Below are 72,089 nucleotides of genomic sequence, written 5' to 3'. Positions count from 1 at the left end.
GACAGTATTTAAAGGCCAACTACCCCAATGGCAATATATATTTTCCAACAAGTCTCCAACTCCGGTCACAAGGCCAAATAATTTCAAAAGTTGTGTGAAAATAACTTACTACGAGTACTTTTTAAAAATCTATTCAAAGTTGAGCTCGGAAAAATACGTTCACGATTTGCATTTACACGCTGTATAGTTTATGTTTGACGATGAAAACTATATCAGTCCTTAAAATCCGTCCTACCCCTGTTATTGGTCCTAGAAATACTTCCCAAATTGTAAAACACCCTTTATGAGGCATCATTTACACAAATATTCTGCTAAATTACCTCATTTCACCAGTTGAATTATTTTAACAAACTGCAAATATCTATCACATAATACTAGAAACCTGTAAGAGAAGGCTCAAGTGCACCTGCTAGAAATGGGGTAGAAGAACTGAGGCATTTGCCGCTATAACATAAAATAAGTTCAAAAGGTCATTTTTCATACATTTATGGGGAAAAAAAAGTATTTGTTAGATTTGAATAGTCAACATATACAATTATTAAAAAAATCAGACCTTCGAATTTAAAAATGGATAACAGTGTTTAGGAAATTATTTAATTCCTATATTGGGGTTATCACAGGCCTCTTTTTTCGATAGGGATTAGATTTTATATTTGACTATTTGAATCTAATGAATGAGTGCGGGTTTTATTTGTAATTAAAATATGACAAATGGTCTCTGGGTGATGGTCGAACATGAGGCTGTGCCAAGTATCATTCGTCTGTGGAACCCCTGAAGAACTCTATTACCAGTACACTAGCAAAGCTAGATCAGCAGTAGGTCGCCAGGGCATGCCAAAGCTTCAAGAAAGGTGGATCTCATTTTGAATAATTGAATGCCATTAAATTTAGCTTTCAAATAATGACCAAAAAAAATGGTTCTCACCGATCTAGTTCGTTCGTTAGAAGCCTTTAAAGATTTTCCCAATTTATCTGCTCCACTTTTGTAGTGTGCATTAGTTCACCCACTTCTGATATATATACTTTTGCTGTTTATAATTAAACAAGTATACATTTCACATTAACTCAATAAAATCTTACTTTTCCAATAGTCTTTTAAATTCCATATTTAATATGAAAGGACGGCCAATTTTTATATCGTTTTAAAAGGTCTGAGACAATTTTTGATTATGACAAAAACAAATCATTCACATTAAAATAAATTTTCTTTTTGCAAAACTTAAATCTGATTGCAGACATGTGTTTGTATTTGATATGCAATCATTCAATCTTGAGAAAATACAAAGGTTGAAAAACTACATTCTTTTAAAGGTTATGTTTGAAAAGGAATAACACCCTGGCTTTGCTATTGTTGTTACGCCAAAATAACTTACTTAAAGCGTAAACTATTAGGATTATATTTAAAAAAGAGTATGAGGTTCAAAAAGATCTAGTTCAGCCGGAATATATATATTTATATTTTTTTTTAGCATAAATATATCGAGGTTAAGTGTTGGAATTCGTTGATAATTAATTATATTGAATAAAAAAGGATTGACAACAATCCAAATATCTGTATATTTGCAGATAAATTAGGAATTTTTCCAATTGCTATATCCCAATTAGAATTTTGTGCTAAAATTAATCTACTATGACTGATTTAATTCTCTATTTCATATGATACTTTGTTTACAGAGAAGGTCACGCCTATAAGATTTCATCACTGTCCAAAGCTTTTGAACTACATGAAGCACAAGAGTGCTTCAAAAGTCATTGTACGTGTCAATGAGAAAAAGTTTAATTAACCCGAAAAGTGCAAGTCATCCATTGTGATCCAAGTCTCAAGCCTCACCAGCATTGAAGTCCAAGTAATGGTTTTTAGAGCGGAGGCCAGTGCTGGTTCCGCTATTTAATTAGAGGTTGGACTTCAGATCAATATGGCGGAGTATTTGAAGATCCTGAAGGATGTGTTGCTACTCTGGATGGAGGATAAGTTTGGCCTGAACCATTTGGTGCTTGTCATTGCCCATGGCAACGTAGGCATTCCTATCTTAGAGTAGTGTCCCGTTTTTCTTGAAGGCTGAAATCTGGGCTAGCAATAATCCAGTTTGGAACATTTTCATTTACAATTTGTGGAGCATCCTTCAAGAACAGGTCAAATTACCCACCGATTCTATTATTATTTTATTTTTACTTGGGACAATGGCCTCAAAAACAATAATGGACGCATTAAAAATGGCAAAATTGAAAGATTGAACAGTAGTGCAACATTTGTTTGGGACATGTCATTAGACTGGGGATCTCAGGCTTTAAGGGGAATGTCTACATACTCAATCTAAAATAATAAATCAGCAGTGGGAATAAATACTGCATTTTATGTACCTTGGCAATTGAAAAAAACAGATCACCTCTTCTTCCTATGTCTATCTGTGCGGAAATTAATTAACATAGTGAAGAGAAAAATAGAAAAGCAGAATCACAAAGGGGTACTGGCTATAGTCAACGGCGTCAAGTTACCCAAAAAATTCAATATAGAATCCCTCATAGCAAGAGTACAGTCAGTCATGTACGTGGCAAGGACAAATAAAAAGGCACTGCCTCAAGGGACGGAGAACATAGTCAAGGGATCAATATAACTTATGAACAGCTTTGATGAGAATAGTATGCTAGTTAAATATATATATTACGCAGTAGAGTTTTGAAATTAGTGTATTGAACTTTTAATTTTTTATTTTGTTACACGACTTTTTAAAATAGTGATCCTATACATATTTTTATTAGTATTGCTTTAATTTATAATGTGTATTTTACGTGAATAAATTTTGATTTAAGAACAGGTCAACAAACAATCCCAGCGCATTTCAGGCCAAGGATCACAAGGGTTATCGAATATGGAGGAAGTCACATCAAATTAATCAAAACACAAAGTGATATGAAACAACTTGGCAAATTTTTATTAGATTTTATCAAAAGTGGACAATGCTTTAAATTAGGAGTCAGCAACCATTTGGAGAGTAGGGGCCAAACAGCTATTGCCGCAGTGTCATGGTGGAAAATCATGTTATTGAATATATAATTGATTTTCTGTGTGTTTAGACACAAAAAAAATAATTTAATATAATTTTATTTAAACACCATTTCAAGAAAAATTTATATTTTATTATAAAAAGGAAAGTAGGAAAAATACTGATTATTTAATGAGACACTTGTTCCTTCTTATTTTGATATATTTTTTCTATATCAGGTGAAATATTTCTTCGATGAAAGGAGCAAAACTTTTATAGTGTTTATGTCGAGTTTCCTTTCAATGTTGGCAACTTTCATTTGGGATTAGTATTCCTATATTTAGATGATTGCCCATGATAAGATGGCCTGCCGATCAAAATCCTAATCTTTGGTAGTATCTAAGTTAGGGAGATTTTATGCAGAAATGACGTTGATTTGTATGCCCGTTAAATCGTCTAAAGTGTTCATCCAAGAGTGTTTTAAATCTACATATAATATTTATGTTTCTATGAATGTGTGACGGTTTGACAATTATTATACTATATATTTTGTTTTGTTTTGTTTTGTTTTTTTATTTCAACAATGTCCACGTGTCGAGTAGATATGTATGTCCATGAATCTCATCCCCTTCATAAGCTAATAACAAGGAGAAGAAGAATCAAAACAATCGTCAAAGAGATTGGATTTCATAATATGAATAATACTACTTTTATCAAACTTCGAGGGAAGAAAGTCAACGGTTAAATTCAAATTAAAATTTGTCAAGAGAAAACAACAACAACACCAACGTCAGAGAAAAAAGAGAGAAAAACCCGTACGGATTTATTTTCTTCTTCTTTATTTGTAAAAAAAAAAAGAGAGGAAAAGACTAGTCACATTGTAGGTATATATATATATAAGCAATAAATCCAGCACCAATTGATGGAGGAAGGCGGAGTGGTAAGGAAATCTGGCGCCTGGTCCATTAAGAACATGTCGTTTCTCTTCCTCTTTATTTTTTCTTCATTTTTCTTTTATGATACTTGCCTTAATGTTACTTACTTAGTTATATATTGCTAGAATTAGATGTATTTATTTCTGTACATAATATCTTTTTCGTTTCTTGAGCTTCTCCCTTCCTCCTTCTTCTTCTTTTCCTCGTCTTCTTCTTATCAATTCACGCTGAAGAAAAATAAGGCTCAAATAAATCCTTAGTACCATAGTTTATAGGGGTGTCATACAATGGCGTCGCTAGACCCTTTAGGGGGAATTTGTGCCTCCCAAAATCATATCATATCGAATATATATATTTGGTCAAAAAGTACCGGGAATTGTTAAATAAAACATAGATTTCAACTTTAATCATTAAAATGTATTTTGTCGCTTTTAAACCTGGATGCAATACACATATGCCAACGTTTTTTCCCAATCCTTGAACCATTTTTGTAGAGGCACTTTTTGGCATGGCCTTCAGCTCCTTTCACGAATTTTGTTTTTATAGATTTAATAGACTCAAAACGGGTTCCAATGAGTAGGAATTTATGTTTAGGGAACAAAATAAAAAGTCACATGGAACAAAATCAGGTGATATGGTGATTGATTGATGGTATTTATTGGGTGTTTGGCATTGAATTCGCTCACAATTGTGGCTCTGTGCGATGGTACGTTATCGTCGTGTAAAATCCACGAGTCTTTCTTCCATAATTCTGCCTGTTTTTGAGGGATTTCATACGCAAATGCCTCAGTACGCCCAAATAGTACTCCTTCTTGACCGTGTGTCCCTTTGGAACGAATTTATGATGCACCAGACCGCAGATATTAAAGAAAACAATGAACATGTCTTCAACGATATCGCGGCCCTCTTTGAACGCTTTGTGCTTTCACTAATATGCACGGGTTTTGGACAAAACTGATTCACCAAAAGCTTTTTCTAACATTTTAAACGCGTCAGCAATAAAAAGTTTGTTTGCAATACAAAATTTTAGGCAAACTCTTTGTTCAATAATTTCGTTCATTGTTAAAATCGTGGAGCACTAGTGAGGTAGACTGACTTATCCAGCTCTTCCAAGGGAATTAGTCAACAGATCATGCTCAAATTTGGCATCATAATGAAACACAGTGCTGCCGAAATAAATAAAAAATAAAATCCCTTAAGCGCAGGTAATTTAAATTAACAATTCCGGTTATTTTTTAGACGGAATGTATATTTACAAGTCTGTTCTTGGTGTTATCACATATGAAATCCAAAATGGTCGAACATATTAGTCTTAAATGTAACATATTGACCTATAAAATAACCAAATATATTCCTATAATATTTTTTGGGCTTCCAAAATAATTAAGAGACTGTTTTTGACCGAAATAAAACCTCCTATTCCAAAGAGGATAATCTGAAAAGTTTCTGACCTCAAAGTAAAGATAACAGTATTCGTAAATAAAAGCTATTCATATCTATCCAGCATCTGTTGACAGTTACTTACCAAAGTTTCAGCCATTTTGGATGTGCAGTTGTTATCTAACAGTGGTTTGAGTGAGTTTATGTGAGTAGTGCTTTTGTGAAAATGAACAAAATACTGTATGGAGCTGGCACTAAATATATGTTGTCTAAAATAGCTGAAACTTTGGTAAGTAACTGTTAATGCTGTTCCATACATTTTGTACAACAAATATTTAATGACAGCTACATATTCGATTTCGTCTATTTCCACAAAAACAATCAACTAATCCCACAAATTTGAAGCCAAAGACTAAAATTGGCTCAATTATGTATATGAAATATTGAGTTTTTATTTAGATCTATCCTTTTCTTGATATTTGTTCAAGATTGTTTTTATATTCACAAAAGAGTGATCCTAATAAATATATTTTTTTTTCGAAGGAAAACAAAAAAGAGGATCACCAATATCTTATTCTTAGACATGTTAGGTTTTAAATATTACCGGTCTCACCCCCATCAACTTGAGGACAAAAAAGACTTAAAATCTTGCATTACGGATCATTGAAATGAAATTTCTCCTAAAGTACTGAAAAATTTGATTGTATCGACCCACAAAAAGCTATAGTTATAAAAGATTCGAATCAAAAGACAACCAATGTAATGATTGAATTTTGGCACATAGCCAAATGATAACAAATCAATCGGGGTGATTTGATTGATGGCATAAGTGTATTTATTTCAACCTGAAGAAAAATATTTTTGCAAAAAAATAGATGATTAATCAAAAATTACTTAAAACAACAAATGGATTATAGCAGTGGCTTCCAAAGTGGAGATGGAGGAACACAACGGAGGGGTTGTGAGATGATTTTCAAAAAAGAAGAACATAAGTTCAATTTTTGCATCAAAACTTAAATACACAAAAATAAAGTATTCAATCAAACTCCTCCTCCACCTGCTGCAGATGTACAGCTTTTTCAGGTTGTACAACACTCTACTATTAAAAATTAGAAGTGTAGAGAAGATTGCATTAACCAGTTGATTTGTCTGGGATTGCTGCAAATCTTGTGAAAGGTGGAGGTAAAGGAATTTAATTTGGCTCTAACAAATATTTCCATTTGTGCAAAGAGGCACAAAAGAAAATGTAGTTCCTGCATGCATTAAGCCATCTGTACTTTGGTCTAAGTTTGAGAAAAGACATGTTAGGAGTAGGTTAGTTTAGTGGTATTGTATTTATGAGCGTTTAATTTACACAATATTAGTAAACAGAGGTTTGAGTAGGTATATTTTTATAAAGTAAACTTTTTATTTGTAAGATAATACAAAATATTAGGTACTTTAACAATCGATATAAATAAAAAAACATAAATTATAAATCACATTATTTATTTGAAATTATAAATTATTTGATAGACTAACACATGGACTTTTACACCACCATTTTGTGTCCAAATGCGTGGAACGGACAGGCTCATACTAGTAATGATGAATGTATATATATTTTTTGGAATATTATCTGGATCATTTTAAAAAGTATTTCCCAGAAGATAATGCTACAAGTAAACATAACTGGATAGGCCTCTTTTATCGGTTGTCTGACATGGAAGATGCCCCTATTCAATTTTCATGTTATCAAACACTAATAACAAATTTTTATTTTTAAAACAACTAACGAATTCTGGAAAGCTGTGATGGTTAAGTACCCACTGCTGGCTAAAACAGCTTTATGATTACTTTTACCATTTGGCTCAACTTATTTATATGACAAGACCTTTTCAGTTTTAACTTATATCCAATATACTTTCTCAAACTATTCTCAATGCACAGTCCACATCTGTCAAATTAAAACTTTGATTATTTTATAAACCCATTTGCACATCCACAGCCTGTAATTTCATTTATTTGTAAGACTCAATTTGATTTGATTTACCGTAAAATATATATTTGATTGCTTATAAATGATTCCAAATAGTACATATATCTCTTATTTACAATATATTGTTGTGTTAAGTCCATACTTAGAACTAAATGAAACATCGATATTTTTATAAAAAATTTCAATTACCGAAAGTCCCGATGACTGACTGTCTTTACGACAGGTCCCAAGGGCTGACTCTCTTCAGGACTAATTCCAAGGACCGAGAGGATCGGTCGTAAGACTGGACTGGACCAAGGATCCACACAACACCACTTGTCATGACCCACAAAGGACACGGAATCGACGTAGCTCAATGGACAACGAGCTCGGTAGAAATTATTCTTTAGAACTCAATGTGCGTATGTTCACGCCCTGGTCATTCCTAGATAAATAAATATACTTTACGTATTTGGATTTCACCAAAAGATTCCTAGTTTAGTTGGAGTAAATGTAATACTATAATGTTTACAGACATAATCAGTGCAACTCCATCTAAACAATGAAATTATTGTCGTGTCAGTCCTAATTAATTTGGACTGTCAATACTAAAACAGATTAAAAAAAGAAGAAATAAAATTGAGTGACGTCATCAAAGACCAAACTTAATAAAGTTTTAAGAAGGATATGCAAGACTGAACTGGACTGGACCAAAACCAGGAGCGTCTGTAGGGGTTGGGTTGAGGGGATGTAGCCCCTCCAGCCACATATCCAAATTTTCAAAAATCTCCAAATTTGTTTTTCAAAAATTTTAATTTTCTGTGTAAATATTTCTGTGGATAGCTATGGATTTTTAAAATATTATTCCAAAAATTTAATATTGAATTTTTTTTTTTGCAAAAAATTCAATATCTATAATTTAATTTTAGAATTTTTTTCCAAAAATTTTAATTTTCTGTGAATAAGCATAAATTTTTGCAATATTTTCCAAAAATTGGTTAAATATTTTAATTTTTTTTTCAAAAATTTAACACTTATAATTTAATTTTTGAATTTTTATCCAAAAAAAAAATTAATTATTCAAATTTGTTTTCCAAACAATTTAAGTTTCTGTGCTAAAATTTACTATAAATAGCTATAAATTATTGAAATATTTTTGCAAAAAATTTCATATTTATTATTAAATTTTTGAATTTTTCTTCGAAACTTTTTAATTTTTTTCCTGTATTGCATATATTTTAATGAAAAGTCATAACAGCTAAACTACCCACTCCTCAAAGATGCTGTCAAGGTTGCTGTGTCCTTTTTATATACCCAAAATGCTTAAAATTTACAATTATATTCATTACTTCTTCTTTTTTTTTCTCTCTTTTTTTAGTAGCTATATCATTCAATTAACAATTAATTAATTATGTATGGTTATTATTATATGATGTAAAAACGTTCAACCAAACATCCCCTCCCTCCCTCCCTCAGTCTTTTATTGACAAGTTGCATTGTTTTATGATATGATATATTTTGCATTTTTACTCGGTTTTTTGTTATTCTGATTGCATATACAATAAATAATATTATGTAGAGAGACATGTTGTTATTCTTTGAAGGAAGGATCTCCTTACATCCATTTGAATGGATGAAGAACAAAACAAAACAAAAAGAATGCAAACGGAAACGTGTCCCTGAAACGTAGAAACAATTAATATCATTCATTCCTATTGATCAATCCACGAGCAGATCCGAATGACAAGCGTGAGATATCATATCCATTCCTAGGATAGAATCCTACTATACAGAATCAAAAGAAGAATCCTGCTGTGAATCAAGAGCCCATCTTGAGCGAATGATGACTATTGATTCACATACTCATTGACCAGTGAGAGACTACTTATGTATATAATACATCCATCCTTTTACTTTCGATAATGAGTCATGACATTTCTTTCTTTCTTATTGATTGATCTTTGATTATATATATATATATATATATTTAATGTGAGGTATAGCACACCAAGGGATATTATTAATAATCTATCTATCTTTATAAGGCCCTTTTTGATGGATGACATACTCCGAATAACAAGACAAAAATAATCAATTATATATAAAAACTATGGTTTTCTTGTTCGTCTTCTTTATTAAATGAATGGCCTTTCAACTCCAATTAGATAAGGGTTGTTCAAGATAGTGGCAGTTCTTGAAAAGGAACTTGCTTCTTTTAAAATACAATTCATTAATTCATTCATTCAACTATCATTTACTGATAAAATTGAATGTGTCAGTCGTGACTTTATGAAGGGATTGAGGGAATGAATGATTATTTGAACTTTGTACTCGCATAAAATCGAGCATTTACGGAAATAGTTATTTCTCCGGAAATATGTCATTTGTAGCCTCAAATACAAAGAACCTTCAAAAGAACTAACAATACACTGATAATGTAGTAACCAATGAGAAGAACGGCTCTTAAAATTACCCGTTAGTAATTTTTTTTACTAGCCCTATGAAAGATTTACTAACCTAGAATATCACAAATATGGCTCAACTCAGCAAATGGAAGAATACAAGTGAAATGTGTGTTTCAAAGAGCCACAAAGTTATCTCTCATATGCAAAAAAAAGATGAAGAACTTCGTATTTTAAAATTTATGCAATGTACGATAATGAAAAAAATTATTTAAATAACTTTAACACTACATAGTTGTTGTTTTTTTTAATTTGTTCATGTATTTGGTCAACAACAGCAATACATTATTTAACTAAAAAAATACCACGAATATTAAAACCTTTTTAGACTGCCATTGAGTACTGTAGGTCTTAACCTCTGAAAAATTCCCCACTGGGGGAGTTTGTAGATGACAAATGGGGAATAGCCGGTCGGACAGAAGAACCACTGCTTCAAAACTTCACTAATTTTTACAATTTATTTACCAAATTTCAAATCTCGACCATTTACAAACTTTTTTAGTAGCAAAAAAAAATATGGCTATTTTATATAGTGTATGTGTGCTGTGATGATATTGTATATAAGGGCTAAGATATGTGGATGCGTAGGGAAAAAACGAGGCAAGTTCGATACTGTCCGTATTGCAACAGCTTGTCCAACGTTTGTCCAAATCACCGAGACTACTGGTGGCGTCAGCGATAGATCTTCTCAAGAAGGAAGCCATCATCAACCTCAAGAGGCTACTGGACAAGTTTCAGCAAAAATTTTCCAGACTTCATAGACGAAGTTCCCAGAGATCCCTTCAGCTTTCAACTGTAGTAGACAGCTTCCTGAAGGAAGCTGAATACATTGAAGAATAGTTTCTTTACATACTGGATAACTCCACAGTAAAGACTGTTTTTGTGGGGGGAAAAACCTGAGGCATTCTGGACCATTATGCATGGTTCGTATCCTCGTGCTGCTGTGACTACTGATTGTATTTCCCTCCATGGACCTGTGCAAGTCGGAGTTTTCGAAGATGGTTGAGGGCAAAATCAAATCGCAGAAGCCTCAGACTGATTTCATATTTACCCTGCACCATTTCAAAAGTGGAACCAAACATTGAGACACTTGTATAAGGAAAAACAAATCAAAAGTATCATTAGCCTGTACGTGTCTAGTATTGCATTTTTGTAAGAGCCAAATAAATTGCGAAAAAAAGATAACGAATCTTTTCATATGTATTTTGTATCCATATGATAACTGTTTGTACAAAATATGATACAAGCAAACAGAAATTAAGGGACATCAAATCACACAAAAAAGCAAAGCGGAATTGGAGAAAAAAGATTAAGAACCCCTGTTTTAACATAACAAAAGTTTTGGGAGTAAAAAAAGAACGTTATATACTTTCTATGAAAAACAATTTATACTTAATAAAAAGTGCAATTACAAATTGCACTTTTTATAGAACAATAATAATCCTATCCATGAAAATCACACTTTTTTAAAGGACTAAAGCAACATATGCTCAACTTAGTAGAGTTTGATCCCCTGATTCCAAATATGGCCTTTTTCCTCAGTAAGACTTCATAAAAAGGCCATTAAGGGTTTTTTTTTTAAAGCTATTTCTAACCCTCAAAGCTTTTCTAAGCACTTGGTATTGAAGATGAGGATAAATTATGTAGATGTATTTCAAAGCCTAATGCTAAAAAATTATAAAAACATAAAGTCATTATCATGCTTATAACTCAAGTTATCCAATATTTATAGTTTGAAATAGTTGCTTTTTATTCAGAGGCTCAGAGCTTCAAGGGGAATATATTCAAAAAGTTTAAAAGTATCTTATTTGATGGTCGAAAGTATCAACTTTAGTTTAAAAACAATATAAGAGTTTCCTCAAAAAACACTCTATATCTTTCTCAATATTTGGAATCAGAGATCCAACTATACAACCTCTGTTTTAAGGAATTCAGCATTAGAAGTTTCTTGGTATTTAAAGGATAAGTCTAATAGTGTTGATCTTATCTGGGGCACACATATTATTATTTTAAATTTTTCAAGAGTAAAATGTAAACGAGAGGTTTTGTGAGGACATTTATTTGACAAAATCATACAAATGACACTTGAACGTGATCGACGAATTTCCATTCGCACGATCCAAGTTGGAGAGGAATAAGGGCTCTGACCAAAAAGGTCTAACTGGACCAAGAGGAGTTAAAAAAAACATCCCAAGCCTTTCCCCTCATGCCCATCAGGGCCCATCCAAGAGATCTCGGGATTTTAAACCAGCTATAAAAATTTTTGATGGAAAGGGCCTTGTGAGGGTGGAGAGGCCACTTTGACAAAAGGAAAAAAAAAAAATCCCCTCCGTTGCAAAGCTATTTTGAATGAGTCTTTTGAGTTCTTTTGAACTCTTTTTTGGCACCCCTACGCCCTGATGCCAAAACTCCCGACTACAACTTTTGGAAACATGTCGAGGGGAAGGCCTGTAGTGCCCGTCATCCAAACACCGAGGACCTCAAAGCCGCTGCCATCTAGCAATGGGACAACATGACAGAGGACTACATCCACAGTGTGTGCCAGGCCTTCCACCACCACCTGGAAGCCATCATTGCCGCTAAGGCAGTTACATTAATTATCTAGACAGCTCAGAAACATATTTATAACTATTTATACTATAAATTTTGTGGAAATTATATATGTTATTGAAGTTTAAAATTCAAAGTGTTTTGCTTTTAATGGACCACTCGGCATTGCATATATGTAGTCCTCTTATATGTAATTATAAATGTTCATATAGAGAGGAGTAAATATCCATTTTAAGTAATAAACAGATCTATTCCTTCTTCCTCATTGCCATCAGACTCAAAGATGGAGATGAATTATGTATTACCAATAATCATATTAAATATGTGTCTGTATGTAGAATCATTCTAAAAAGCTCCATGAATAACCATTTGCTGAGCATCTACCCAAAGGGAAAGAGTACCAAACCCCTTTTACTTATTAATATTAGAAGAAGAAAAAGGACACTCCATCTATTATCTTGCATATAAACATATATATGAATGCAAGATCCCCCATTATGGAGAGGCGTCCTTTGATGGATCACCATGGATTTCTCATGATAACAAGCTCTGCATTATTAGAGGTACACCTATATATATACGTCAGAGTGGTCCCTAAATTTGTTTTTTTCGAGAAGATATGCAGAGTGTGGACCCAAACTTGCAACCTTTTAATAATACGGAAACAAATTTGGTACGTACAGCGTAGGGACGCGAAGTGAAGGGAAGAATATAATTGGCTGAGGAAGAGAAGACGCGAAGTGAAGCGAAGAATACTTTGATCTCGACTTTTCCAAGTTATTCGGTTAACTAGAACTTGAAAGGGAACCAAAAGTAGATGGAAGGTCTCATTGTATGGAAAAAGTAGTGAATTTGGCTCTCTTGGAGTATTCGGAGGGGGGGAGTGAGTTCTCTCGGAGTCCATCCGTTGATTGAGAGAGGAGGCCGGAGAAGATCATATCTAATTATGTAAGACATTAAGACATTTTCTTATTTCTACCATGATCCATGATCATGACAGTAGAATTAATTTCAGGAATACTTTGCACGGAGTCGTAGTGTGCAAATTCGTACTATATTCTTCACTTCGCGTCCCTACACTTATTATTAAAAGGTTGTGTGAGTTGAATTTCAACTGTCCACTGTTGCTGTATCCAATTTGGTGATAGAAAGAGAAAACGTGACCTTTCTTTATCAGAAGTGTTTAAATCATTCGATTTAAACCAAGTATGATGCTTCGTTACGTTCGATAACTTGTTGCCTTTTTGACAAAAACCTCGGACAACCAATTTTCACTGGCCTCTATAGAAGCGAAATTTGTACCGCATTGGCTATAGACAGGAACAGGGGTTTTTCACTTGGTGCCACGTCTGGATTGTAGGGTGGATGCATAAGAACTTCCCATCCGAAGGTCAATGAGCTTCTGACGTGTCATCAAAGATGTGTGGGGTCTGGTGTTGTCGGGATGATGTCTTATTGTCTCCTATTCATCATTGATGGCCACTTCATTTTGATTTCCAGTTTCAAACGGTGGATTTGTTCAAAGTAGAGGGGAGAATTGAGCCCCCAGTTGTCATTATTATTTAATTCCTGAGTAGTAAAAATCCTTTCCTAAATAGATTCAAGTATATTCGAAACCTGATTGAACATTCGTGTGTGTTCATAAAAGACGGAGTGTAACTTTGCAGATGTGTTGCAGAGTTATAATTGTAAGTCCTTGTTGGACTCAGAATTGGGGATCGACATCGGAGTATTTCTCGCAAATGTCCTTGCTTATATCCTTTTCTCCTTCCTCTCTTGTCACAGCTGAATGTAGCTGATCTAATGAAACATCATGAGCATTATTCTTCCTCTCCTCCAAAATATTCTTCAAATTGTCGGGGTTACTATGGTGATTTTCGGTTTCTTTTTTAACATGTCCATTCTAGACTGGATTTTCATCATTAGACGTGGTATAAAAAGAAAACTTGCTTATTTTTTTTTCAGCCATGATTCGGTTACGTAAAAAACCTCACAATTAAAATAACGTGGATAGAATTGTCATTAATGCTAGTGCACGTTTTGATTCCCTACTTTGTCTTTCAAAAATGTATTTTTATTTTTTAAATTTTTGTCCCAGTTCTAAATTGGAACAATTGACTTTTTTTCAAAAAAGAAATCCTTTAAAAAATTTTATCTCCTATTTTCTCACAATGCGATTATTTTGTCCTAATAAATACAAAAATATATATCTTCCAGGTCAATCCTTGTAGACACCAGGGTATTATTAACCTTCATTATATCATGCAACCTTTCACCCTAAAGATTAACAATATTCGTTGGTATTGGTCAATGTTTAGATGCAAAAAAAAAGCTAATATAGGTCAAGTGAAATATTTTATAATTAATACTTACTTTAGATAGATAAATAGTTAATTAGTCTTTCAAAAGTTTTAATAAACTTTTCCTAAAGAGTGATTATTTCTTCTTAAAAAAGAAATTTTGAGATTTAAAATTTCTTAGAAAAACGCTTTCTATTTTATTAAATTATACAATACTTTATTTTTCAATATTTTTCCTTAAAAATAATCATTTTAGAGGAAAAGTATTTTAAAGTTTGTGAAAGATTATTTATTCATCCAAAATAGGGATTCGTCCTTATTTTTCAAAGTATTGAAAATCCATTGTATATTTCACAATGCACATGTGTAAAAAAGAAACCGAAAATCAACATGGTAACCTTGACAATTTGAAGAAAGTTTTGTAGGAGATCAGCTACAATCAGCTGTAGCAAGGGATGAGGGGGGAGGAAATAAGCAATGACATTGGTAAGAATCACTCCAATGTCAATCTTCCATTTTACTATAAGTCTAATAAGGTTTATAACTCATCAACAAATCCGATCTCCGTCTTTTATATAAGCACACTCAAATGTATGTAATAGAAAAGGAAGTTCAGCTAATGACAACAGCTGAAGTGTTATTCTTCTCTCTAATCATTGACCCTAAAACTTTGATTTCTTCAAAAAAAAAAAAAGTTATAGGCATTGTGGGTTTCTTGTAGTGAATTCTGATCTGAACGGAAATTGCTTTCCAATTCAATGACTTCTGCAGTATCTATTCTAAATGTGTGTTTCCAGCAATATAAAGTTAATTTCACCTCTTCTCAATCGTTCTCCATTATCTTCCAGAACCACATAGGAGTAGAATCTTCTCCAATGACTACTCCCATTTTTCTTTCGAATTTTTTGATGTTTCTCATTGGGTTCTTCAATGTATTTGTTTCCTTCCCGCCTCATTGGGATTTTAATCTTCCCTGTTATTACTTTTTTAGATTAAGTTTATTTGTCGTGTGTTTACTTTCTTCATCTCTCGTTTAAACCCCAGAATTCCTTATGGGTTGCTCGTATTCTTCATTCGTTTCGAACCTATTTTCTATTTCCTCGATCCTCCTCGTCACAATCGGGGACCGCAGCGGGGATTATCCGATCCTTTTCCTACGATTAGTCTTGTTAACTCCTTCGTTCCCAAAGAGAAGCTTGGTTATATCATGATTCAATTATATTTGGCCCTTTCTTCTCTTCTCCTAGTCCCTGAAGATAATTTGTTTCTCTTTTGTCCATTCCTGAAGATGGGAGAGAGGTTTTATTATATAGAACTCTAACACCTCCGAAGAGGCTGTATAGTTCTTTTGCAGGGGAAAAACAACACTTCACTTTAGCAATAATTAATTTAATTGATTTATTTGCAAAAAAAAGTCAATTTTTAGATCTTGTTCTCTCCTTGCATGCACTTAATTTTTATTTATTTATTGAAAAAGCAAATTTAAGGACCACTCTAATGTACTTGTAATATCCAAACATAGATTCATTGATATATTCAATAAATATGTACAATGTTTATATATATATATATATGTAATCATTCTTAAAATACATATACCCTTAGGAACTCTCAAGGGATGACGAGGATCCTTTAAAAATCAACCAAGAATCAACCCAACAAGGAACCAACCAACAGATGTCCTGCTTATATTAATGACTAAAGAGAAGATTTCTAAATATAAACAGCAGTAGAGAGGAAAAGAGATAGAAAAGGAATGGGGGGGGTAACAGGGAAAAAGTTAATGGCTTATTTGGGACTCATAAAGAGCCATGAAAGGACTCCTTAAAGTACCATTTCATCAGTATAGTCATGAAACAGTAATTATTTGTGATAATAAACCATATCCTCTTATTAGTGTTGTTGGGATTCGGTCTGAAAATCCTATACCAGTTTGCGATAGAGGTGGATCCTGCTATAAAATATCGGGCTTCAAGATGACGGGTTTCAAAATATGAGAAGGTATTCTATTATATAGTCATGAGACCTAAATATATTTGAAACATCAGAGTAATAATAACTTGGGATGTACAAATGATGCATAAAAAGTGAGCTAAATCTGTAAATAATAATGCTCATAAAAAACTGGAAAATGGGAATAAAAATGCAGAAAAAGGCCAGCAATGCAAAACAATCTGGTAAAATGGCATTTATTCTGTTAAAAAATATATATATAATTAAAATTTATTTAATGAAGCGGCTTGGCATAGCCTTCTTAGAGTACTTCTCAAAGAAATCTTTGTTCTCCTTGTTACTGATCTTGGCAAGGGGGATATTAGTAGAGACCAAGGCTGGAGTGAGCTGGAGGGCCTGTAGCCCACCCCCCCAAATGAAGGAACTTTGCTGTTTACTAGAATTATTTTTTTTCTCCTTCCGGCAAATTATGCAGGAGAGGAAATAATTTATTATTTGAAATTTTTGTGAATAGCTATGAATTTTTTTACTTTTTTTTCAAAAAATTTAATTTTCTGTGAATGGCTATGGATTTTTTAAATTTTTTACAAAAAAAAAAATTTTATTTTTGTTTTGTTTTCTCTTCTTTCTCCTTTTTTTTTTTTTTTTTTCAGGGGGAGGGGTTTTTGTTTTATCGATAATGACGTCATCAATCAGTTGTAAAGGAATTATTTTACATTAGAAAATATATGTTGGGCTGTAAGGTTATGGCCACAGGCTTGACAAAAAAGAGGTACGGACGGAGGCTTTCAAGCCTAGAATGAATCCACCTCTAGTCTGTAACCAACATGATTTTTAGTGGACTGAACCATAGGGATATATAGTTATGAAAATTGGTTTTGTTTTTTTCTTGTGTTTTTCTTGGACTTGATAACCTGAAGAATGAGTTTTCTTTTCCTACACTGTTATTATTATTATTATTGAATTACTAAGTATTGAACAGCCTTTTCTAAGTAGATACAATTATATTCAAAACGAGTGTTGATCCCATGGAATTATCAATTCGATCGGAAATTTTGAAAAACTTTCCATAGGATTGTAGTCTTTTTACAAAAATATGCAACCATAATAATACTTGAGTATTATTCGCAGTGATGAAGATCGTTTGTATTTCAGACATGTTAAAAAAACAAAAAACCAACGTGATTAGCTATCATGACGTTCGTTAGATCACCTACAATCAGCTGTGACAAGGGAGGATAAATAAAGACATTGTCAAGAATTAATAATATAATTAATGTCGATCCTTTATTCCACTCTGCCTCCAACAAGGATTAAAGTTTATAACTCTGCAACAAATCTTCAGGATTACGCTACTTTATGTTTGAGCACACAGGAATTTTCAATCAGGTTTTGAATATAATTGAATGTAGGTGAAAAGGAAGTGAACTAAACAGGAGTTAAATACTAATGACAACAGCTGAAGAGAAGAAAATTCATTCTTCAGATTACCCATTTAAAAAAACGTACCACCTAAAAAATATACACAAATTGCATCACTAATTATATATTCTAATCACATTTTTTTTTTTAAATTGTCTCTGAAAGAAGTTATGATACAACTTCAAGACTTCAGCTGTTGTAGTTAGCATAAAATATCGATAAGGACATGATTGATATAACTACAGTTTAATTTGTAATTTAGACTTATCCAACACTTTAACCAATAGATTGTGGAGCCCAAGGTTTCGTGATATACAAAAACCCTTGTCCACTCGGAGGAATTCAACTGGTTTTCCTAGTAAAATGTATAGAATATACATCCTTTTATTGATTCTCAGGATATTATCTAATGTCCAAAGGATCAGAGAATAAAATGGAGGAGGAAGCCTCTCTCAGTATGACTAACTAGAAAAATGTGTGCGGAAGCGGAAGTCATTCACCAAAAGAAGAAGAAGAAAGAAATGAAGAAATGGTCAAAGTACATCATTATACAGCGGGCGTCCGTAGGATTCTAATTTTGGGAGAGACTTGGTATTTTGATATATTTATAAAAACACAATTTTTTGGAACCAAGTTTCAAAAATCATCAGCTATTCACAAAAAATTCAAAAATCCATTGCTATTCTCAAAAAATTAAGTTTTTGAGAAAATAAGTTCAAAAATCCAGAACCAATCACAAAAAATTAAACTTTTTAGAAAAAAAAAATCAATCAAGAAAGAAATGGGGAAATGGTTAAATTACATCATTATACAGGGGCGTCCGTAGGATTATATTTTGGGAGAGGCTTGGTATTTTTATACAAAAAAAAATCTAAAAATCAAAAATAAAAATAAAAAAAGCTAAAAAAAAAAAAAAAAAATTGTGGAAAAAAATCAAAAATCCATTGCTATTGTCAAAAAATTACGTTTTTTTAAAAAAAAGTTAAAAATCCAGAGCTAATCATAAACAATCAAGAAAAAAATTATAATATTCAATAAAATAAAAATTGAAATTTTAAATTTTTCAGCTTTTACACAAAAATTTTAGATTAAAAAAAACTTCTAAGAAAAAAAAATTATAAAATTCAATTTCAAAATTTTTTGGAATAAATTTTAAATTTTTCTATAGCTTTTACACAAAAATTTTTGAATTTTTTTTTTGTAAAATCCAGCGCTGTTAATAAAAAACTTACACTTGTTGGAAATTTTTTTCAAAAATTCAGAATTTTTCGTAAAAAATTAAATTTCATATATAAACTTATTCGTAAAAGAATTTCATATAATAAATTTTTGCACAACCACTTAAAAAATCCATAGCTATTTTGAACAATTTAAATTTCCTAGAAAAAATATTTCAAAAATTTTAGATAAAACAGAAATTGTTTGGAAAAAAAATTTTCTTAGAATTTAATATTAAATATAGAAATTTTTGGGAAAAAATTTGAAAAATATAATTAAATTTAAAAAAAACAATCAAATATTACATTTTCTAGTAATCATAAAAATATCCTTAATTTAAAATTTACAGCTCCTCTAGCCCTCCCCCTGCGGATCCCACTGTTATATATAGGATCTTGGAATCCAACATAATTTGAGGCATTTGGTGTGTTTATCATACAATTCAACATTTCTTGAAAATGGAACTCTGAGCCCCTCAGAAGGATGATGATGCTTAAATATCATCATAATGTAAAGGGAGATCTCATTTTTCTTTTTTCTTTTTTTTGTGATACTTTTTTGTTATTTTTTCTATTTCTTTTCTCTTGGTTGCGTGTTTGAATGCAGAACGTATTTTGACATACATACATTTAACGTACATATATAGAACATTTGATTTATTATTGGAGAAGTACGGGTAGAGGAGAGGAATTGAATTAAATAGTCTGCTAAGAAAAGTAAGGGGGAAAAAAGAGAATCAAATTCAAATCTATTAATCATTGCCCCGCTCACAACACACCAAAACCATTACTCAAATTTGCTTCATGAAAATTATACCCACCAACCAACCAACCGACCGACCTTTACTTTTTTCAAATGTCACTTTGGGAGAAATGAGAGAGATCTCCATTAAAATGTCCGTAATAATTATATCCATGGCAATATTATAACAGAAGGTTAATTTTTTTTAGATGAAATAGAGAAAAAAACAATAATATAAGTTTTTTACTGCAATGACAAAACCAAAGAGGAATTTTTAAAGAGCCAATTACAATATAAAACCGCTTAAAAACTCTCCAAAACGTTATTAATATTATAGATATTTGCTTCAATTTTGATATGAACAGATTATTATATACAAATTCAATCAATTTGATCACGTGGTTTTTGAACTTTAAATCGAATTTTGATATTCTTATATATTAATATTCTCACAACATGAATACTTATACACTTTTCTTTAAAATATAATTTTTACGTCATGACGTCAAAGTATCTTGTAATATCAGTGTTATCAAAGAACCAATTTTTATCAGGTTCAATTAACCTTAAAGCCCACGGCTCCTAAGGATTTTGTCACTTTTTTTGAATTAAAATACATTTCAGGTACTCATATCAACGGATACGTGTATCATACTACCGCAATGTTGAGAAAAAGTATCCCAGCTTGCTTTTATGTTGCCTTCACACAGATATACTCAAACTGTTTGTGAATAAGAAAAAAGGAGTCATTTAAATCTCTTAATAAGTTTAGTTGTAGAGTTGATTTTCTGTGTTGGTCCAGTCAAGTCTTATCGCTGTAATTTTTCTTCCAAATGTTTATGGTTAATGTAACTCATCGGGTTGTTTTTTTTTTCAAAATTGGCGGATTTTAAATAATTATTTTTTTACATATATATATGCTATATAGAACGGAGTCTACATCACATTTGTCAAGCCATTGCTTCGTTTGAAAGGTATTTTTCCCCATAAAGAAGCAGGTTAATATTAGAACACGATCAAAACCATCACTCAAGTTTGCTTTAGGAAAATAATACCTACCATTCGAAGAACCTACCAACCAAAGAACCCACCTTTATATTTTCAAATGTCAAATTAAGAGGACAGAGAGAGATGTTCAATAAAAAATATGCCTAATAATTAATATACAGGGTGTGCAAGCTATATATGCCTCCAATTGGGCGTGCTCTCTTGGGCACACCCAGTAACTTAAGACGCTGATTTTTTTTCTTATTGGATAGCTTGTTCAAACCTGTACCATTAGGAAAGCAATGGAATCAATCCACAAATTTTTGTTTCCCCAAATATTTGGAAAACAGCCTAGAAACATGGCCCCGCCATGAAATTTCATTAAATCAGCATGAAACAGCGTTGATATTCAGGAAATGAACATCCATCTTACATTGTATCTAGCTGGAACTGTTTGATGTCCAAGAGTTTTTATTTGTTCAATTTATGAAAAATTAAAGATATTTATAAAAATCAATTAATTGCTTCCATTTCTAAAATACCAAAAACTATTTTTCAATTCATTTTCATAATTTGAAATTTGAAATTTTTTTGAACGCAAATGACTGTTAGAGAGCTAAAATTGATGCCATCGTATTTGGTGTTATAAAATAATTTTAGATTGGTACAATTTGTCCCAAAACGGGTTATTGGAACCAGATTTATTCCGGACAAACCAACATTTTTAAGACCTTTGCGAAGTAGCCAATAACGAATTATTAATTGACAAATCATCCGCAAATAGTTGGTAGAATATATTCTTAATTATGTTTTGAATATAAAAAAATGATCCCTCTAGTTGACGTGCATCAACTCCTTCCTACAGACCGGTCTTTATCTTAGCTTTATAAATTCAACATGAGCAACACAGAAAGAATTTTCATCATTTTCAAGCCTGATGGAGTCCAACGTGGGATCGTTGGTGATATCATCAAGCTATATGAACAAAAAGGCTTGTTACCATGAAATTTATGCAGTCCAATGTGGATCATTTGAGTTAGCGCTATGCCGATCTCTTATCCAAACCCTTCTTCGAAGGATTGGACAAATATATGGGGAGTGGTCCTCTTGTGGCCATGGTCTGGGAAGGTCTGAACGCTGTCAAGATTGGCTGTGTCATGTTGGAGAGAAAAATCCAAAGGACTCTGCACCTGGAACAATCCGTGGAGACTTTTGCGTTCAAATCGGACGTAATATATGTCATAGATCCGATGGCATCGCCGCAGGGATATAGATCCCTCTTTGGTTTACTCCTGATAAATTTGTCGACTGGAGTCCCCCCCGCCATGTTTTGGATATGTGAATAAGGCTTCTTTTATACCAATCATTATTTTCTTTATAGTTTGATATATACGAATACTAATTCATATCAGTTCTACTGATAATAGACGAACTATTAAGTGATATTTAAAAAAAAAAAATCCCTCTAAAAGTTTTAATGATAAACAAAAAAATGAAAAAATCACCGGGTATTAAAATACTGAAGATCAGTATATGTACAATGAGTGACGTCACCTTTCTTTTTTAAAACTCTGCTTTCCAAAACTTTAAATATGTATTGTAATAATTAAATTAAAAAAATATGACTTTGTTTTTTATAAAACTTGTTTGATTGCCTCTAGCTCACGTCCTGCGGACTCTCCTGAAACATTCAAAAAATAAAAATAGTAAGAAGTGGACTTTGAAAAATAATTTCTACAATTTTACTGGCTTACACTAAAAAAAGTCCCTCTAGAACGCAAATTTTATTTCTTCTCAAAAACTACGATAAGCGATATACTTATATATGTAGATTGTAGATATTTATGACTTACCATTGAGAAGGAATGATGTGTGATCTTAGTCAAAATAAAAAAAGGAATGCATAGCAACTTACCTATATAAAAGGCATTACATGTACAAGTATAAGCAAGCCTAAAAAAGAGAATTGCAAACATACACATAAATGATAGCACATGATTAGAATTAATCATCAATCATTCTGTAGTTTACATCTAAAATGCCTCAATAAATCAATTGGTTTACTTACACACCTCAAATACTTTTGTACGTGCATAATTATATAGACACAGCAGCACCTCGGATTAAGAGCAAACAATGTGTTTTAATTCTAAAAAGATTAAAATCTGGGGATTATTGTCAACTCGACCAAAAAGTGAATCCTTGAGGAAAATGTTGATCACTCAATCTTTTTGGAAAAAAGAATTGAACTAAAACACTCAAAAATATAATGATTCCAAAATTTTTTAATATTATTTTACCGATGCCAGTTCCTGAAATAGCACCAGATTATATATTTCCCGATTTCCATTCATCCTCCCACCACTAGAAATAAATAACTAATAATTTAAAAAAGGCAATTTTTAACAAGAAAGAACGTGTTTTCTTTGTTAAGCCCGGGAATTTTTAGTTTGTTATTAAGTTTTCCACCTTCATTTGCTGAAACAAATAAAAATTGATTTCTTTTTGGTCCTTGTGTTATAAGGAAGGGGATTTGTGTTCTATAAAAATAGATGTTGGATGTGGAACGCTTTTCATTTAGCGGAAAATTTCCTCTTTTTAATCCATGCTCAGAGCTTCCGGAAGACTTTTTTATAAATTCATGAAATGTTCGTTTTTTATGGGCTCGAGTGTTTTTCAGGATGAAAAAAATAAAGGCAACTTTGAACGAAAAAAACCCCGTATTTTCTTTGTTTTCTTTTGTTTTAATGGCTTGAATGACTCCCTTATCGATACACAATTATTCCTCAGTGGTCCTCTCTGTCATTCATGAGCACACACACACTTTATACTTGGATGTTCTCTCCTCAGAGCAATAATGATAAGTGCTTTGGAAAATAATAAATCTTATTCATACTACAACCATAGGTGATATTTTGTACAACTCTACTTAATAATGCCGACAAAAAGTGGTTATGAGATGTTTGTTTATTCTTTTCATTGCCATAGACCTTTAGACAATTTTGGGGAAAAAAAAATTTTTATACACTTTTTATAGGTTAGAAAAATCTCTATTAAAATTACTTTAAGCAAAATAACTTCAAATTTCGTCTTAGTATCCATATACGTTAAGTAAAGAGTATATGCTTTTTTTCATAATTTGATGGAGCTGTGCGACCTACAGATGACCTCATAGGACAAGGTAATTTTGAATACGACATTTTGACACCATATCAATACTTTTCTGCACTGCCCGGAATCAAAATTTGAAAAAAGTTGAAAATCAAACCGTTTCTCTAACGTACATACCTTGTCTATTAGAATACAGTGATAAGAACAACTATTTCTTCTTCTCTTTTTCTTTTTCTTTCCTTATCCATCCCTTTTTCCTCATTTTCTTCACTGTACTGAGTGGTTCATTAAAATCTAAACACTTTAAATTTGAAACTTCAACAAGATATAATTTATTCATTAACAATAGAATTTCCACAAAATTAATAAAATAAATAGATGTGTGTCTGAGCTCTCTTAATCATTAATGTAGCCACCCTTAGCTGCAATAATAGCTTCCAGGCGGAAGGCCTGGTACGCGCTGCAGATATAGTCCTCTGTCATGACGTCCCAGTGCTGGCTGGAAGTGGCCTTGGGAGGCTCAGTGTCTGGATGACGGACACTGCAGCCTTCCTCTCGATCTACACCCAAAAGGTGTATTCGGGGGGTTGGTATCAGAGCTCTAGGGTGGCCAAAATGGTCAAAAAAGGGTTCAAAAGAGTTTTGCAAGGGAAGAGATGGGTTTCTTTCATTACTGGTGTCAAAAGTTGCATCTCCAACCTAACAAGGCTCTTTTCATCCACTTTTTTGATAACTTTCCAAAAGTCTGGTGTGAAACACTCAGATCTCTTGAATTGGTGCCCATGGAATTGAGGGGATTAGCCTGGAATGTTATCTTTCACTCCTCCGAGTCCAGTTTGGCGTTTTTGACAGATTCCACCTTCCTTTCCAACGTTTTAGACTTGCTGGCGGAGTAGAGGAAGTCATGGAGACGTCCAACAGCTTGGAGTGCGCAAATGGAAATTCTTCGATCACGTTCAAGTGTCATTTTCTCGACTTGTAAGTAAGCTGGAGAGCTCAGATTTGTTTTGTTGTGTAACTAATAGTGTATGCTTTAATATATCGAAATATAAATTACTTTTAATCACTCAACCTCTTTTGATTATTGAATTAGTAAGTGTTCAGATTTCAATGGATCACCCGGTATACTAGTGTACTGTCTATGTATGTTTTGAATGGAATCTACCCTCCTCTACGTATGTTATTATTATTTTTATTCTTCTTCTTCTTCTTGTTCATATATCTTCTCCCCCCTCTTTTCCTCGTCTTTTTCCCCCTTTTCTTACAACACAGAATAAAAAAAAGCTTTTAAGGAATTGCATTAGCGAAAAAAATGACAGGGTGTCTGAATATCAGAGCAAGACGTTGTCGTAAGGAGAAACATCGAGGGTTGAGTTGGTGTCGTTGTTGTTTAAGTATACATTTATGGGTAGTGTTGGGTTGGTCTGGACTGAATGAACCGGACCAACTATCCGTCGGTCTAAATTGAATGAGTCGATTGACCCCGGTCAATCGTTTTTTTAAATAATATATTATATGAATTATGATAATTCATTTCGTTACTATTTCCAAATAGGGCACTCCTGTGTCTTCACAGGCCAGTTGTATAATTTTAAAGGCTTATTTCTTTTGTGGTCTACGTCTTAAGTCCGTAGACCGATGTATTCAAAGGGAGTTTTATTATTGGTTCATTTTTTGGACCGACCGAGTGAGTCCATCACGTGATCGACTCAGACCGATAATGCACCGACCCAACACTATTTATGTGCACGATGAAGACACAAAACCTCGACTTTAAAAAGAAGCAAAACAATTAGACAAAAAATTATATTAGCTATTAGTGATGTTCGGGTTCTGTTTGGAAATCCTTGACTGGTCCGAACTTCTTTGTGGTATATATATATATATTGGCCATCTTATTATTTCTATGGAGACATTTTGGCCATCACATACAAATGTATAGCTACACTTTTAATAAAATATTACTAAGTAATATTCAGTACCGAATGAAATACTATTTGGAATTAAGCCTGACCAGGTTTAAAAGAGGCACTCAAGCAAAGCTTCAGACTCCTAGCCCTAACGGTGCTGGCACCATAAAAGACACACAAACTCTATTATATATATTTATGGATGTATGTAATTCATATTATATTGTAGATAAATAATTTGGCAATGATTACTTTAGAGATAAATACCAGTTGGTATGATTAACTTATTTGGCCGAGTACCATATGATTTCGGCCTTTTTCTGTTTCTTTTAGGTGGAAAGGTTGCATGAGACAATACAGGTAACGACTTGAGACCAGCCTCGTCGAAAAAAATTGGTCAAGACTGGTCCAAAGATAAAATTAGGTCTAGATCAGTGGTTCTTAACCTGGGTTCGGTATGTTAGTCTCAGGAGTTCGGCAGAGGTAAAAAAACATGATATTTGATGATCGGGTTCGGTGAATATTCATATGCAACTGTTGGGGCTTAATACCTCCAACAAGATTAAGAACCAGTGCTATAGATCATTCTCCAAGAAATTGGTCTTATTTAAAATTCGGTCTATTAATTTTTTATAATGTTATATGTGTTTTCAAACTATGAACATACGAAAGTTCATGCAGAGACTGCTGGGATGAAATTTCATCCCATTATCCCTCCTGGAATACTGAACTCTTAATTCGAGGATATTTTTGAGATAGATGATCACGTAAAAAGTACACTCCTATGATCCCTTTCCCTTCCTTTGGTTCTAACTCTTGGCTCTAGCAATTGTCTATTTAAAAGCATACCACAATTTTAAATTTTTATATATTCTAGTTTCATGGTTATCATTTAATATCGTAATATATGTATGTATGTATAGATTCTGAATTATTGTGAATATATACAGTATTTGATCCAGAATCTATCATGTACTTTTTAGATTTTCAAAGTTGTTTAGATATTTATAACCTACATCGGATCTTTGTTAAATATAAGGAAAACGTCAATGACGGTTTATATAATAAAAAAATCGGTATCTCCTAATATACATATGAGGCCAAAAAATATCGGTCCACAGTATGAGACTGCGGTTTGGGTCAAAAAATTTGTGTATAAAAAATCCCTTAAGACCGAACCGAAATTTTTTCTAGCATTTATTGACAGTTACTCCACAATATTTTGGGGATTTTGGGCGCCCAGTTGTTATGTAATAGTCGTTTGAGTGAGAGGATCCTTGAACTAGATCCAAATAATAGCAGACATATAAAGGCTTGTTGTTTGTAAATTTGATGGGCTTAGGTCAATCCAACTCAGAGTAATGGATCCAAAAACTAAAAGTGTCTAATGAACAATTATTTTCCAGAGAGAAACGCTGAGTAATATTTGAACGGATCAGAGGGATGAGATCATCATCGCTCGGAGAAGTTTCTCGAGTTACAATTAGACTATAAAATGCAGAAAAATGTTTTGGAAACTCTTCCGACCACTCTCGTATATTAGCAAATATACCCAAACTTTTTTGGACTTATTTTAAAGTATAATTAATTCATTAAAGTGCATCTCCCTTTTTGAGGACATTAAATGGTCATATCTTTTTTACTATGGATTTCGTTGTTATATGTACATTGTAAATGTATTTAAAACAAGAGTTCACTTCCTCTGAAATAATATCAAATAAATGTTTGTTTTTTTGTTATTCTCAAGCATGTCTTCTATGTATGTAAGTTATGAACTATAATGTGTAAACATTTGATTGTAGGAGGAAGAATTTGTATATTCCATACACTTTTTATTAGTATTATTTTCTTTCCCATGCTTGGAGAGATACGTAAATAGTATTACATGTACACATTTATAAACCCTCTACATAGAATAAAAGGGTTGTCGTCTTGCTTAGTGCTTATTCGTTTGAACTTCCTCTTATTTTAAAGATACTACATTGAATAAAACCTTATCAAATTATCTCCAACATATGTGCATTCTCATGAATGCTCTACACCATCATTTTCCCACTCGGGCTCATCCCATTCCATCCTTCTTCCTTAATTTATATATCAAAAGAGGAAGAATAACTTCATTATGCAGAGTGAGATAGTGTTCTAACAACTTTTTATAGACATAATTTTTCAAGAGTAACATTTAAGTGAGAGGTTTTGTGAGGACATTTATTTAACAAAATCATGCTGCTTGACACTACTTTCATTCAATATGTGAGGAGCCCTCAGCTCTAATAATTGCCTCTATACAATGCCTAAATCTCTTATAGGCCTTGTTTATGTAGTCAGACTCGAGCTTGGTCATCTCCTTCTTGATAGAAGCCTCTAGAGACTGGAGACTCTTGTGAGGAGTAGGACACACCCTCTCCTCCAGACGTGTCTAGATAGAGTAGTCCAAGGTGTTCGTCCCTGGAGAGGAGGGAGGCCACATGTTGAGGTTACAAAAAGTCTGGAAAGTTGTCTCTCAGGCAGGCCTGGGTCTTAGTGGGTTGGCGTGATGACACAGAGCTCTGTCTTGAGTCAATATAAAGTTGTCTCCGAACTTTTCCATAGCCTAAGGTAGCAATTTCTTATCCAGAAGTCCGAAGCAAGCATTTGCATTGACCTCTCCTTCCTCTCCGCCAAAATGGGAGGGTTACTGGATTTTTTTGTTCTGAAGACATATCTCACGGATGCTGAGACATGTTCTGGATGTTCGGTTGTGATGTAGCAGTTCTTGTCCGATAGCTATTTTTTTGCCCCGAATTTTTGTTGTCCTTGAGAAAATTTAGAATTTTCTTTGCGCTTTCCAGCCGTTTCAGCTTACCATTTCAGAGATAAGATGTCTTGTTCTCTGATTTTGCACAATCGTCATTCTGGATTGAAAATAATAAAATGTGTACCACTAGATAAGATCAACTCTGCATTTAACAAATGGGCTGAAAAGTCCTGGACTTCACACATAGATGTTGCTATTTTTTTTTAAACTCACCTCATTTTCAATGAGGAACAACCTTCAAACTTCAAAAGACAGCTCTCAAAATTTCATGAGAATCTGTTCTTTGGTCTGTTAGTTATATTAACGCTAAGCGGAGAATTTTCAGCCATTGTGTTATATATACCTGAAGTTCCATAGGGGTTAAAAGTTTCTGGTAAATTTTTGACAAGTCTACGAAAATTTCCTTGTAATTTAGAAATATTCCATATCTATTTAAAGGACAATGTTTATAATTTTTACTGTGTATACACGATAGGAATCCGCAAAACCATGCTCCTGGAGCACTTCAAAATGTCCATAATCCTCGATGATGAGAAAAGTAAAATGAATTAACAGCTCACGTATTGATACCCAATCCCAGAGAGAGATAGGGATTAAAAATCGTGTGTGTGTGTTCATAAAAGACGGGGAGTAGCCCTGATTTGTTGCAGAGTTATAATTCTAAGTCCATGTTGGACTGATGATCCACATCAGAGTAATTCTTGACAATTCCCATTTTTAATTTCCTTCTCCCCTACCCTCGTTACAGCTGATTGTAGCTGATCTAATGAAACGTCATGACAGCTCAGCTCCTCATCTCCAAAACTAATTCTTCAAATTTTCTAGGTTACCACGTTCATTTTCGATTTTTTTAATATGCCCAAAATAAACACGATTTCCATCACTAACTAGGTATATTATAAAGCGTGGGCATACAACAGTTAGTGGGATCTTGCACCACACTAGCGCCCTCAAGTAATCTATATTTATGGGCATTACCCTTGGAGTCGGAGGTGACTCTGAAGAAAAAATGGCATAATGATTTATGAAATATATATATTGTATCATCGTCAGTGTAAATACTCGATAAATATTTCGAAAAAAACAATAATATTTGTCTGCAATTTTTTTGAGTGCTTAGAAAATTAGAAGATTAAACTAAAAGTAAATTTACTTTGAACACACCTTCCAACTACAAATCCCAACTATTCTTAAGTTAGGCTACAATCTCCCTAATCAGAAGCGTCCGCAGGGGGTAGGCTGGAGGTGTTGCTTTTTACTAAATAATTTGATATTTGAAATTTTATTTTATTTTCAAAATTTATCTGGGAAAATTAATTTTCTATGAAAAGCTATGGATTTTTGAATTTTTTTCTTTAATTTTCAAAAAATTTGAATATCTGAAATTTTTTCAAAACATTTTATATTCGAAATTTTTTTTCCTAAAATTAATTTTCCGTAAAAAGCTTTGGATTTTTGAATTTTTTTTTCTTAAAATTAATTTTCTGTAAAAAGCAATTGATTTTGAAATTTTCTCAAAAATTTGAATATTTGAAATTTTATTTTACTTTAAAAATTTCTCCGAAAAATTTACTTTTCTATGAAAAGCTATGGATTTTTGAATTTTTTTCTAAAAATTAATTTTCCATAAAAAGCTATGGATTTTTGGATTTTTTTTCAAAAATTTGAATATCTGAAATTTTTTCACAAAATTTTATATTTGATATTTTTTTCCCTAAAATTAATTTTCTGTAAAAAGATATGGATTTTTGAAATTTTTTTTCTTAAAATTAATTTTCTGTAAACAGCAATGGATTTTTGAAATTTTTTCAAAAATTTGAATATTTGAAACTTTTTTCAGAAAAATTTAATACTTGCATTTTAATTTTTTAATTTTTTTTTCAAAAAATTTAATTTTCTGTATATAGCTGTGGATTTTGTAATAATTTTTTCCAAAAAATTACTTTGTCTAACTTTTTCTAAAAAATTCCATAAACCAAGCCATTCCTTCCCCCTAAAAAAAAATATATATATAATCTTTACTTATACAATTGTATAAAGGGCACCCCTCCGTTCCCAACTCGAGATCCATTTGCCGTCTACATTTACATTATACATATAATATAAATATTTATAAAAAGTGTGTTTGTATATTAATATATATGATATTTTTAAAAGGCAATGATTAATTCATTTTCTGTGAAATTAATTGCACAATTTTTTTTTGTATATACATAAGGTCATATTTTCATAAACTACTTTTAATGAGGTCAAAGTTTGTTTCACAGATCTGTTTTATTTACTTAGATGTTCTGTGCATGTTTATATACGTCCATTAAGAGATAGGAGCGGAGAGACGATGAAAATCAATCAATAAAATACATTCACTAATAAACGCATGAGCAACTTGTTTGTTGATACACACTCAAAATATAAAATCAAATCAAATGTATTCCCAAGTGTCAGTATTAGGAATATAAAATCGTATTTATTTCATATAGGTTTCAAAGGTTGAGTGAGTGAGGACGAATGAGGAGAAATATTCTCTCTAAATGCTGGCTGCAGAGGGGGAGTCGGTGCCTTTTTGGTGGAGTCGGATTCAATAGGACATTTTATGTACCGACGCCTCCAGCCTGGACACAATTAAGACTTTGAACTTGTATTAAAGTCGTAACTTGTATGAGCAAACTGTACATGTTGCAATCATAAAATGAGACGAATAATTATTAATGCAGGATTTGCGTACAGTAATACTTTGTTGGGATGAGAATAAAGTAATAATGAAATATTCCATGGATGATCAATATATTAATGGTGTAATATTTTAATGGAAGTTACTAAAATATACTTATTATGTAGCACACTATAATGTTCAACTACCAACAGTTATAGTAATCTTAAATGCATAACAACCATATAATTTCAATATATCAAAATAAAATGCTAGTATCAATTAATAGTTGGTGATTAGAATTACTCATGTTGACATTAAATTTTAAGATATTTTAAAACAAATTTAAACATGTACAATTTGCTTATACAAGTTGCAACTCCTACACAACATAAATACAAAAATCTTAGGTCCGATTTCAAATGTTATTCCCACCACATTTTTAGGTTACAAATATATAATAAGCTTAAAAAATGATAAAAAGTTAAGATGGAACATAAAAATTAAATACTGCAGTAGAATAACAAATATACTAGGGGTATCTAAGCCTCTCTGTGACCATTTAAGAACGTCTTTTGATGGAATTAAAGATAGAGATAATCATAGATGAAGGTTTTGTCTTCTAATTAAAAAAAACTGTGTAATTAAATGATGATTAATGCGTGAATTTCTATTAATGTATATAGGTAAATTATTTAACTTCAACATGGCAAATATTTACGGAAGTATTATTATAATTCTTAGGTCACGGAACCTTTTTGTGTAGTTTCAACAGCTAACATGACGTTACATCCTATTCAACCATTCAAATCCTTTCAACGCATTGTTTCAAAAAAGGAGTATGTGTAGCATGTAAACAAACAATTAAGTGGAATTGTAATTAAATAAATATACATTTACAATAAGTTGATACGTTATTTTAATATTGTCCATGGATTCAGGGTATGTATTTGATAATTATGACGAATGGATATTAATTTGATTAATTCTCTCCTAGATGAACGTGGAATCCAAGAGGATCCGCTTGACCCTCAACAACAAATGTATCAAAGATCAACATATATTTAACTCCGAGTCGAATGCCCATGACTTTCCCATGAACGACTTCATGTGCCCGAGCTGTGATAAGGAGCTCACAGACCATCAGGCTCTTGAAGCTCATTTGAGCCTTTATTGTACAACTTCTGTGACAAACGTGAGCGATGAAAACGTCGTCGCTTCCCTCATGGTTCCCACTGAGGAACAGTCCTCAAAATGCGTATTTTGCTCCATGACATTAGAGTCTCGAAATGAGTTGGTGGATCACGCAGCCACACATCTTCGTTGTCATATCTGCCTTACCTCCAAACATAATTTCAAAGGCCTGAATGACATGCGTGCTCACTTTGAAAAGAAGCACGATTATTTTCCGTGTCTTTGGTGTCATTTTATCTTTGAAACAAAATCTTCACTCACAAAACACTTTCGTGAAATCCACTTGGATTTCTATAAACACCTCAAATATCCAGGAGAGCCAATGCCTTTAATATTGGAGTCCATTTTAAAGGATAATGCCCTAAAATTGACCTCTATATTTCGTGCCATAGAAACAAATTATCCATATCTTTACCTCATTGAAAAAAAGAGGGACTGGAAGAGAGAAATTGTCTGTGAATTGTATTCTAATTCTCGCTACGCCAATACTATGGGTGATCGTTCTCACTCGGAGACATTATTTTACATAGAAAATATGGAGGAGATTGTTGTAATTGGGGATGATAATTTGATTTGTAAGGACATGACATCTCCTGTGGATTCTGTAAAAAGAAGAGATGCAAGCAAGGCATACGTTCCAAATCATATACTTCAACTCATCTATGAAGATGAGGACATGGAGGACATGTCTGTAGAGTCAATCCGTCAACAAGAAGGATTTTTGAGAGGCTGTAATAAACCATTGAAAGTGTATGGGATGTGTTCTCTTTGTGGAAGACTCTTTTCTGATAACGAAAGTCTTCATGTACATATAAAATACGGATGCAAGGGGATTTCAGATATTCGAAATGAAGAGAATAAATTAATTATGGATAAAGCAAAATGTCCATTTTGTAATATAGTATTTGATCGCTTCCGCCATTTAGTTCATCATGTTTTGAGCTCAAGTTGTGAGTCTGCTCCAAAGGATTCGCAGATTTGTGTCTGTAATTATTGTCCAATGTTCCTTAGTGTCGATGAGCTATTTGATCACTTTATGAGCATGCACATGCCAAAAAATAATCATAACAAGTTTTTTTATAAACGTGTTTGTAAATTATGCCAAAATTGCTGTCAAAATGAAAATGATCTTCGCACACACTTTACATCCTATCACCTTGGAGAGATTTGGACGTGTTGCGTTTGTCAACTCCAGTTCCTTTCTATGGATCTATATGACAAACACCTCACTTCCATTCATCCCATTCAGGCACTATCATTGGATTCCAGCGAATACTCCTGTTCCGTCTGTCAAGTTATGTTCAACACTCAAGAAGATCAAGATCTACACTTAAGCACGACCACGGAACACCCTGTCTGTTGGGTCTGTCATTTCCCTTGTCAAACCTGGAACGAACTTCTAGCTCATTTTAATACTGATTGTATTGATCATTCACCTTTCTATTGTAGGGACTGCAATAAACTCTTTCACAAGAGCAGATTTAAGTCCCTACATGTTAATTTTCAACATTCCAAAGGATTCTTGGACGCCAAAAAAAAAGCGGATTCTAGTCCTTAACATATCCCCATTAAAATGTATCATTGATCATAGTTCCGACTTGAGCATCAAGTTCCATTCAAAAGGAACTAAGTGTAAGGCTTGCTCCAAGGAAACTGCACTCTATGAGTGCTCAATTTGTTATTATCCAGTTCATTCTCTTCAAGAACTCCATATTCATTTGGAAAAAGCAAATCATAAGGATCTGACCTGCCTTCATTGTCTCAAACGTTTCCTAACTCCTAAGGAACTCATTCTTCATTACTATGATTTTTTGAGTCACATACCTAACAATACTCAATTACTCATAACCTCCGATGAGGAGAATCCGAATGAAGAGAGCGAGGACTATCCCTCAAATGAATTGGTATCCCTTACTCCTAAATTAGATTTGGCTTGTTCCAAATGTATTAAAAGTACTGTTCTACAAAACAGAGTGGATCTTCTTACACATTCCCTGTCTTTTCATTCAGAGATTTTCAACAAAGTTGCTTGCGACTCATGTGGCATGCTGTTTACATCTAAAAGACTTTTAAGAAAACATAATGAAGTCCTATGTAAAAAAGACTTTTAAACAGATTTGAATAAATGTTCATTTACTTATAAATGTAGTTTTTCTCAAATGTTTCATAATTATATATATCTTTTGCTCAGTTCTTAACATATTTTCAGATATGTTGGCTCTTCATAATGCCTTACTTAAGAAATATAGTGGACATATAAAATCCTCTGTTTGCCTATTTTCCTCCTCTTTGGACAAAAGACATTCAACTCCCAGGCGGGCTCTCATGTACGTCCCAGGAAGTGACAAAAGAAAGCTTGCTAAAATACCACAACTAGGAGCTGATTGTATTTGTCTCGATATGGAGGATGGTGTTTCATATGTTGCTAAAGGAGAAGCAAGGCAATTAATTCGAAATATTTTAGATGGTAAATTAGAGATTGACTTTGGCCAGTCTGAACAAAGTATTCGATTCAACTCTGTTCAAAGTGGGTTGTTAGAAAAGGACGCAGAAGTATATTTAGAGGAGACTTAAGATCCTTACCCTCCTCAGTTCAATTACCTAAAGTTGATGACTCTGAGCATGTAAAATGGTTTTCTGAAGTGATCAAAAGCAATATCGAAAATAAAATACTCCTTGAAGGGAAAAAGATGAGCCTTTTGTTTTTTGTGGAGTCCGCTTTAGCTCTCATTAATCTCAATGACATTGTCAAGGGTATACTTCAAATAAAGGATGCTCCCTTTTTCCCTGAGGCCATAGTTTTTGGGAGTGATGATTATATAGCAAATGTTGGAGGAACAAGAACACCCGAGGCAGCTGAACTCATATACGCTCGCCAGAAAGTTGTTGCTGTTGCTAAGGCCTACGGCTTACAAGCTATTGACTTAGTTCATATCAATTATAAAGACTTGGAGGGACTCAAAGCTCAGTCCATCGAGGGAGTTCATATGGGATTTAGTGGAAAGCAAGTTATTCATCCCGGACAAGTTGCCACTGTTCATTCTTGTTTTTCTCCATCGGAAGAGAAAGTGAGGTGGGCAACAGAACTCATACAGGAATTTAAAGTGCATGAAAGATCAGGGAAGGGGGCCTTTACTTTTCGAGGAAACATGATTGACATGCCATTGGTACTGCAAGCGCAAAATGTATTAGATTTAAATCAAGGAACAACATATTGATAAATGTTCAATGTATTTTGATTGTTTCAAACTCACTTTATTTCTGTCATTATATTTAGTCCATTTTTTTTTAAAAGGAAGTCTTCCTCTTCCATGAGTTATACAAAAATATGTTTTATTAGTTGATTATTCTTATATTACATATATATGTCATTATTGCAGCAACATGCCTTACTACTGTCCCCGTTTTTCAAGACCTTTCTCTTTTAATAATTCATTTGAAGTTAAGCGACTCTGTGATGACTTTCTTCACAAAGTTTCTATTTGAGAATAATTAAGAGTATTTTATCTAGAGTAATGTTTTTTATAGGATTATAAGCTTATTTGTTTGAAATGCTACTGAGCATTTTGGCTATTTTCTCATCATTTTTGAGGATTTTCCCCTTTACGGACGATATCCTGAAAAGTGCATAAGGGTAAAAGAAGATTAATGATAGCTAATAATACTTTACTTACTTATCCAATTGCTCTACTACGTTATACTCTATTTCAATCAAATGGTCCCTCAATGGCTGAATGGACTTTTGAGTTAAATGTTCCTCTTGATTGAGCTTTGCTTTCAGTTGCTTTCTTTCCTGTAATAGATTTACGCAAATAGAACAGTGATTCACAAGTTATGAGATCAATCTCACATTTCGCCATGTATCCAACTCCCGTTGCATTGAGTCCACATCCTCCTGGAGAAAGTTCATGAGTTTTCCTAGAGGATTGGCATAACGGGTTAGGGTTTGAATTGACTCCTTAAGCTTATCAATTTCTCGTTGCGTTGATTCGCGCTCACGTCTATATGTTAAATCCGTTAAATCAGACTCAGCTTCAATGCTCACCTTTTGTTTTTCCTCAGCAACATTCAATTCCTTTTGAGTGGCTAGGATTTCTTGCACGAGACCGCCATGTTCCTTACCCTCCGCCTCAACCACGTCCTGTATACGTGTGTGTATAAATTAAATTTAATGATGCGGAAAATAAGATAATTGTTATTTAACAGACACTTACGTGTGAGTCTATAGCTAGATCAACACGATCTTCCAAATGGAGAACATTATCGTTGGTTTCCTGAATCAGAAAATTGTCTCCATCCTCTTCTTCCTCATCGTCCATTGCTAATATTAAATTAACAGGTTTTGTGCTTGTCCCTGGGCGAATAATTTCTTCAGGCTCTATATTTGGTCTTTCTCTTAAACGAGGAGCAGCTGGACGACTAGATGGAGGTCTCATGGCGGATTTAATTCGATCTAATATTATTAAATTAATATAAATATAATGAGATAATTAAACTGTGAATATACTTGTAATGGGTCTGGAAACGGATTCTGGAGTAGTAATAGACTCTGGTTCCACTTGCTTGGACTCCTCTTCCTGAGGAACTTCTATAGGAATAGGTTCTTCTGCCACTTCAAGGGACTCAGGGGGCTCTTCATTCTTTTGTATGGGTATCTCTTCATTCACGGAGGGTTCTGCATCTCTTTGAAATGCAGAAGAAAGGCTTTTTTCGTCAGTGATGGAGGTTCTACGACTTGAAGCAGAATCTTTTTTAGAGTCATCGATGATAGAAGAAGATCTACGACTGGAAGCAGAGTCATTTTTAGTAGTACTTCTTGGCTTTCTACTAGAGGATTCTGGCTTGTTACCACTGATGGTTTTTTTAACTGCTCCTGATGTGTCTATTTTCTTACTTATAACTGCTGCCAATGCCTGGAAAAAATGTGATCCATAAAATATTTTTTCATTTGTGTATTAATAGTACCTGAAGAAATTCGTTGGTTTTCGCAGGTTCCTGCCCACTTACAATCTTACCAGGCTTTGCAGATAAAACAGATCCTGTGGCAAAACTTACTGCACGAATGATTTTATCCAAATATTTTAATTTGGATTCCTTGTCTTTCACATTATTAGAGTTCATTTCACTTTCGTTGAAAAGTCCTCTAAATTTGCCATGATCCCGAATAACCACAGATATGACATCGTGTAAAAATCGAAATGGAGGCTTATTAAGGAGTTTATCTGTTAGTTGAGGCTTCTTCACATATCTTCCAAGAGCATCTTGAGTCTTTTTAATGGTGGAGCCCGGGACACTCATCTTTTGATCAATCTATAATATGTATGTTCCATGAATTATTCAAACAGGTAGGGGAAATTATTACCTGCTTGCTTTTGTATTTCTTCCTTACTCCACCTTGATGCTTTCTATTTTTTTTCATGAGTCCCTTATTCATCATGTCACCATGAGTATATCCATAACAGATTTGAGATATAAACAACTTCCAACATTAAATGAATCAGAAGAAGACTATAAGTAAGTATATCCAATCATAACGGGACCAACGAAATCGTTACCTTTATCCTATTTTATGGATACATAGTGAACCACGTACTGAATCCTCGAGCTCTTGGACTGATGACGAATTTGAATTCGAGGCTTCAACTAAAATCCACGATCTATTTCATGGAATCGAAGCCTTTTTGTACGAGGATGATGCAAGTTCAATCAACTCAAATTTATGTGATGAGTTAACTCAATGGAAGGAAACGTTTCCACATTTAAGGTAATCACAAAATTACTCGCTGAATCATTTATTTAATGTATCTCCTCATTTACCAAATAATAAGAGTCCTTGGCACAGGAATCAAATCCCTGAATCCTCAATTAGAGTCAGAAGAGGTCTTTCTTCTAAATCCACCTTCCGAATCGAAATTTGATAGTCTATATAAACAAATCATCGAGGATTTGTCAGTAACAAAGATCTCTGGTAGTATTTCCAGACCTTCCACTACATCCATGAAGAAGAAGAAGTCCTCCAAAAAGTCATATAATCGATTGAGCATTTTACCGTCTCTTCGTAGCATCACGAGTGCTCCATTGGTTCGTGAAAATGATAAAAGGTACTTTGTCAGGAGTCAAGTGAAAGTTTGATTAGATTGATACTCAAATTTTAGTTTATTTTTGGTTTCCAGGAGCAAGAAGGAGTCTTCAAATTCCAGCAGTAGTTCCAAAAAGGATGTAATCCTACCACCAATTGTGAATAAATCCGGGGTTGGTATTAAAGTTTTGATATACCTATTTATGTTGTATAATTATATAAAATCAATAATAATTATTCACTATCTGTTCTTAGATAAGTCGTAATACTCTTCAAAGACGCACGTTCCCTGACCGAAAGCTATTCCTAAAAAATCAATTCTAAAGTACAAAAAAAAAAAAAAAAGTTTAATTCTATTTTTATATAATATCCATAAATACTATTCTAATTAATTATAATTATAAAGGAGATATCTTTATTTAAAAAGACTTGAACAGTTGTTAATAATACAGGCTATATTTTTATAATATATAGAATTGTTTTAGAATCTTCATAGATTAAGAACTAAATATATAAGTATTTCTATGTCATCATCAGATTTTAATAAATATCTACATCAAGGATTTATACTTCGGCCACGTCGTTACCTTTATTGTATCTTGCCACCTCTTGTGCAAATATATTAATCCATCGTTCCTAGAGAAGGAAACATACTTATTGTTAGAGATGGGATTTTTGTAAGAGTGCGAGGAGAAGGCGGGAGCGAGACTTATGTGTTATTATTGAAGAGGGAGAAGTATAGCGATTAGAAAAGGAAAAACGGTTGATGTGGTTGCTCTTTCTTCTTTTAGTTCATTATTTAATAAGTCGTGAGTGTATTAAGCTCAAAGTTTAAAAAAAGAAGGCTTTAATTAAATATAATTTACATACTAAAAATAAACCATTAAACATTTAAGTAGAAGTAAGCATTCTCGAATATCTTTCGTTAAATTGTCTTAAAAATGTCAAATGAGGGGTTTATTCTATATTCAAAACACAAAAATTATTTTTGTAGCTCAGTGAGACTAGATGGGGATTGAGTTATACATCAAAATGTTACTGGCGTCTCAGAAAACAACTATACGGATACGCACGTTTTCTAAATTTACTCAAAATAAAAACAGAAATCGGTAAAAATTGTAGTTTTGTATTTTTCAGGTCCAAAAATATAGTAGATAAAATAAAGTGCACAAAAAATTGTTTGGAAATTCGTTTGAATATACATTTGACACATATAAAGGGATATTTAACTGAAATATCATTCATTTTCTGAATATTTTTTCACTCTTGAAGGGGAAAGAATATGTAAAGTCAACTGTCGAGAACAAAATACAACGTATTTTCTAGTGTTGGTGAGGTAACCCCGTGCTCTAGAGTAATTCATGACACTCTCAGAGTCCCTAACGGGCAAAAAAGTGTTTTAGTAGTCTAAGGTGGTTCAGCTCTGTAGAACCAAAACAAATTATACTACAAAGTATAAATTTCTTAATTTTGGGGGAGATACACCCCTCCAGCCCAGCCCAGCCCATGAGGACACAATTGCATTGACGTTTTATTTATTTTTATTATTTCATTAAATAATGGTACTTCCATTAGCCCAAAATTTAGGTTAATTTACCCCTGTTCCCTGACCACTGCTATAAATCATCCAGTTAAAAAAATTACAGCAAGTGTGGTAGAGGTTGTGTGATGAATAAATAATTGATAATAAATGAATTGTTCCAAAAAAATTATTTTTCTGTGAATAGCTATGGATTTTTGGATTCTTTAAAAAAAAAGATACAAAAAACAAGCCCCCCTCTAAATATAATCCTTCGAATGTCCCTGCACTAGTTCAGGGTAAATTAATTTTACTAGAAGTTCTTTTTGAATAATGCTAAAAAAGTATTCATATGATTTAAAGTCATCATATTTAATTGTAATAAGGGGAAGGCGGAGGGTTGCTGTTACTTTTTATCACGAAACCTTAGATACATATAAATTCAAATAATTTAAGCTCTTGTTTTTATTGAACTATTATCATTATTATTTACCATTTGATACAATTTGTAATCATACATTTGATGATAACAGCAACAACAGTTTGAATTGAAAAAGAAAAACAATAAAATATAAAGTCTTGGTACATACTGTTTATTCTTTTCTCAAAAAAAAGAAAGGAAAACGAAACTTAACGAAATTAAATAAAATAAAAATGAACATGGTCCAGCCTTCCAGAATTTATTTTAACCTAATGGGTGTATTCGGATTATCTAACAATTTTTGAGCAGCGAAATTAAATTCTTCAGTATTCATGTTCATGGAACTTTGAATTTCCATGCGAGTATTGCGTACAAAAGTTGCATCTCCAGAGAACTTGGAAAGTCCTTCTCTGGCTAAGATCTAAAAATATACAGGACGAAATAAAAATTTAGGTACAACAACAGAATTGTTATGGGATCTACTCATTTTCGACTAACTCACCTTACTAACAAGAAGTTCCCCAGCATCTGAAGGAGTGAGAGACTCGGTTCTTTTGATGCCAGGTTTTTTACGGGCAGGAGCCTTGGGTGGTGACTTTCGGACTACAAAAATAAATGGGAGAAATATAAAAACTCTTTTTCTAATCAGAGAGGTGTACTCACAATCTGGATTAAAGAGATCCACGTCATGAACTCGAGCACTGACTCCAAAAAGAGGACTACCTCTTCTATAGTAGGGATTGGTTTCATTAGTAGGAGTTAAAGGCTCTTCCGCGACCATTGCTTCCAAATTTCCGGAGATAGCTCTTTTCAAATTTGGACCTGCATCATGGAGTTCTCGAAGACCAGCCATGAGAGTTTTTGTATTTGCCACCTCAATATCCCGCCTAACTTGACGCTCTTTTTCAAAGCGCTTTTTGGCAAATCGTCGAAAGCAATCTTGAATCAAGACTGTTGCATAGAACTTCCCCACAGCTACGTCATTTCCAAACTCACTTTCTCCTCTTTTTCGAGGTATCAACTTATCTAGAACAGAATCGTCTTTTCGCCAAATCTTTTTCATAATGAGTCTCAACTCTGAATTGGCTTGCTCCAAAGATCCCTCCATTTTAATGCCTAGTGAAGTACGAATAATGGCAAAGAGTGTGGCCTGAAACTCCACAGTTCCATCATCTCGAAGTGGCATGTTCATTGCTACAAGCCTTTTACAAGCGTTTCGATGTGGACAAAGCTTTCCAAAGCCAAGAGGTGGATTGATTTTTCGAAGGAGCTGTACAACGTCCATGTGCTTGATGCATCCTTTGGCGTCTGGATCATACTCCGACCATAGATTGACAAATTCATCCAAGTGATGAGCACCTAGAATAGACCAATCCCGAGTAAGGTAGTCAAAGTTGTCCATAATGACAGCAACGAACAAATTCAAAATAAGGAAACTCGTAGCAATGAAAAAAGAAATGAAATAGGGATATGCAATGATGGAGCCACATCCAGCAGGATTTCCAGCCTCTTCTGACTCTTCATCACATTCCACATCAGGACTAGGAATACAAGATAACATAATATCCTGCCAGGCCTCCCCTGTAGCTGAGCGAAAAAGTACAATGAGAGCAGATTGAAAGTTTTGGAAGTTATTATTGGAATGGATGGATGTATCTTCATTAATGGCGATTTTCCCAAAGACCTGCATTCCCACAACACCATAAATGAAAAAAACAAGTGCAATAAGGAGCATAACATATGGCAGTGCTTGAAATGATTTGATAAACGTCCAAAGAAGGGTTCGAATGGACTCGTCCTTGCTGAGAAGCTTCACCAAACGAAGGGCTCGGAAGAGACGAAAGAAATTGATAGAAATGCCTCCACCATCTCCACTTCCAAGACTACTCATTCCAATGTCAATGAAGGATCCAATAACAATGATACAGTCAAATGTATTCCATGGATCGCAGAAATATTCTTTAGGACGGAATGCCGCCATTTTGATGACAAACTCAAGGGCAAAAAAGATGGTGAAGATGTAGTTGAGAAGATCCAGGAAGTCGGAGTAGATTTGGGGCTGATTATAGAAACTCATTGCAAGGGAAATGGTGTTGAGAAGAATGGCCCCAAAAACAACATACTCGAATTTTGAGGAGGTTGCCCAAGCCCATATTCGATATTGTACGGGGTCTGAGGGAAGGTAGAGACGAGCGGGCTTAGCGTTAAGCGTGTAGTCAATGCAGTTTCTTTGGTTTTTATCCAGTTCACAATTGGCAAACGGAGACTCTCCCTCTTTTTGAAAGGTGACGATAACGAAACCAACAAAGATATTGACCATGAAGAAGGCAATGATGATGATGTAGACAATGTAGAAAATGAACATGGAAGGACGAGAGATAGGGAGAGGTCCAGTGTCCTCAGCATGGGAGTCTAAACTTGTATACAATATCCCTGGCCAGCCCTCAAAGGTAGATACTACAAACAGAGTGAGCATTCCCTTTGCAACATTGTCATAGTGAAAATCATTTAAACTCCATTCTCTTTCCAGTACAGTGGGTTGAGCCCAATCACTCTTCTTAAAATCCACATACTGTCCTTGGCATTCTTCCTCTGTCATTTTGGAACTATCCGAACAGGAGTAAAACTTTCCTTTAAAGAGTTGAACCCCAATCACGGCAAATAGGAACTGAAGAAGAACAGTGACGAGTACAATGTTTTGAATCGTGGAGACAGAGACAATCACGGCTTGAATGACTAGTTTGAGACCCTTAGCTCGATTGACAGCTCGTAGAGGACGAAGTACACGGAGAACACGAAGAATTTTGAGAACAGAAATAGCCCCAGCTGAGTCACGGAAAGCAATAGAAATGATGGATACACTCACAACCACTAAATCCAGAATATTTGCTGGATAGCGAGCATATGCACCCTTGTGGCCCACAGCTCCATAGGCGATTACCTTAAATAGAATCTCAATCGTAAAAATAAAAGTGAAAAACATATCAAAATATCCGAGGACCTGTAAAAAGGAAGAAGAAAGCCAGAATAAGTTTTAAGTAAGCCCAATGGTGTTAGATGTCAAATGATCTCTTACAATATTTCTAGGAGACTTGGAATGTAGAGGGTCTTCAGCAGCAAGGGACGCTGATGACACCATGATGCAAACAAGAATAAAATTTGCAAAGTAGGCATGGTTACAAAAGTTATAGCAGAGAACACGAAATCGATTGGTCGGAGAGAATATGAAGAGAGAGGAAAAGGGTGGAATTGGATCCTTTTTGTTATCATCGTCCTCCAGAAAGGCTTCCTCGTTGGCCTTCTCCTCCTCCAACTTCTCCTCCAAGGATTTTATGGGCCCATTGTTATTCACCATTTGATTGTAATCATTATAATGGTCATATCCTAAAAAATGATGGTCAAGGAATAAATATTTTAGTTAATAGTGATTATGTGGCACGTCAACATTAAAACAAGCAGGGATTCGTCTACTAATTATTATCTTCTATTTCTTTTTTATAAAAGTCTCCGCATAACGCCGTTTCAAACACCTTGGATTTGGCATAAGGCAGTCCTTGGAATTATTCTGACTCGTACTTTTATATTTACTAAATTTAAAAAAGCTATATATTGAGATAAAAAAGTATTTTTGTAGCCTTGTTGATGAGTTTGTTCATACCGCCTGTTCCATTGAAATCCAAACACTTGCTAATTCAATAATTAAATAAGGTTGAGTCATTGAAGCTAATTCATATTTCAATATATTAATGCATAAATAATTAGTTACAAAACAGATCAAACCCGAGCTCTCTAGCATACGTAAAAGTCGAGAAATGACACTAGAACGTGATCGATTTGCACAGTCCAAGCAGTTAGTCGTCTCCAGGACCACCGTCTATGCCGTTAGCAAGTCTGAAACGTCATCGAGGAATAAGTACTCTGTCAAAAAGGTCAAACTGGACCCGGAGGAATTAAAGAAAACAGTCCAAGCCAATCCCCTCAAGTTATGTTAGAGATCTGAGGCTTTCGCAACAGACTGGCCAGACTGTCATCCAAACACCGAGGCCATAATTACCACTAAGGATAGCTACATTAATGATTAAGAGAGCTCAGACACACATCTATTTATAATATTAATTTTGTTGAAATTCTATTGTTAATTAGTAAATTATATCTTGTTGAAGTTTAAAATTCAAAGTGTTCAGATTTTAATGGACTACTCGGTACTATGCCTATATATAGGAAGTGCATAATTTTGCATAAGGGAGTGCACTGTAAGTATTTGATTTGATACCTAGGCTTAAATTTTTTTGGTAATTACTAATTAAACATACTTGCCATTAAAAAAACTGCCGAATAAATATTGGTTAAGCTCCGAATATATAAATTTTACAGTATTAAAAATATCAATTAAAAATGAAAAAATTGATCGATTAAAATGAATTTTTGCAATTTTTTTACAAGTATCTCTTCTGGCATACATTTTTTAAATATAATTTATGATGAATAAGATGTTTTTATTACCCTAACCATACTAAAAAAAAATCAAACGAAAAATAGTAAAAACTTGAATTTGAAAAATAAGTTATCCAACTTTACGGATTTTAATACTAAAAAAGTCCCCAAACAAGACGGATTTCATATAACACGGATTTAATTTGTTCAAAACCGTGATAAGTGGGAACACCCAGCATTTAACTTGATCCTTCATTTTATTTTATTATTCCCTGTTATTATAAATATATAATGACAGATTATATTTCAAAGAACTTAGCGGGTTGAAGCTAAATTAAGTTCCATAATTCGAATGAGTGTTTTAAACTACTAAAGTAAGCATTTTTGAACATTCAGGTACGTTTGCAGCGAATGGAATGGAGGATTTATTTCCCCACCCCCCCAAAATAAAGGAATTTTTGCTTTCTGCTAGAATTTTTTTTTGGTCAAGATGAAAAAAATTTACAGGAAAATAGGAGTATAACATTTTTTGAAAGATTTCTTTTCCTAAAAAATGGTTGTTCGGGCAAATTATGCAATAGCACAAAAGAGTTAATATTTGCAATTTTTTTACAAAAAAATTATAAATTTTACTTTAAAATTTAAAATTTTTTTTGGGAATAGCTGTGAATCTTTGAAATGTTTTTCCAAATAGTTTAATATTTGAATTTTTCTTGAATAGCTATGAATTTTTAAAAATTTTGTACAAAAATTTAATAAATGAAAAATTTTTACAAAAAAAAATAAAAGTTTTTGTGAATAGCTGTAAAAATTTAATATTTGTAATTTCATTTTTGAAGTTTTTTTCCAAAAAAAATAATTTTTTATAAGTAGTTATTTATTTTTAAAAAATCCAAAAAAATTAATATTTAGAATGTAATTTTTTAAAAGAAAATTCAATTTTTGTTAACAGCTGAGCCCCCAAAAAAAAAAAAAAAAATATATATATAAATATAATTCTGCGGACGACCCTAACATTTCAACGTCTAACCATCAATTACATTATCAAGTTTTTATGTCTAATCAATTTTTTGGCTGTATGAACTTATGGAATAAAGAAATAAATTAGGAACTTTAGTTTAGTTTGTTTTTATGTTGACATAGCCAATAAGTCCAACACTCTTACCCCCACTCAAATTATCACCTCCCATATAGGAACCATTCGAATTTAGATATGGGTTGTACTCATCTTCATATCCAGGATCATAATTGTATAAATGTTGATTATCAATCATCATCAGGAGATCCTCTCTCTCATGAGGGATTTGAGTTCCAGGAGGAGGAGGCCGTGAAGGGTCTTGTTGAGCAGGAGCAAATGCTGGTTCAGGATCCTTCACTACCGGAGTCTCCTCCTCTTCATCATCGTCATCCCCGGCCAAATTATCCACAGCAATGGCCAAAAATACGTTGAGCAGAATGTAATTACCAATGATGAAGAGAGTAATGAAGTAAAGTGAAGCAAACATTCCAAGAACGGTTTGAGGGCCTCCATAAGCCAAAATCCCATCGTACATAACTGCATTCCAATCCTCACCCGTTAAGATCTAGGATATAATAAATTATCAAGGTTATTGTGTGTTTTTATAGTGTAGGAGCATTGGGTGTGAGAGTCAGAGGGCTACGGCGCCCCTGCCCTTCCTAATTCATATTTATGGTGTCCCACATTACGTCAGCAATGTCGTTGCTAGCCCCTTTTTGGTTGGATCAAGGACCCCTAAAAAAGTTCTTTAAGCCCCCTAAAATTTATATCATATATATAAACAAGGGTCTTTTGAAAAGTAGGTGCAAAGTCCAAGAGATGCGTATCGAGGTGATGTTTTCGTTAGTAAGATCTCTTGGAAGAAAACACATCAACTTTTAGCAAGATTGGTCAGTTTCTTTCTGTTTGACATTTGTTTGAATCGAGGAATCGGCCGGAAAGATTATGGTTACTGTCTTTTGGAGTCGCAAGGAATGATCCTCACCGACTATCTGGCCAGGGCTGAAACTTTTAAAGGTGCATATTATTCATCGTTATTGAACCGTTTGGAAACTGAGCTGCCAAACAGAAAGAAATAGATCAACCTTGCTGAAAGTTGGTGTGTGTTCTTTCAAAAGGTGCTACTAACCAATCCTAACCTCCAACCGCACCAGTAACGTCATCTCTTGGACTTTGCAATGGCTTTTCAAACGACCCCCGTATATATTGTACAAGTTGCGACTTGTACAAGTAAATTGTACGAGTTGCGATCAACAAATGAGATGAATAATTTCAAATAAAGAATTTACAGTACTGTGGATGAGGATAATGCAATAGTTTGATTGATATAGTGAAAATTCTTTTAAAAAAAATACATGATCCAAAACTCTCCCAACAAAGGGTTTTATTACTTTTAAATATGTATTTTAGGAACACTAGAATTTACAAATGGCGTCTCTCTGAAAAACGTGCCATTCCGCCAGTGTATAAAGAATTGGACAGCAAAATGTGGACTCTTATTTTATGTCAATTTTCTCATTAATATAGGAAGGTTTAGTGATTACTTTTTTTGAAATTCTGGTTCAGCCAACCTTTATGCATAAACGAACTATAATAAACTCTTCGTGTTCTCGACATCATAAGTGAGCAAAAAGCTAAAAGGGAACGTATCTCAGATCTCCTAGATGCTAAAGTTTATATATTCTGGATTATGGAAAGTGCACAACCAGTATGGTTTTTAAGGTGACCAAGATGAAGAAGAATAATGGAGAAGACCTTTCCAGGAGAGCAGGAAGAGGAAGGCACATTTTAATGAGGGTCTAGAGTTCCTATTCTGCTGGGAGACACCGCCAAATCATTGAATAGTCTCGGCAACAACTCCACCGTGGCTGCAAATACCATCACGAATGGTGTGAAGAACAACTTGGGATTGTCCCCAAAGCAACCTTCTGATAGAGGTCATGAAGGCTAAAAGGTTTAAAAGTCCACGCTTTGCTACCTAACCTTCAATGTGAGATAATGATGACTTACTTGAAATACAGAGAGCAAACTATTGTAAAAGGAATCAAAGTTAGCTCGTGGCTTGGCAAGACCCACTTCCCCAGGATACACTCTCTCACTAAACTTCCCACCAAACAGCTGAGACCCTAGAAGTGCATAGATTCCCAAGAACAAAAAAAGGAGCACAATCAATGAGAAAATGGCCTCAATTGAATTTATGAGAGATTTGAGAAGATTCTTGAGTGAAGTCCAGTATCGAGTAACTTTGAAGGCTCGAAGGAGACGAATGCAGCGAAGCACTGACATTCCGAGAGGTGGCATGATGTGTGTTCGAGTCAAAACCAGTTCCAGGATGCTGGAGAGCACCACAAAGCAATCAAAACGATTGAAAAGGGAAATGAAGTAATTCTGTAATGAAGAGTAAAGTTGAAACAAATTCAAAAATTTAACCCGTACTTAAAAATGAGAAACTCTTACCAGAAAACCCAGACTGTACATTTTGAACACCATTTCCACGGAGAAAAGAATGACAAAGAAGAGATTTGTTGAGGCTTGGAAATTGGTTAGCCACTCGGGTTGTCCGTATAATTCAAAAGGTAAAGATTAAGATTTCAGCTTTCACTTGGGATTTAGTAATTAAATATATGTATACAATGTACATTGTATACATGACCTTCAAATCAAACTAAATTTTAGCCCAACTTTTTGGATACAAAATGATCTTTTAAGGCCTTTGGAAGAAAAAACAACTTAATTTCCGGCCAAATCTTTTTTCACATATGAATGCATATTTTTTTAATCCATTATCAAACTAATAAGAAAAAACTCGCACATGTCGTGATCATTAAAGCCTTTGTATACTTAAAGCAATTGTTATATAACATTTAAAGTTGATTTAAGGTCATAAAAAAGGTCAAAAGTCACAAAAAAAGTCAAATTAAAAAAAAAATGACTTTTAGCCTGTGTATGTACTAGGGCGTTCAATTTTTAGGGTGAACTGTTAATTCGATTTGCTGTTGTACTCTTACGAAAAAAATATGCTTGGTACGTTTCAGTCTTCAAAGAGCGCTTTTTGACTTCTATAGCCATTTGAAAATGACTTTTTTAACGAAATTCTCTATTTGTAAAGGGATTCAGACGTTTCAATTTTGAAGTTATTTTGCTGAAACTTTAGAAGTTTCCATTTTAAAGTCATGCTGTCGTATTTCAAAAGTGTTATTAATGTTCCTTTTCTCAAGTGATATATACGAATATTATAATATAATCCTTATTTTTCCAGAGTGCTTAAAAGATCATTTTATATCAGAAAAGTTTTATTAAAATATAATTTGCTCATTTTCATGAATTCATAAATTAAATTACAATTAAAAAGAAGAAGAAAAGTTTTTTTTAACAGAAATCCCCAGTGAAATTTTTTTTCCGGCTTTTACCCATAGTGCTCCGTAGCAAGAACGCAGGTATTCAAAAAAACAAGAATAATGACAACCTAAACAAAGGGAAAGTTTATTGATCAGCTTCGGAATTTTATAATTATGGCACGTCAACACAGAAGCAATCTAGATTGATTTTTCTCAAAATTGAGTATGGCTTACATTTCTTGCTGTTTAGAATTATTTTCTAACAAAGAAAAAAAAAATTCCAAATAATGTCAAAAATTAAATATTAAATTTTTAGGAAATTTTGATTTTGAGTGATTGGTACAAAATTGTTTTTTTGAAAAAAGTTCAAAAATCCACAGCTGTTCTCAAAAAGATAATTTTTTGTGAACAAAAAGTTAAAAAAATACTTTTTTAGAAACACAATTTCAAACTTCTACAGCTGTTTACAAAAAATTAAATTTCAAATATTAGATTCTTTTGAAAAAAGTTTAAAAATCCATATCTATTCACAAAATATTGATTTATTTGGAATAAAAATTTCAAAAATAAATAACTGTTTACAAAAAAATAAATTTTTGAAAAAAATTTCAAAAATAATTGAATTTTTGGGAAAAAAAAATTGAAAAATTAAATTTTGTATGAACAAAATTGCAAAAGTCTACAAAAGTTATATTATAAATATTAAATTTTTTGGCAAACAAGTCAAAATTCTATAACTATTGACAGAAAATTAAATTTATTGGAATTTTTTGTTGAAGAATAACATTTTTTGGAAATTTAGATATTGGGTTGGGCGGGGGGCCTACAGCCGTATTACCTTAAGTAAAAAGTTCTGAGTGTTGTTCATTAAATGCTATATCTCACCATTAATACGTTGCATCAAAAAATATTTTTAAAGGATTCTTAAAGGTTAAGCGTACCATTTACAGTTTAGTGATCGGATGAAGTTAGTTGTGTGTTGCAGCCTTCCAAAATGAAAATAAAAAGAGATTTAATTCAATACATTCTTCAGTATGATTACGACCAAGGTGAAAAGGATGAGCAGGCTCCCAAAAAAAATATTACTGTTTATGGACCTAATACACTATCGAATGCAACAGCAAAGCAATGATTTCAACGATTGTTATCTGATAATTTGGACAATTTGAAAATAAATGGTGGAGTTGGATTGGCATGTGAGTAATTATTCTGTTGCCCAGGGACTGAAAATTAGCAAGAAAACCGTTTGAAACCATCTCAATCGGATAATCCTCACAATATTAATTTTATTAGCAAAATAAAGCGAAGGACAATTAGATTTTTTTTTTTCATGTTTTATACAATTCCACAGGAGTGAAATATAAAAGGAGTGATTGGTTGGGGAAAAAAAGGGTCAACGTTATTTTTACTCAATTCCTTCAAGAGGAAAATATATGTAAAAGAATTCAGGTCGTAGAAAATATTTACAAATAAATAAAAGGAGGGGGGGGGGGGATCTAAAAATCAAATCGTCGAGTTGGACCGTCATATGAGCACTTATTCCATTGCTCAAGAACTGAACATTAGACAGAAAACCCTTTAGAACCAACTGAATTGGATAATCCTCACTATGTTAATTTATTTATCAAAATAAAGTGGAAAAACGCTTAGAACTTTTTACTTAACCTATTATATGATGGAAAAGAATAAATTTAACCATTCGTCTGCTTTTGGGTTCACTTGCCACTTATCAAATACATTAAATACTTACCCAAAACATCACTTGAGACTTTACAGCCTTCCTACACGCTCGACGGAATTTTCTATTAATTCTACAAACATATGGAACAATTTAAACCCAAAAATCCTTCAAATTTCAATGTAAGCTTACTTTGCTAATTTGGCTAATTTAGAAGTGTGAAGAGTTTGTTTAAGTTGAAGGGGGTCAATCCCTTTTTTTTCATCTGAAGAGGCCTCTGCTGATCTCTTATCTATAAAATATACGAATACATTTTTAAAGTTACATAATTACAGTGTGGTCTCAGTATCTTACATTGAAGAGGCTCCAAATCCTCGGCTATGAGGAGCCAATCCATGTAGCCTTTCATATCATCATTCATTTGTTCCAGCATCTTTGCTTTCTGATATATGCCTCGTGATGTTGTTTTGGTTCGTTCTTTTGAAAATTCTCTGGAAGGATAAATCAATGATTAGATGATCTCATAGAAGGAATTCAACTTCTATATGTGACACGTCAACACTGTAGCGATTTTAATTGAGTTCGAATTGTAAAATTTATTGTACGAAATAGGGGGGTCCACCCCAATGTCTTTTAAGACTACGTTTAAAAAAGTCCCACGAAAGTATTTCCTACAAAACAAGGATGTGTGTCGCAGTGCGGGCTAAAAATGGCTTAGAGGGCCTCAGTGTTTGGATGACAGACCCTCCATACCTTCCCCTCGATATGCACCCAAGAGGTGTTGTTGAGGAGGTAGGCAACAGGGCAGTAGGGGGCCAAAAAGTGTCAAAAAAGAGTTCAAAAGAACTCAAAAGAGTATTTCAACGGTGGAGATGGGTTTCTTTCATTGCTGGTGTCAAAAGTGGCCTCTCTATCCTCACAAGGCTCTTTCCATCCAATTTTTCGATATACATCTGGACAGTCTCGTGTCAAACCCCAAGATCTCTTGTATGGTTCATTATGGACTTGAGGGATTGGCCTGAGGTGTTTTCCTATGTATCGAATTTGACCCTTTTGACAGAGTACTTATTCCTCTCCAACGTTTCAGACTTTCTGATAGAGTAGACGGTGGTCCTGGAGACACCCAACGGCTTAGAGAGTGGTAATGAAAATTCGGGGATCACGTTCAAGTATCATTTTCTTGACTTGTACGTAAGCTAGATAGCTCAGGTTTATTTTGTTATGTAACTAATAGTTTATGCTTAAATATATATTGAAATATGAATTGATTTCAATCACAGAACCTTCATTAATTATTGAATTACTAAGTGTTCAGATGTCAATGGACCACTTGGTATGTCTAATTTTTTAAAGATTCGAAATTTCTGCTCTATAAAAAATTAAATTCGAAATTCAATTCATGTTTATAAATAAATAGAAGGGCTCCTTTGCCTTAGGCCCCTCTCACTATAAAAACAAAGGCAAGCATGGCCGACGACTCACAACAATTTAAATATATTTCATATCCAATCTGTTTAATTTGTATTTATTGTACTTATTTATATTCAATTTTCTGAATTTTTCCTCCCTCTAAAACATTCATTACTTATTACAATTACTCAAATAATTGACTTAATTATATTTGATTTCCATATAATTCCACGAAACCTCATATTGCATATTTATTAAAAACCTTCTATAAGAAGATTAAAAATTAAACTGAAAGAATTGAACTTCTTTTTGATGGTATATCTCTTGATGGTGTAATACTCGGTTGTTCTTATACTGTGGCACACTTAATTTAAATTATAATTGTCTTCAAACTCGGTGAAAGATAGGTTTTGTGACTCGGGACTCCTTATGTAAAGTTTCGACTCAATTAAAAACAAAACAAAAGAGAACGAGTAAAAAAGAGCAACAAAGGAGTGAGATTTTGAAAGCTTTTCTCACGCAGTATGTCAACCTTGGCCATATCCAAGGAGCTGGGGTGCAGCCATAACACTGTTATCTTGCCAGGGACTTATTCACCACCGCCGGGGGTGTTAAGGAGAGTAAAATCATCCCCAAAGTCAGCACGACGGTGAGAAGAGGGTGTTTACTACTCCTCACAGAAATATTCAGTCCCTAGAGCCTTCCATTAAGAAGGAGTGGACCAACCTCGAGTCTGACCATATAGTCAGGGTCTGAAAGGGATTTAGGCCTCATGTTGAGACAGTTATTAGAGTTAAGGGCCAACATATTGAATAAAAGTTGTGCCGATCACTATTTTAGTTGATTTTTTTGAATAAATGTCCTCACAAAAACTTTTGTTTAAATTTTACTCTTGATAAATTGAAAATAATAATATGTGTACCATTAGATAAGGTCAACCCTGTACAAGGTTTATTCTTTAATTTTAAATAGAATATAATGTAATTGAAAAAGATATCAGCATCCAAATAAGACTGAACGTTTTGCTGGATTGCTGTATGATGAGAACTATTATCTACAATTTCCGTTAATAAAGGTATTCGATTAATCCTTTGGAGGCATTTGCAAGTTATATTCTCATAAGTTGCCTGTTATTACCAAGGGCGTCCGCAGGATCATATTTTGAGGGGAACTTTGTTTTTGGAATTTTTGAACGAAAAAAAAAACTCCTAAAAATTATAATTTTTAGGAAAAAGATTAGAAAAATTATTTTTTTTTTTTGAAAAAAATTACAAATATTAAATTTTTTGAAAACAATTTTAAAAAAATCCACAGCTTTTTGGAGAAAAATTATAAAAATTCAGTATTAAATTTTTGTAAAAAATTTTATAAAATTCATAGCTATTCTCAAGAATATAAATTTTTTGAAAAAAATTTCAAAAATCCGCTTTTTTTTAACAAAAAATAAAACTTTTTGAGGGAAAAAATTCAAAAATTGCATTTCAACTATTGAATTTTCTTGTTAAAACAACTATTCATTAGTGGGGGGGGGGTTACATCCTCCAGCCCACCCCCTGCGGACGCCCCTGATTAAAATCAGAGAAAAATAATATGCTATATTAGATTTAAAAGATATTGGTGGGTTGAGGCTAAATAAAATCTTATATTTCTAATAATTGTTTCAAACTAAGCACTATTGAACATTTTAACGTCTATACCTCAATTTAGGTAGTAATTCCATAATTGACTAAAGCAGTATTTTGAGCTCAATGAAGTAAAAAAATAGATTGGGAATTCTCTATTTTATTGATTTTATTAAAAGTTGTATTTGTGTTTTGACGTATATTAATCTCAATTAATTTGCCCGCCAACTATTTACTTACCCAGAAAGAACACCAAGAATCAAATTCATGACGAAAAAAGCTCCTAAAATGACCATAGAAACAAAATACGCCCATTGCCAGGTGCTTCCCATTGAGTCATGAATCTACAAAAAAAAAATTAGAGAAAAATATATGAATCAGAGTTTTGAAAAGTATTTATGTGCATATTATTCATATAATCCAAGGAATACTTTATACATAGAACGTGCTATATCTGTTTTTCTTTCTTTTATTGACCAACTATAGGTTTTTTTTAAATTTTTTTTATTTGTAGAATATTTATGAAATAAGAGAGCAATTTGAATTTAAACAATCGTCTAATGAAAGTTTTAAGGAATTAAAAGAACTTGATTGATTAATAAAATTTATATTTGAACCCAAAAAAATACTGTAATTCCTTAAGATATTCTTTATGCGACTGTAATCAACTGAATTCCCTGTTCTATTTACTAAATATTACACTTCTAAAAGAGAGCCCTTAGTTAGTTCCATTTATATAAGGTATTCCTTATAAAATCCCTCATACCCAATAGAGAACATCCGTCCACCCTTCAAGAGTAATGCACTGAAAGACAGTCAACATAGAGAGAATAAAGTTATCAAAATTGGTGATTCCAAAATTCGGCCCAGGAATATATTCTCGACACACCCCAGTTTCACATTGATAGTTTCCACCACAAAGCCGTGGATCATCATCGATAAGGACTCCAGTAATGTTGTCGAAACAGGCCTTATGCATGAGGCCCTGAAACATTTGTAGGCCAATGATGGAGTAAATGATGATAACAAAAAGTACAAGGAGTGCGATGTGAAAGAGTGGGAAGATGGCCATGAGGATCGCATTCAGAACGACCTGTAAACTAGGAACCCCAGAGACAAGTCTGAGAGGACGTAGGACACGAAATGCCCGAAGGGCTTTCACATCGAACCCCTCTATGGAGAGACTTGAGAGTAGGATATCCATAAAACCAATCATGACAATGGAGAAATCGATAAAGTTCCAAGTGTTTCGTAAATAGGCTTCTTCATGCTGATAGAAGCCATAGGCCACGATTTTGATAACACACTCTCCCGTGAAAATAACCATGAATATCACTTCAATTTTTTCCTAGAAAATAGAATAATGGGGGTATAGAAGGTTTTTTTATTTAGAATGATAGATATCCATCCTACCAAAAATAAATTAAGATCATTTGTATCTCCATTTGGATAGGGTTTGTGGAGAGCCAAGGAGACACAGGTGGCCAGAATAGTTGCAAGAATAAAGAATTCGAATGCTTTCCATTCTACGACTGTGATACATTTAAGACGGATTGGATTTTTAAGGCTGAAGAGATATATGGAGCGCTCAATTCGTTCAACCTGGGGTTTAGCTCCAACTTGTATCCTTTTGGTTTGTGGGGTTGCTTTAAGGATTTCCTCTTGAAGTTTTTCGAATTCCGAGGCTGTGTCCTCGTCTTTGGTTTGTCCTTTATTTGGCATTTTGGTTGCTTTTCTTCCTTTCCTCTTCGCCCAGGGTGGAGATAATTACCCTGAAATGAGAGAAAGATGGATATTAGGGGGAAATATATCTTTGCACATAGGTACTGCCTGAAAAAAAGGACAAGAGGGGGAGAAAGAGAAAATATAATACATAGGTATGGACATTGGACTATATTTAAAACAGACTACAAGCAATTCAGGCAGTCACACAACAACACACAATTTTTTTTTATTTTTATTTTTTTTGTGAGGGGAAAGTTATTTGTTAATGACATTGACCAGAAGTAAATACATATATGATTTGTATTTGTTTTTGGGCAAGATTTCAAAATAACAACATCATTATATTATTTATATGATAATAGCAGTAATCAGGACAACGATAAAAAGAGAGTCCTCGACAGGTAAAAGCCTATCCACGAATAACCCAAAAATGAAGGGAACATCAATCATATTCAAGCATACTTGATTAATCTCTAAATACCTGCATCAACAAGCAACTCCTAAACTACAACCACTAAGCTCATTTGCAAAAAGAATTTTTGATTTACATGTTTTGATGTCCTTGTCAAGAGCCTTCTTTAGGTAAATGGATTTCCGGAGGAAAAGATCCTGTTTGTTGATGATGAGAGGTTGCAAACCTCTTTGGGAAAAAAAAGATGTATAACAGAGCTCTGCAAAAGAATTTGCACACACACACTCACAAACAACAGCAGTCTACCACACTCACGAAACACTCTCCACTTCAATAAAAAAACTTGGAATGTAATAATGTAAAAAACGTTTATTCCCAATTTAAGGCAAAGAAGACGCGCGACACGCGCGCAGCGATCCCAGCTTTCTCCTTTACTTGCATGTATAAAATGACTCAAATCCTGTAACATACATTCCTTTATCTATGATAAAAAGAGTGGGGGAGAGAAAGTCACCTTTGTAAGTTGAATGTACATGACAGGGATTTGAAAATATCTTACGCCAAGCTTGGACCATTGTGTCTACTTACATAGGTAAAGTAAACACTAAATTCAAGCATGCAATCCTTGATACTAGAAAAGGATACCTTTTGAAGAGGTCGACGAAAGTGAGAGAGGATTATTAATTAACTAGTTAATTAATGTTGCTTTCTAACTCTTTATGAATCAATTTCTACTTTTTCATCCTTGACAATCCTTAAAAATATCCAAAGAAAACCCCTTTCATATTAATTAGTATACAATATACATGATTGTAAATATCTTCAAATTCAGAACATCAACATTCGTGAGTAAAGGCAGGATAGATGCACCTTTTCTCGAATCCGGGTGAGTTTGGATCTTAAAACGTAAATTTCGGGTATCCAAACTTTTGGATCTAGATCCGAAAACAAAATTTAGATACTTATACTTATTGGAGAATAACCACGCGATGCAAATGTTTATATAGATGTCGCTCCAAGATCCGGCAATCCAGATAAATATAAATGTGGTTGGATATAGATAATACCTTTTTTATTTAAAGACCAGGATTAAGTATTAAGCAATACCATAAGCTTTTAAAGAGTCGTAAAACTTCGATTAACCAAAGCCTGTTCGGATCCTGCATCCCGGATAATACAAATTTAATTATAATGTTGACGAGTACTTCTGATCCAGATCCAAGACCCTCTCTGTTTTTATCAAGCAAAGCTTTTCAACATCCAGATGATCCTTCGGATCATTTTTTAAGATCCATAAATATTCGAGTACATGAAGCCAGTTTGGATATGAGATCTTTTTGGACAATACATGTTTACTTAGGATATGGGTCCAAAACCCCTTCTATCTCTGTTCTACAATTGTATTTACATAAATTGGCGCAAAATGGCCATGATATTGTTTAGAGAAGTTCATATTCTCCCATAAGATGTTTATTATTTGATGACCAAACAAGGGATCTCCTCCGACTCGTTGTCAATGCATGGACCGTTGGCATCTCTATCCAGATCGCCTACGACATCAAGAAGTCTATTACAGTCCTACACAAACAAAAACTTAATCATCAACAATATGGCTGACTTCTGGCCTTGCTCAATTCGGCCCTCCTTCCGCCCTGACCTCAACCCCCCTGACATTGCAGTTTGGAGTGTCTTAGAGAAAAATGTCTGGCACACCTCTCCTCCAAATTTAGATTCACTCCAAGCTGCCACCATGACAGCGTGGCACGCCAGGGACACGGCCTTCATCGTCAAGAGCTGCAAATCTGTTTAAGTATTGTCCTTGATGACGCCTCGCAACTGACGGTCTTCAGGACTGATCCAAAGACTGGACTTGACTGTACCAAATAAATATGGACCGCCGCCGCTGTTATTGCCCAGAAGAACCAAAATTTCTGGGCTGCTTCCATGTGGCCCTCTTCCAGCCTTGAACACTACACTCTGGACTTAGCAGTTCCGGATGTCTTGTAGAAAATGGTGTCCTGCACCTCTCATCTATTTGGGATTTGCTCTAATATTTGAATACAAAATTTAGCTAAATGTAGTTTTAAGCATAAGACACTTATTGGACTGCATCAATAGTCTCCTTATTGGACACTTTTCTTTCCAAAAAATTGAATATTTGAAATTTTGTTCCGAAAAAGATTAATTTTCTCAATAGAAATGAATTTTTGAAATTTCTTTCCCAAAAATTTAAAATTCGATTTTTTTGTGTTCAAAAAATCTTAAATTAGAAATTTTATTTTTGAAATTTTTTTCCAAAAAATTTTATTTTTTGAGAACAGCTGTGGGTTTTGAAAAAACCTTAATTTTTTGAGAACATCTTTGGATTATTGAAATTTTTTCTAAAGGATTTAACATTTTTTGTGAATTCTGAAATTATTTAAGGAAAAATTTAATTTTTGAAATTTTTTCCAAAACATTTAACTTTTCAAACAAATAAAGGTATATATAATACTGCAGACGCCCCTAGTATAATTTCTTACAAATTTTGCACACTTTGGCATTGGCGCCTAAGATTTGATGTCAGTTTTTTTTCAACATCTTGAAAATGCGTGAAGAAAATATTTAAAAACTTTTTTATTTACTCAACTCTCAAAAACAATAAAATTAAATAGTTGTTATTATTTACGGATCTTTAGAGTAGTGCTATTCATCTTAAAGATTGTTTTAATAACATTCATTAAAAAAATATGTCATAATTAAATTTCCACCCGGTAAACTTCATTCTTTCTTGTGTTACTCCTTTTTCAAGATGCCGGGTATTATGTAATGTTTAAAAATAGCAAAACTAGGATAACACGCATAGTTTGTCGTCTCATATTTTCCCTAACTTTTTTTGTATTTATGTACAAGTATTAGTTAATTTTGTGTATGGAAATAGGTAAGCACAGGGCCGGACTCATTTAAAAATCAAGTAAAGAGTTTGCAGGCGATGGATATTTTTCCCATACAATTGATTTTCTTTAAATAGCTCTGAGTTTTCGAAAATTTTATATTTGATATCAAAAAATTTTGTCATTAAAATTTAATTTTTGTAATTTTTTCAAAAAATTTAATTGTTTGCGAACAGCTCTGGATTTTATAAATTAAAAAAAAAATAATATTTCAATATTTTTCCCAAAAATTTAATTTTTTGTTTGAAGCTATGGATTTTTGATATTTTTTTACAAAAAATTAAATTTTTTGTGAATAACTGTGGATTTCTTCTAATTTTTTTTCCAAAAAAAATAAATTTTCAAATTTGTATTACAAAAAATTTTAATTTTTAAATTTTTTTTTCTTCAAAATATTCGAAACACCGAGAATAATAAGAATAATTATATATATATAATCCTGCGGCCGCCGTTGTGAAGAATTCATGCGTGACACTGTATTCAAGTACAGCGTGTCCCAGGAAATCGTTAATGAAGCTTTTGAAAGATTTCACTGACTTACTAAATAATGACCAAGGACAACTGATATGGATGCCAAATGAAATCGAGCGTCTGCATTTTGAAGGGGCAAGGAGTTATAATGAGATATCCTACATCGTACCCTGTTCCAAGGATCCCATTACTAAGATTAAAAAGGTGAAAGATGACAACAAGGCCCTCGAGAGAAAGTCTTGAAGCCAAATGTAAAAAGTTAAAAAAAATTTAAAATCCATATATATTCCTCATAATACATTTCTTCAAAAAAAAAATCAAACAAAATTTTTTGAAATTTTACATTTCTTGAAGGAATTTCAAAAATACATGGTAATTTATATAAAATTAAACTTTTCCGTAAAAACAATCAAATATTAAATTTCCTCAAAAAAATTATATAGCCCCTCTATCCACCCCATTGCCAAAGCCCCTGAAAGTGGTCTTTCTACTTGTACTTTTTGAGAATCTTAATACAGTTACATTTGGGTAAATTTGTTTACGATTCTCAGAGACACACTGTATTTCTTGTTACTCAGTAGTTAAAGACCTAGTTTTTAAGGCTATTTTCTTTATTACTTGTACGTAAACTGCATATTTTGTAGAACATATTATATAAGTTAGAAAGCTCACCTATGAATGAAACAATAATATCCAGCCACAGGATGTCAAAAAATTATCATGGAGGAAACATATTTACAAATATTCATGGCTTGTACGGCTCCACATTTTTATGTATACGGATCAGTTCCAGGGGTGTTAGCAGGCTTATATATACTCGGGTTCTGGAATTTTTTCCAAAAATGTTTCAAATATTAAATATTTTCGGAAAAGTCGACAGATTTTCACGAAATAATACATTTTGTGGAAATTTTTCAAAGATCAATATATACTAAAAAAATTTAATTTTTTTGAATAAAAATTCAAATATCAAAAACTGTTCAGAAAAAATTAATTTCAAAAAAAAAAAAAATTCAAAAATCCACAGCGGATAATAAAAAATTTAAAATATACAATTTTTTAAAATGTTAAACTTTTTGAAGATAAAATTTGATAAATCATAAGTTCCTCAATTATTTTTTTTGGGGGGGGGGGGCTACAGCTTCTCCTGCCACCCTTGCGATCGCCCTGGGTTTGAATCTTTATAATTCTGAGACAATAAATAACCCAATGTCATTACTTAGAACATAATTAATGTTTATGTTGTACTAATTATCATTAGTATAACATTGGGAACATCGTTCACAGGTTATGAACAAGGATGTATCCAGTTACAGTGGTTCAGTGGTTTTATCGGTACAAGTCTCGGTTATTTTATTCCAACGGTTTGAGTCTCAGTTCTTATTCAGACAAGGTCAGTTTAAAACAAGAAAATTCCGGCGCAGGAAATGATATTAGATACAACCCACAACCCTGGTCCCAGCTACCTTATAGGCAGAGTGTGTATTGCCTCAAAATCCAGCAGAGGCTCCGAAAACTAACATTTCTTAAGCAGGGGCTTCCGCAGGGGGGAGAATGAAGGGGCTGTTTTTCTCCAAAAAATGGAGAAATTACCTATAATCAAACGAGGAGGCTAGATGGAGAATTGAGGACCTTGTATCTTTTGGGAATATACAAATTTAATTATACTGTCCCCAAGTAGTAATTAGAATCCGGATCCAGGACCTGATCTACATCTAATGATTTGATTATTTTAATTTTCTTATAAGTAAATAATAGCCAAAATGGATGGGTTATAGTAGCTCATAACGGATATTATTAACCCACATACTACAACTTATTGTGCAGGATTTTATAGGTCAGAGCTTCTTCAATTTCTAAGGGATAATTTATAGGTAGATATGTACAGAGTGGTCCATTAAAATCCGACCACTTTGATATAATTTATTAATTAACAATAGAATTTTAACAAAAGGAATATCGTAAATAGATATGTGTCTGAGTTCTCTTAATCATTAATGTAGCCGCCCTTAGCGGGAATGATGGCTTCCAGGGAGTGGAAGGTCTGTCACTCGCTGCAGATGTACTCCTCTGTCATGGCATCACAGTCCTGACTGACGGTGGCTTTGAGGACATGGGTGTTTGGATGTTGGACACTGCCGGCCTTCTCCAATTCATGCACAACAAAGGTTGACTAGAAGGAGTTGGCATCAGGGCTGTAGGGGCCAAAAGTGTCAAAAAAGAGTTCAAAACAAAACAAAGGAGTCTGGAGATGAGTTTACTTCATTCCTGGTGTCAAAAGTGACCTCTCCATCCTCACAAGGCTCTTTCCACCCAATTTTTTGTAGCTCTCTGGCCAAGGCTGTTCTCTTTATCTACTCCGGGTCCAATTTGACCTTTTTGACAGAGCCATTCTTCTTCTCCAACGTTTGGTACTAGCTGACGGCATTGACAAATGTCCTAAAGACGCCCAATTGCCGGGAGTGCTGAATGGAAATTTGTTGATCACGTTCAAGTGTCATTTTCTCGACTTGTACGTAAGCTAGAGAGCTCAGGTTTGGTTTGTTTTGTAACTAATTGTTTATGCTTTAATATATCGAAATATGAATAAATTTCCATCACTCCACTTTCATTAATTAGTAAGTGTTCTGATTTCCATGGAACACCCGGTAATATGTTGAAGTAAGGAATATGCCCACCTAAGTAAGTACTCTACAACATATGTATGTAGGTATTTTGACTTTTTCTCTCCTCCCTCCAACTTTGCTTCAAATTATTTTTTTACGTAGGGAAGACAGGGAAATGTTGCAACACTGACAAAAGGAAAAGTTTGACACAATACACAAACAATTATGACGTATTATTTAAATGTATTTGAAGATAGTATCAGTCTATAGTTTATCCACAAATTGCATTTGAATACGATTCGTCAAATCTTTAAAAATGGAATGAGTCTTAGAAATTGAAACAATTAGACAAAATAATATCTTTTATGGAATATGCAAACTATATACTAAATGGGGAACCAAAACTTGCACTAAACTACGTGATTTCAAAAAAAAAATCACGTAGTTTTTGGTTGTTTTTCTCACGGATGCAAAAAAGTTCTTGTATCTAAAATGAACATATAAACTAATGATAGGACGATTAATTGGAATCAGGAATCGGCATCAGAAAAATAATGTTTAATTTACGATAGTTTCTTATTTATTACTTTTTTAAGCTATAGAAACAAATATTGTGCGGATACTTCTGCCGCTCCTGCTACTGAAAATACACAAGAATAATATATAAAGGATACTAATTACAAAAGCAAGCTAAAACAGTGGGCTTTTTTATACAAGCACACGCCTGCAATATTTCATTAATACGATTACATTATTATTTCTTATATCAAAAATATGTATATTGTATACATCAGGGACCACTATATACAAGTGCTATATGCACGCACAATATTCAATTAATAAAACTACATTGTTGTTTGTTCAAAATATGTTCTTATTAATATACATATTAATATTATGATACGTCAAGGCTATTTCATTCTATACATATGCTCTGTTTCCAATAGAACATGATTATAATTTCGTGTGATCCCTCGTCGTTTTTAAAATATATATATTGCCATTTTATTATTTCTATGAAGAAATAGCCAAAATAATATTATAACGACTCATAACTACTCTGAAAATCAAATTTTACTAAGGGACATTATAATACAGTATCGAATAAAATACTACGTAGATTTTAATAATATGTAATTTATTTTAAAAATGGGCCAGAAATAACATGACAGTGAGGATCTGCGAGTATATAGGATATAAATAGTGGTTGGTACGACTGACTTATTTGGCCAACTACCAGATGATTTTGGGGCCTTTTTTCTGTTTCTTTTTTGAAGAAAGGTTGTGTGATACAATAAAGAAAACGACATGAGGAATTTCGCAAAAATACTCAAAAGTCCTTCTCAGACCAATTGACAAACGACAAACTTGGCTTAATTAATATAGATTAATGAATAATTCTAAATGCACGAGGGAGAGGCCACTATTAAACATCAATTTGCTCGAATTTGATTTCCAATCTGTGAGCTACTAATTCATTTCATTTGGTATATCTTTTGAGATTTAAGCTTAAATATAATCTTTATTCCTTTAGGACTTGCGACATTTCAAAGTAATAATGAGTTCTATTAATCATCGAAACTTTCATACTAAAATATAAACATTTTTCAATTAAAATATATACTTAGCCTGATTGTTTCATATTGATATAAAATACTATAAATATTTCGAATATTTTCTAATCTAATTTCCTTAATCGCATCACAAAAATTGCCAAAACATTGACTTCTTGTAGGTTATGTATACGATGAATTTAGGGATCGATTATAATTTATATTGAACGAGTATGTTATAATAAATATCTGGGAAGGGATTTCTGGATAACTCCTTAAATATGGTGAATTAGAGTCATCCATATCCAAAATAAATAGGTTAATTATATCTAATTTTTAATATATGTATTTTAACATTACAAAAGTCAAATAGAATCATCCCAAATCTTCTCAAATAGTATTCATCCCATATTTGTAATGGAAAGTTTCAAAATATTGACTTATATGCATATCATTTTTGATGATAACTTATACTTGGTAAACTCATATGAATTTTGTACAATCCTCAGATTATAATATTTCGCGTAGTTGACATTTTTTCTCAACATCACATGGTATTTTAAGGAACTATTCCATTTTTGTACATCAAATTCCCCTGAATTAATCATTAGGGCTGATGAGTTATTTACTCACGGAGTCGGTTTGGAACACAGAAAGTAGATATATTTATCTATGATTTGGAGTCGCAAATTTTAAAATACCTGCAGATTTATAGCCGGGATCTCTAAATATGACAAATCCAACCTCAAGAAACTATTGGAATTATACTCTATAAATTAAATGATTAGTGATGGATGGGAAACGGGCTTGAATGATTTATGGTATTTATATGGTGTTTAAATTGAAGAAAATAATGCCTGGATTAACTATTTCATCTCCAGTGACGACTGCCTAGACTTCCCTCTACAGCCCTACACCAAAACTACTACTTAATTTAGAAACATAAACATATGACGTCACTAAATATCCCTCTTCAAAGTTGGAATGAAATTTCCAGGAATGAATTTTACAGGGAATGAATTTACTGATATATTAACCTTGATATAATCTTTTCTTTTTTTAAAACTACGATTAAGCAATTTTATCTACTATTTAATATCCAGTAATCCCTCCGATTTTTGAAAGATCTGTAAAAGTTCGGGTACTCAAAGCCAGTTCGGGTGTTGCATCATTTCAGATAATACAAATATTCCTATATCGTATCTGGGTACCTTGGTTTCGGATCCCTGACCAGTCCTATCTGTTGAAGATCATAAGATAGCTAATCACAAAATTTACGTTATATCTAATACACGTAATTGGTAACCCGGCGTTGTTCGGGCCAAGGAGGAAGCGGGAAATCACATTGACAATGATATATTCTAATTCTCTTATTATTTAGATCCCTTGCGCTTAGGCGAGCGTTAGGTAGCACCTGTATATTATATGAAATTCATTGTTATTAATTTAAAAAAAATTGTGTTATAAACTTCATATAAAAAATTGCATAAATCGAAACTCTGGAAGAAAATCACCAAAATTTGTTTTGTATTAATTTTCCACCTTGTAAAGTGGAACACATAACTACTAAAAAAATACCGTACATGCAAAACCAAAAAAGTTCAGGATAATAATGTTGTCGAAAAAATAATCCTCGATAACTGCTACATTTTTGTAAATATTGCAAAAATTATTAAATTAAATGTTCTGGAAATTGAAAATACTATCAAATCTAAAGGTTTAAAATTTTATGTACAAAATGCATCGCTTTGTGGCATTTCTTTTTAAAAATTTAAAATTGAACTTCGTTGAAAAAAATGAAAAATTATTCGGAAAATGACAGATATTTCAGTTGAAACCCATTTTTATGAGTCAAAATTATATGCAAACGAATCTCCAGACCAATTTTTACAAACTTTATTTTATCTACGAATCCAATAATCTATTGGCAATTAATTTTTTTACACTAGAAGATAAACAAAACTACAATTTTGGCCGATTTTTTTTTTTTTTTTTTTTTCCATGACTTTTTTTGATTTTGAATAAATTTAGAAAACGTCTTTATTCGTATAGTTGGTTTTTAATAAGGCAGTTATTTTTTGATTTATAACTTAACCTCCTATACCCCCAAAAATCTGGACTCCGGACTTAGCCTCACTAGGTGTTTTGGTGTTATCAAACATGGAATCCAAAATATACGAACAGATAAAAGACGTATAAAATAACCATAAATATTTAACCAAATAACCAAATCTGTTCCTAGGATATTTTTTGGCCCCCAAGGTGATTCAGAGGCTGTGTTTGCCCCATTCCCCTCTCGTCCCTCTGTCTCTTTCTATATCCCTGTTTGCCCAAAATAAAAAAGTGACCTAGATAATAATTGTTACTAAGAGTATCCTTATCTTTTCCTCCAAGACTGTAATTGTTAGAGTACTAATGTTATTCTCTATGGCTTCAAAATCTGTCTGTCTTGCCTAGCAGTTGGTAAGGTACATCAAATTGAAAATTCTAGTAAGCCTGATTCCATGATGGCCTAACCTTGCATTTCTATTTAGCTTGGTATATACAGGGTGCGGTTTTACTATTAAGAATTTTTTTAGATCGGTTGTTCTTGGGAACCCTTAGTCGTAAGGCTTTAAAAACCAGTTTATCAGATTCAGCAGACAATTTTGTATGAGTTATATATTCGAAGCGTTGAAAATGTCCTCCGAGTACGACCGTCGTGCAGCGATCATTGTCGCCCTCCGTGCAAGCCCTGCACCCAAAGAGATCATCGACTTTCTCCATTTGTCCTCCTCAGACCTCATGTCAGGAGGTATGGGAATACCAGCAAGGAAGAAGAGAGATCGACCTGCCTACAAAATTGGTTTTTGGACAATGTTCTGGTCTAAGGAAATGTGGCGCCTAGTTCCTCGGATTACAATCCTTTGGAATATTTCGTGTGAGACGTCTTGGAGGGAGTCCAACAAGCGTGTTGAGAAAAATTGTGCTTCTCTGAGAGCCTCCATTATTGAGGATGTGAACATTATTAATAAAGATCGCCTGATCAAGGCCTTCATCAGGTTCCGCACCATGTTGGAGGCCGTGATTGAGGCTGAGGGTGGTTGGATTGAATGATTAAGTTCATGGAGGGTCCTTACATTTGTATATAAATGGATTTGTAAATATCTCAACTAATTTAAGAAATATAAAGGTTTATGTCCTAGTCTCGAAAATTCTTAATTATAAAACTGCACCCTGTACATATATATATAATAATAGACCTATTTATTAAAGTAATTATATGACGGTGTCGATAGTCCAAACCTCAAATGATGAAAGCTTGCTATAACCTGTTTCTTATTAAGATGTAATCAATTATCAACCATTATTGAGTAATAATTCCATAGTTGGTAGAATTTTTCCTTACTATCAAAGGATTTCAGGTCTATTTTTTTAACTTCTTTTTGTATGAGAGGTTGCAAGGTACAATATATGTAACGACGAGTCTCTTTTGATTATAACAATAATCATAGTCTTTTAGTAATAACGTTGGGTTATTCATTGTTCGGAATCAGTAAGAAAGGAACATTAATTCAGATCCTATTTTATTAAGGTCTTAACCAGGGTTTCAGAGTCGATGCCATTTTTTGCCGAGTCCGAGTGAGGATTCGGAAAATTTGTACAGACCCCGGCTACAAAAACTATTATAATTTATGTAAATAAAACTTATATATAATCTAAGGCTTGCATTGAGTGTTCATAAAGTGTTGTTCTAAATGGTTATAAATTATAGAAATACTGTTATTTTTTGAAACTTATTAAATTAACTAATTTATAAGTTTACTTCACAAATTTCAAACGTACTTCATTGCCCATACAATCACAATTCCTGAACACTTCTAAGGTCTAAATTATTATGTTGGGCAGAGGATAGCCACTAGCCGTGCTAGTTCATTAATTAGACTTGTGAATAGTCAATATCCTCAGAGATAAGTGGAACGTTGCAGTAAGAGGATGTTTATACCGTTGGTTCTCAGTTACGAGTTCATAAATTATTTTTCAAAACTTATGAATCTATTAGCAATAGATAGATTTGGATCCATTTCATTTCTTGTTCATCTAGTTAAATATCTTATATTCCAAATATTTTCTTTTATACATAGAACAATTATTTACTACATATAGTTAATAACTACTTATAGCTAAAAATTAAATCTATATTTATAGCCTCTATAAACAAATGACTCAATAGTACTTATATAGGCTATAAAATAAATAATTAAAAAATGATGTGTCGGACAATTATATACAAATCTATTATAGACAAATATAATTAATTGACCTATTTTTGACTGAATTTACATAAACTTTTGTTAATTTAAATTAACTCTGTTCTATTTAAAAAAAAAAATGATATAATGATATTTATACAAAAAAAATAATTGAGAGTCAAACTTTAAATGCTTTGATGTAAGAATAACTAATTACTTAGATACCTTTATTTCAGACTGTTTTTATGACCCATCTTACAGGTATGTTGTAGCTTCTTTATTGTCCCTTCTGTCTACACCAGGGGAAGGTAACCTTTGACACATGGAGTACCAACTTCAACATTTCTTATTAATGAGTGTGCCCAATTATCAACAATAATGATAATTGGGCACACAAACTACGGGAATATGTTCTAATTTGTGCGTGCCAGAGAATATGCCTCTGCAGGCCAGCAGTGACACACGTGCCATAGGTTGCTGCCCCCTGGTCTACATCATTTAATAGGGTATGTCTGACTGCTTTATGCATCTTAATGGGGGTGGGGGGATATTTTTTATTATCTATCATTTTTATTTTTTACAAATATTTTAAACTCAATTCATTATGCATATTTAAAAGATGGAGAGAGAAAATAAAGAAAATCATTCATATATGTCTCAGGGGCGTACGCAGAATTATATTTTGAAGGGTTTGGTTGTTGTGATTAAATTTTTCGGAAAATAAATTTCAAAAATTACATTTCTTGGAAAAAAGTTTACAAAATTCATATCTATTCATAGTAGTTACATTTTTGGAAAAAAAATTCAAAATTAAATTTTTTGGAAAAAAAATTCAACTATAAATTTTTGGAAAATAAATTGAAAAAATTAAATTTCAAATTTTAAAAATTATTTGAATAAAAATTTCAATAAGTTATAGCTATTCATTGAAAATTAATTTTTTTAGGAAAACATTTCAAAAATTATTTGAATAAAAATTTCAATAAGTTATAGCTATTCATTGAAAATTAATTTTTTTAGGAAAACATTTCAAAAATTAAATTTCAAGTATTTTATTTCTTGGAAAAAAGTTTCCAAAATCCATATTTATCCACATTTTTGGAGAAAAAAAAATTGAAAAATCAAATATTTTGTAAAAAAAAATTCAACTAATACATTTTTTGAATATGTTTTTCAAATATTAAATTTTTTGAGAAAAATTTCAAAAATTCCATAGCTATTCATAGAAAAATTAATTTTTTCGAAAAAAATTCAAATATTTAATTTTTGCTCTGCTGCATAATTTGCCCGAATGAAAAAAAAAACACTCATTTTTTCTAGTAAGAAGCAAAAAGTCCTTAATTTGGGGCGGGGGTTACAGCCCATTCATCCCGCACCCTGCAGACACCCCTGTATCTGTCTATTTTAAAGCCTTTAGTAGTGAACCTCTCCGTAGTTGTTTTTTCAAGTTAATGGGTGTGTTGGTTCGTTTATCCTTGGATTTGACAAATGCCACGAGGCTTTTGACATGCTCATTCCTTTCTTTTCGTGCTCTGTCCACCACGGGTCGATTGGATCTCTCAATTTTCTTCCAGGCTGGAACTGTTGTAGCCTCAGATAAATCATGTTTCCATAGCCAATGGAAATTAACTTTTGTTTCGAAATTCTCGTAAAAGTCGTAAAAAATCTTCCATATTTCCACAGGAGAGTTTGCATGTCCAAAGGTTGGGAATTTTGCATCATCTAGATTCAAATCCTAGCTCAAGAAATATGTAGAATATTAGTTATAAGAATCTTTCTTTAAGATAGTGCATGGAATGTTAGTGACTTGGAATAATCAGACATAATATTAGCTGAAGTAAAAAGTTCTGAGTCATTAATATACCTATTGTGTTTTTTTTTCATGAATATATGACAAATAACCTTTTGAATTGGAATTTTATGTCATTGTAGTAATTACTCCGTTCTTCTAAAAAAAAAAACATTTATTTAACCTTTCATTTTGGATTTGCGTGTCTTTTATATAAAAATTTTAAAAAATGTTCTCCTTTAGTTAATTGAAAAGCTTATTTTCACTTTATGTCGATTTTAAACATGCACCAGTTGTTCTTAAAAATCAACTGGACATTTCATGAATTTATATTTTTTTTAAAAAGAGGACTAATGGGTCACCGTACTTTATGATACTTTTAAAAAACACTTACACAGCTCCATATAGCATCATCCAGGAATGGAATAAGGGAATTTCGACGTCGTGGAGTTCCATCATCCGAATATGCCAGTTCTTCATAGGCAATGCGATCAAATATTTTCCGATAATAGTCACAAAAATCCTCATCAGACTCGTGATGAATCTCAGTAGTAAATAGAAGAGGCTCAAGGAGATTGATTTCTCCAGAGTTTCGACGACCAGGTGAGGATATACTTGAATTATTGGAGCTTCTTCGACTTAGACATCCACCTCCAGACTCTAATTTCGTTATAGGAAGGCTGTTTAGTGCTAAATGTATTGCGGTTAGACCATTCTCAACCTGCTCTAAAGAGCTCTGTATCCGAGGAAAAAATAACATATAAATATTTTTTAAATCCTTGATATTTAAATAAATAGCCTCAAACCTCTTCCTTTTCGGATTTCTGAGCTCCCTTTGACTCCATTCTAACGGCCTCAAGAAGCAACTAAGACGAGGGAGGATGTTATACACATTTTGAAACTACACTTCCTTTAAAATTAATTGTACGCCTACAAAAATACAAATATATGTATAATAGTAGAGAGAAAGAACATTTGAAGGCTCTCCATGACGTCATAACCAAAAGCCTTTCCAATAAAAATAACTCTTTGTCATGCAGTGACTGAAATAAACAAGTACAATCAATCTAAGACTCTTCTTTTTTTTTTTTTTTTTTTTTTTTGCAGTATTCTGTTTGTTTTTCCAAATAGACACGCCATAAACTCTTGGTGAACATCCTTAGAAATAACAAAAAAAGGCATATCCTATATTTATCCAAGCTGTGGTATTCATGTCCGGACTCAAGTCATTTTTATACATCTATACCACTCCCTATATACAGGATTGAAACTTGAAACAAATACATTTGAAAGGAAAAAAGAAAATATCATATAATTCCTTAATTATACAAATCTTTATTTATCTTTTACTGATACAATGCCAATGGGAAATTGATTTATTCTATTCGGACGCCATTGGCCTTACAGATGGCGAGAAGCCTGTTCCCAAGAGAGTTGCAAATATTGCAAATGAAGTTCGGGTCCATGGCTTCAACGTTCGGCTGACGGATGCTACAGGACCTCCTCTCGATGTACGATCGGAAAGAAAAGTAGAGGGGATTGACATCCGGACTGTAAAGTGGTCACATTATCTTGTCCCAGAAAGTAAAGCTGTTTGCTAAGAAGATCTGAGTAATTTTCAAAGTGGGAGCGGGGGCCCCATCTAGCTGAAGGACGACGTTGCCTTTGGGAAATTTTTTTTGGATCCAGGGGAGAAGGTTGGACTTAAAAGCATCGATGTACATGGCTGCTGTGAGCCTGCAACCCTCCGGGAACCAGATCAAGGGCGTCCTTGAGGACATCCGTATTACTGATGGATCCCTCCTTCCTTTCTATGGTCTTGTTGTGTTCTAGCCTCTTCTTAATATAGTAATTGGTCTTACTAGCCAATCCTGTAAACTTGACCACCTATGTTGGAGTGTGACCCGCACGAAGAAGAGTTGATGCCCTAAGCCTTGAATCTTGTTGCAATGAGATTTCTCGTACGATTTAAAAAATTCAAAAGCAGGAGGTGCTTAAGATACATGCCTACCAATACTATTACTCACAAAACCTTTCTAATCAATATAGTACAAGTGCGTAAGTTTCAATTTTCCATCTGGTAGCCTAGGCCTATAAGCTAGAATTAATCCGATGTGAATCCTTAATTTTACACCGAGTCAACCAAAGACTTATACTTACGATTCTCGAGCAAAACCTCATTTTTACACTCCGTCTTTCATCCTCAGAAGGACTAGTTATTGCTTTATACTTAAATCCCCCCTTCTCAAGAATGAAATAATAATGATTGCAATTTTGAACGTCCAGATTCATTGGGAA

At 33.1% G+C, this 72,089-nt stretch overlaps 5 protein-coding genes across 7 annotated transcripts; 2 read left to right on the top strand and 3 right to left on the bottom strand.

Annotated features, from left to right (window-relative positions):
• The first annotated feature begins 32,147 nt into the window (after positions 1–32,147).
• On the top strand, positions 32,148–35,951 carry LOC121122506 (citramalyl-CoA lyase, mitochondrial-like). Its single transcript, XM_040717521.2, is given in 3 exon segments — positions 32,148–32,299; positions 32,355–35,105; positions 35,108–35,951. Coding segments are annotated over 2 exon segments (1,005 nt in total). The 5' UTR covers positions 32,148–32,299; positions 32,355–34,762; the 3' UTR covers positions 35,770–35,951.
• LOC121122505 (TRAF3-interacting protein 1) lies at positions 35,766–38,033 on the bottom strand. The gene is made up of 7 exons (XM_040717520.2): positions 37,914–38,033; positions 37,517–37,861; positions 37,059–37,464; positions 36,766–37,004; positions 36,402–36,692; positions 36,226–36,344; positions 35,766–36,168 (listed from the first exon to the last, which is right to left on the bottom strand). The coding sequence occupies exons 1-7, from the start codon at positions 37,986–37,988 to the stop codon at positions 36,090–36,092; spliced, it is 1,554 nt and encodes a 517-aa protein (XP_040573454.1). The 5' UTR covers positions 37,989–38,033; the 3' UTR covers positions 35,766–36,089.
• On the top strand, positions 37,931–39,082 carry LOC121122507 (uncharacterized). Its single transcript, XM_040717522.2, has 5 exons — positions 37,931–38,065; positions 38,133–38,315; positions 38,380–38,652; positions 38,725–38,803; positions 38,886–39,082. Exons 1-5 carry the CDS (start codon positions 37,950–37,952, stop codon positions 38,952–38,954), a joined length of 720 nt encoding a protein of 239 aa, XP_040573456.1. The 5' UTR covers positions 37,931–37,949; the 3' UTR covers positions 38,955–39,082.
• A 1,517-nt stretch (positions 39,083–40,599) lies between these two features.
• LOC121122350 (muscle calcium channel subunit alpha-1) lies at positions 40,600–56,662 on the bottom strand. 3 transcript variants are annotated; one of them, XM_071890276.1, is made up of 15 exons: positions 56,344–56,662; positions 55,484–55,842; positions 54,837–55,418; positions 54,311–54,414; positions 51,393–51,529; positions 51,231–51,330; positions 51,111–51,171; positions 49,435–49,488; positions 48,480–48,584; positions 48,033–48,410; positions 46,170–46,587; positions 43,647–43,954; positions 41,234–43,571; positions 41,073–41,173; positions 40,600–40,991 (listed from the first exon to the last, which is right to left on the bottom strand). In XM_071890276.1, the coding sequence occupies exons 2-15, from the start codon at positions 55,790–55,792 to the stop codon at positions 40,830–40,832; spliced, it is 5,157 nt and encodes a 1,718-aa protein (XP_071746377.1). In that variant the 5' UTR covers positions 55,793–55,842; positions 56,344–56,662; the 3' UTR covers positions 40,600–40,829. The 3 variants fall into 3 exon arrangements, with proteins under 3 accessions (XP_071746377.1, XP_071746376.1, XP_071746378.1); XM_071890275.1 differs by having other exon boundaries at positions 56,277–56,562; XM_071890277.1 differs by lacking the exon at positions 56,344–56,662 and adding an exon at positions 55,944–56,037.
• Positions 56,663–68,536: 11,874 nt separating this feature from the next.
• LOC121123501 (dnaJ homolog subfamily C member 21) lies at positions 68,537–70,793 on the bottom strand. Its single transcript, XM_040718624.2, has 3 exons — positions 70,598–70,793; positions 70,186–70,527; positions 68,537–69,737 (listed from the first exon to the last, which is right to left on the bottom strand). The coding sequence occupies exons 1-3, from the start codon at positions 70,634–70,636 to the stop codon at positions 69,402–69,404; spliced, it is 717 nt and encodes a 238-aa protein (XP_040574558.1). The 5' UTR covers positions 70,637–70,793; the 3' UTR covers positions 68,537–69,401.
• Between the last annotated feature and the right edge of the window lie 1,296 nt (positions 70,794–72,089).

This window comes from Lepeophtheirus salmonis, chromosome 8 (assembly GCF_016086655.4).
Source record: "Lepeophtheirus salmonis chromosome 8, UVic_Lsal_1.4, whole genome shotgun sequence".
Lineage (NCBI taxonomy): Eukaryota > Metazoa > Arthropoda > Copepoda > Siphonostomatoida > Caligidae > Lepeophtheirus > Lepeophtheirus salmonis.
This window is presented reverse-complemented; position numbering and strand designations above follow the sequence as displayed.

Excerpts from the sequence above, each read along its gene's own strand:
- LOC121122507 (XM_040717522.2), top strand. The coding sequence starts at position 37,950 with ATGCTTTCTATTTTTTTTCATGAGTCCCTTATTCATCATGTCACCATG. Across the intron at positions 38,066-38,132 it reads GAATCAGAAGAAGACTATAA|TGAACCACGTACTGAATCCT; the intron begins GTAAGTATATCC and ends ATGGATACATAG. Across the intron at positions 38,316-38,379 it reads GAAACGTTTCCACATTTAAG|AGTCCTTGGCACAGGAATCA; the intron begins GTAATCACAAAA and ends CCAAATAATAAG.
- LOC121122505 (XM_040717520.2), bottom strand. The coding sequence starts at position 37,988 with ATGATGAATAAGGGACTCATGAAAAAAAATAGAAAGCATCAAGGTGGA. Across the intron at positions 36,693-36,765 it reads ATCTAGCTATAGACTCACAC|GACGTGGTTGAGGCGGAGGG; the intron begins GTAAGTGTCTGT and ends ACACGTATACAG. Across the intron at positions 36,345-36,401 it reads AGTTGGATACATGGCGAAAT|GAAAGAAAGCAACTGAAAGC; the intron begins GTGAGATTGATC and ends AATCTATTACAG.
- LOC121122350 (XM_071890276.1), bottom strand. The coding sequence starts at position 55,792 with ATGCCAAATAAAGGACAAACCAAAGACGAGGACACAGCCTCGGAATTC. Across the intron at positions 51,530-54,310 it reads ATTCTTGGTGTTCTTTCTGG|AGAATTTTCAAAAGAACGAA; the intron begins GTAAGTAAATAG and ends TTATCCTTCCAG. Across the intron at positions 48,585-49,434 it reads TTCTTGCTACGGAGCACTAT|GGACAACCCGAGTGGCTAAC; the intron begins GGGTAAAAGCCG and ends TTTGAATTATAC.
- LOC121123501 (XM_040718624.2), bottom strand. The coding sequence starts at position 70,636 with ATGGAGTCAAAGGGAGCTCAGAAATCCGAAAAGGAAGAG. Across the intron at positions 70,528-70,597 it reads AGAAATCCGAAAAGGAAGAG|AGCTCTTTAGAGCAGGTTGA; the intron begins GTTTGAGGCTAT and ends CCTCGGATACAG. Across the intron at positions 69,738-70,185 it reads ATGATGCTATATGGAGCTGT|GATTTGAATCTAGATGATGC; the intron begins GTAAGTGTTTTT and ends TTCTTGAGCTAG.